Source organism: Pinus tabuliformis, chromosome 1_1 (assembly GCF_031772625.1).
Source record: "Pinus tabuliformis cultivar Carrire ecotype Pingquan chromosome 1_1, CPIR1, whole genome shotgun sequence".
NCBI classification, from domain to species: domain Eukaryota; kingdom Viridiplantae; phylum Streptophyta; class Pinopsida; order Pinales; family Pinaceae; genus Pinus; species Pinus tabuliformis.
This window is the reverse complement of record NC_142297.1, coordinates 285,930,363-286,002,451: the sequence shown is the minus strand read 5'-3', so window position 1 is coordinate 286,002,451 and position 72,089 is coordinate 285,930,363. Positions and strand designations below refer to the sequence as shown.

At 36.4% G+C, this 72,089-nt stretch overlaps 1 protein-coding gene across 1 annotated transcript; it reads left to right on the top strand.

The window, feature by feature from the left end:
- Nucleotides 1-53,644: 53,644 nt before the first annotated feature.
- On the top strand, nt 53,645-54,484 carry LOC149212657 (uncharacterized). The gene has a single exon (XM_089388775.1). It carries the CDS (start codon nt 53,645-53,647, stop codon nt 54,482-54,484), a length of 840 nt encoding a protein of 279 aa, XP_089244901.1.
- Nucleotides 54,485-72,089: the final 17,605 nt, after the last annotated feature.

Below are 72,089 nucleotides of genomic sequence, written 5' to 3'. Positions count from 1 at the left end.
GCAACTTACAATAATGCAAAAAATAGAGAATAAAAAATAAAACTCACAAACCACAAATTAACACAAGATATAACATTGGAAACCATTTCAAGAGAAAACCTAGTTGGAAGCTAAGACTACTATGCTTTGTTTCTCTTAATGGAAAATGCATACAATTACAAAAAGTAAGATATGTGGCTTGTGGGCTACTACAATGCACAAATCATCTCTCTCTATTGACTCCATATGCACTCTTAATGACTTTAATCATCTATGGAACAAAAAGCACATGAATAGGATGGAACCCCTTTTCCTCCTAGTGGCTCCGTTTTCACTCCAAAAATTTTGTTTGATGCATCAAATGACTTATAAAGGTTTTCGACCACAATTTTCAAAATTTGGACCTGACATCAGAAATGGTACTATGAGATGATTCCTCTAGTTTTTCCACTCTAATATCACAAATATGGATTGAAAAAGATATAATGACCTAATCCATATTAGATCTCCCCATTTCAAGAGTTTTTTGGTCACAAAAAATTTCTACTTAATGAGGCTTTACCTAGAAGTTGTCTTTCATCCCAATATGGATATGGTAATGATTCCCCTTGGTTGTAGTTTTCTACCTCTTCTACAAAAGTATAACATATGTCGGCTCTACTTAAGCATTTGGTGCCAAATCCTTTGTAAAGGGTAGGACCTATTCGTCTTCGTGATCTAGCTTTGAAGGCTCATAGAATTTCAAAATATGTACATTCACCACTAAGTAAATGTGCATGTATGTAGGTAGATCGAGTATATAGGAATTATCTCCGACATTTTTTGATATCTCAAACGGACCATATCGCAAAGCCTTGATTTTATTACCATGACCTTCTAGCCTCTTCTTGTTCTATTGTAGCCATAATCTATCTCCCACCGTAAAGAAATTCTCTATTCTACATTGTTCATGCCTATATTTATATTTTTTCTGTATCATTTATATTATCTCTTGTGATGGTATATGAATGTCCATTATCTTCTCAATGGATTTTTCATCCCTAATGACACCCCCTCTAAGATACTCACTCACTTCTCCTTTACATCCATATGCAATATCTAAAAGGTGAAGACGAAAATATCCAAAACAAGCTACCAGTAGAATGTGGATTACTCAATCATAAGTGTTGTATATGCCAAATTTTCATCCCATGTCTTTTGTTACTTCAATAGATGCTATCTTGTTGATTACATTTATTGTCCCATCTGCATATGGATGGAGTGTTATAAACCTATTTAACTTCATATCTATATCCTCCTATAATGTAGTCTAAAATGCACTAAAAAATCTTATGTTTGTCTATGGAAATTAGCTAGAAAAGTTTTTTAAAAAATAAATTGATAAAACAAAAATAATATATACCATATTTCTTATTATTACTAAACTTGCTGATACAACAAAAAAAAATGCATCATTTTATGAAACTTGGTACCTATTCTGGAGTCATAAACCAATACACTTACCTCTGCAAATTGGCATTGCATGTCACTTAGTGTCTTAATTTAGTAATTTAATATATATAATTTGATTATAGGGAAACTCACGTTCATATGACTTAATTTAAATTTTAGTAAATTATTTAATTATCCTGGAAGGTTGGTTGGTTGAGTGGAAAAACTTAGAGTCTTCTTTTATTCTTTGGTTGCGAACATTAGACTGTTATTTTATTCTTTTACAACACTCGCCCTGCCTTGTGAATTAATTTCGTATATATAATCCTTAGAATCTTATTTTATTCTTTGGTTGAGTGGAAAACCTTATAATCTTATTTTACTCTTTTACAACACTCCTGTCTCGTGAATTAATTTTGTATATATAATTTGATCAGGTCACATTCATACGACTTAATTTAAAATTAATAAGTTGTTTAATTATCCGTTGATCTTGCTGGACGTCGATTGAGGGAGTCGATCTCCTGTTCCTCGTCGTGGGTACATCGTGTTATGCGTAATTATTATTAGTGTTTTTTTAATATATATATATTTTTGGAGTTGTCTATAATGCGACTTTTTGAGATTCCGGTGACGGAATCCGGCGGAAGAAATTGAGATGAAATCATGATTTGTTGCAGTTAAAATGGTTTTTTAAATGCATATTTGGATTCAGCACCCTGAAAAACCCCTGGGACGCTTTCATTGTGCAGAAACTAGTTATCAAACTTCGATTTCAATAAATCACTGCCGGATTTTCACCGGAAAAAATCGCCGGAAAGGCTTTCAAAAAGTCGCGTTAAAGACTACGGCTATATTTTTTTGGTAAATTACATAAAAATATAAAAATATCTAATTATTATTAATCATTAATAAGAAATAAAATCTATTTTTATTTTAAAAATAGATTTTAATAAAAATTTAATTTTAGGGTACGAGGTATGTTTTAAAACTGTTTTGTTTGGCTATGAATTAACTTAATAAAACTGTTTTGTTTGGCTATGAATTAGTTTTGGTTGGTCAGATTTAAGGAAACAGGTTAACGGCCCAAGAACCAGAGGTATATGACATGAGTGAAAGCCTACCACATAGATATTAACAGCTGGTTATTCCAAATGAAGTTGTTTTCGTTACATAAGGGTAATGAGTTAACCTACATTCATGATTAACAGTGAAAAATAATTATCTCACTAATGATTTTACAAATAAATTGATAGATTTTATTGCCCTATAAAAAAATCACTAATAAAAAAAATATATATACTTTTCTTATTTTCAAAAATATGTTTTAATGAAAATAATGAAAACTTCAGTTTTAATAAAAATCAAAGCTCAAGGAAAAGTTCAGAAGGGTCTCATAAAATATCTTTCCAGCTCCGTCACTCGAAAGAGGATTGGGTCATTTAAATCTCACCTACCTTTACGAAACATACATTACCGGCATCATCAACCATCTCTTTCCACGACGTCTTCCCGGTTCGTTACAGTTAGCCACACCCGGACACGTCCATAACAAATTAATGGCCAAAGAGAAAGCTATCGAACTCGTTCAACATACTAGCCACTGTCTACATCGACAAAACCGCCAGACAATTACAAAACCGTTTGCGTTTTCGATTATGGTCATAGTAACATGCTTTAACGTGACTTTCAGATACTGAGACTGCGAGACAGCATGTAATTTGTGAATTGATTTGAAACAAAGAAGTAGCCTCTTAGTAGAAACTTTGAAGTGGTTAGGTGTTATTGAGTAACTTTCTTATGCTGACATAGCAGGATAGAGAATGTGATTTCCATGGCCGATCCACGGGGGAAACCAAACCAATTGCTTGAAGCCGATGTAAGGAAACATCTTGAGTATGTAATATTGTTCACCGGCTAAATTGCCACAAAGTACAAACTGTCAGTTATAGTACAGGTTGGAAATTGCTGAAGGCATTTAATATGTAATGGGAATTGGGAAAATGTATCGGTTTTCTTTTTACAGTATAAAGGGATGAGATGGAACCATAAAACTTAATCCACCTTGATTTAGCCATTTTTATATATGTTTTGATTGAATTTATTGAAAGAATGAACCTGCAATCATCAACATACACTCAACCTAACATATTTTTCAGAATAGTTCATATTTTAAAACATTTACGAAATTTATTGAAAATTTATCCTAAAGTAAATATCATATATAATTTACACGTAATTATTAATATGAATTGGAGTGGATATGTCTTCTGGCCAATGATTAAGTAGTTTGGAATTTGGGTCACTATACAAAAGAGATCGTTCTAGTAATTTTAAGAGAAAACTTTTTTTTAGAAACTAATTAAAATAATTTTGATTTTTTATTATTATTTCAAAGCGATTAATATAGTATAAATATTTTTTCAGAAGAAGTTATATTGAAGATTATGGTCAACGCGTTTCAAACCAACAAGTTTGATTCGTCTTCACAACGGGATGAAGAGACAAATCCAAGAAGAAGGTTAGATCAGGTTAAATAGAGAGACAAGAAAAAGATTAAATAGGAAGAGAGGCCAACCTAACACCTAGAAGGAAATGACTATTTTTTTGCTAAATCAAGAGTTTACCTTCTATATCATTAAATCAAGCATATTATACAATATATACACACCTCCACCATACTAAGTGGATTAAGGAAAAATAGGAAGTTTTTTGTCTGAATCAAAGCCCTCAAACCCCAAAAAGTTCCCGCCAAATCCTTTCGAGTACAAACAAAAATATGCAACGAGAATCGTGGGGTACATGAACACTTCCCACATGTAACCGCGCATACAAACATCTAACCTATCTCTTAATCGTTGCCGTCCATTCGTCTTTTTTAATTTGACGACAGAGATACATATCGCTCCATGAATAAGCATGATGGTTAACCCCCCGACACCACCAAACCGCACGCTCAATCCTGATCGTTGATCGGCCCTGCTGAATCGGACGGCGGAGCTGAATATCGCACGCCTGAAGTCACCAAACTTTAGTGTGCGATGAGGGTGGTTTTCAGACCCAGCTCTCATCTATGTGTCATACATTGTATGGCATCGCTGCCAAATTTTCAAAACAACCTTTGGCTTGAAGGCGGTGCGATCGCTCCAAAACCACTAATGAAGCGGTTTTCTGTCCCAATACTAGAAAATTGGGAAATGTTGCCACCAAAATAGATGTCGTCGATTAATACTCTCAGCCTTTCTTTGGACTAAGAAAACCTTGCCCCAGACTCCGGGGCTTTTCAGGGTTGTGATTGCCATAGCTGCTAAGGTCGACCCTGACCCGCCATCTGCCATAGACCTATCTGCCCAAAATTGTGAATCCTGCAAAAATCTGCTCATTGTAAATTAGCTTCCTTAGTTTTGTTCCGATACACTTCTTTGTCCTATTCAGCCTGGTTATGACAAAGCCCTTTTAGGTTGCTTTGAGACAGTGCGAGCCATTGTGTCGAAATTCTGCCATCCGTACAACTCACACCTTGGTTGGCAAGAATGTCCGCTAGTTTGTTGGCCTTTCTATGCACATAGTTGAATCTAAGCGTGTGTAGTCCCTGAAGATGTCCCTGTATTTTATGGAGAACACATATTAACATCCACTGCTTTGTAACTTTTTTCGGTCTTGTTCCATGACTAATTCTCTTGGCCGCCTTAATGACTAACTCTAAATCAGCTTCTATTATCACATTTTGGTAGTTGTCTTGTTTCAGAAATTCTAAACATTGCTCCAAGGCCATTAATTCCGCCATGTTGTTGGTCGCTTTTCTTAAATGCCCATGGAAAAGGGAGAGAATGCTTCCTGTTTCATTCCAAAGAACTCCTCCAAAGCCTGCCATTCCCAGATTACCTTTTGAAGTTCCATCTATGTTATATTTCAAAAATCCTTTCGATAGAAGATTCCAAAAATCTTTAACCATTTTCCAAAAAAAAAAGTTTAATATTATTTAATTAAATTTAATTAATTTATTAATTATTAATTTAATCAAAATATATATATATATATGTTAACTTATCAACTCAATAGTTATATTTAATTAAGATTTTAATAATATTTATTAATATATTATTATATGTCAAAACCCATAATTGAGTTACTAGAAAACCATACTACTGCACTATAAATGCGATATATCTTAATCATACTGCTCCATTATAATGCTCTCCTATTTCGATTAGTGAATTAAAAATCGGGATCCATAGATTACCCTTTCTATCCGGCTGAGAAATCGGCAAAGATATCTCGATCGTCTATTGCAAATTTGAGAAATATCCTATAATTTGATGCTTTAAATATCCTATAATTTGATGCTTTAACTTGTTTGACACCCCTGCTAATGGTTAGATTTCCAGATATTCTCAAATCTGCAATGGAGAAATTTTAAGGTTTTTGAAGGTGAAAAAATATTAAATATTAATGTTTTTAAATATTAAATAATAATATTTAGTTTTAATAAATTAATTTACATATTATTTTTTAAAATTTAGCTATTTAATAGGGTGGTTATTTATTAATATTTTTAATAAAATAATATCATTATTTAAATATGTTTTCAAAAATTAACTATTTAATGTAGTTGTTATCAATAATATTTGTTTTGAATATATTAATAATTAATATCATAGTTTAAATTTTATTGTTCAAATATAATCGTTACTTTAAAATTATGTCTCTACATTGCTCTATATTTAAGTCTTTGTCATGGTTTGTCTCTTCATTTGGTCTTGACAATGAACCACACTTGTAAGGATTATGGATCATAGAAGAATACAATAGTTCAAAAACTGTCGGCCAAAATTTCTACCAAAACACTTTACTTAATTCATTATGGATCACAAAAAATTGAATAAAAAACGTTAAATATTAAATAAACCATAAGTGGTGATTTTGACAAATATTCAATTCATATCATCTCTTAAATAAATTATAATATTGGTCTAACGGAATAATAAATATATCTACATAGATATACACACGCCATTATTGGAAGTAGGCAGTTTAATTATTTTGTTAATTAATTTGCGTTACTCTATTAATAAATAAATGAAATTGAAAACATATCAAATATTTAAACCATATTTAAATTAATTTTGTATCAAATTATAATTAAAAAATTACTATGCCATTAATAATTGACCACGTATAAAGACTAATGAAAATTAGATTGGTCGCTAACTTATTTTGAAACGTGTCATGTTTATTGGAAAGCTCTTGAATTATGAAACATGGCCACATGTCCATGCCTTACGACAGCAGAATTGAGGATTTATAATTTAGTTTATATTGTAAGTTTTTCCAATATAAGCTTGTCAAACGTGATCGCATTCCATTATGAAATGTCAAATGGCTGGCATGCACCCACTTATGGCTCCATTCAATGACAGAAACACCCTTACGGTTTGTATTCTCCTCCCCTCGTCGAAATCGACTCCCTGAATTCAAAAGTTCAAATGTGTACTAAATGGATGCGATCCTACCCGAGTGGATTTTGATTGACGGCAGAGAATCATCTATGGTTTTGATAGGACAGTCTAAATTGAAGAATGTGAATTTTGATGTTGTCATTTTATTAATGAATGAAATTGACACTGATATCTTTCTTGCATATGTAAATTATTGGTTTAAACCTCATTTAAATTAATTTTTTACCAAATCATTATTACAAATTTACTATTTTTTTTATTTATCTCTACTTATTGAGATTAGAGAAAATGAAATTAAAATTTAGTTTCAAATATCACTATGAAACAAATGTTAGTTTACATTCTGAAACATTGGCATGCTAAATTGTGGAGGAATATATGGAAAAGTGGAGGAATAAGGGCATTGTACTTGTTATTTATCACCATGTTGTTGTCAAATTGTGATTAAAAATTTTCACATTCTCTAATGGTTTTGTCTAGTTCATTAGGTAAGTAGTGTGTAATCACTTTGACTGGCAAGGTATGCCCACTTGACAAAACATTTAAATAAAATGAATTAAAACTTTGTTATTGTTGGAAGGCAGATATGTTAATTAATGAGAACAAATAAAATTAAAATTAAAATTAAGCAATATGGATTGTAACTTGGATTGTAACACCCTCCACTCAATCTAATGGAATGTAACATGCATTGTAACTTAAGCCACTCTATATATTATTAAATTTATTAGCTATAATGAAATATGGAGTGTAACTTGGATTGTAACACCTTCCATTTCATTTAATGGATTGTAATGTGCATTTGTCATTAGAGCTATTATGTTTTAATAGTTGATAACCTGGATTCCCCCACTTCATTAGGATTGTAATAGACATGACTCCTTCTAGGATTGTAACAGCCACCACTCCATATATTTTAAGCAAACTAGTATACATTTCTCCACGGATGCATGTGTTTCTCAGTGGGTGCGTGGTTGGAATTGTTGAAGCCGAGCCATATGCAATTAAGTTAGGTCAAATTCCTGGAACGATTTGCTCGAATGATTTGAAGGGGTTCCTGGCTTCTATCTGCTAAGAAAGGTGCACAATCCCTTATTGTTCATGGATGCATTCAGTTCTTAGTGGGTGCATGGTTGGAATAGTTGAAGCCGAGACATATGCAATTAAGTTAGGTCAAATTCCTGGAACGATCTCAAATGATTTGAAGGGGTTTATGTCGACTTATATGTGCTAAGAAAGATGCACAATCCCTTGTCGTGCATTTTTTTTCAAGATTTGCTCAAATGATTTGAAATAATTTCTATCAGCTTCTATCTCCTAATAAAGTTGCATAATCCCTTATTCTCCAATTCTTTTCAAACCTTATTCTACTAATCAACATTCTTCACTACACTCACTTCTACCTAAACTTTTCACTACATTCACTTCTACATAAAGTTGATATGGTTTCAACTTGTGGATTCACTATGTCAATTTACGACTTAGTCCAAGCTATTTTGTTTCTTGATTTCAAATTTGAGATGGGTATATTTGTATCTTGTTTCTCAACCTCAAGCCATAACAATATCAAAGCTCGTAATATTTGTTTGCGTCATCTGCCTTTATGAAACCCAGTGAAGAATTTGTAATACTCTATTCAATTTCAATTTATTATATATATATATATATATATAAATAAAGCTTGAAACTATAATGTGAAATCTTTTAGGAGCGAAATATTTCTCTTTTTTAATTTTCCCTAAAATGATATCACTTTCCAGCTTTGGTTTCATTTTAAGTTCATGTCATATTTACTTTTAGGTTACAATTAAACTTACTCATATTTTGATGCATTGTTATCTTCTTTATATCTATATCTATCACCCAATGTATATGTCTTGCATGTGTAATTTCCGTCTATATTACAATAGTACCTCACCACAATTTAGTTTAAATTATTACAAAGATTGGTTTCTTAGATCAGTATAAGATTGGTGTACTTATATATTCTTTTTAGTCATGTATACCTTAACAATCTTCTTTGATTTATTTTAGCTCAGTTATTTTGAGTGATTAGACTCCTCAACTCTAGCATAATATAATATCCATGACTCAGTTCAAAGTATTTCTTTGTTTCTTACTTTCTTATCATAATTACTAGAATTTTAGTTATTTTGAGTGATTAGACTCCTCAACTCTAGCATAATATAATATCCATGACTGGGTTCAAAGTATTTCTTTTTTTTTTACTTTCTTATCATAATTACTAAAATTTCCTAAATTTTTTTTTTTTTTTTTTTTTCAGAAACTCTTTATAAGAATTTCATAACCAACACCCAATTACTGGTCTTATGTAACGCTCAAATGAATATTCTAAATGCTATGCTATACAAGTCCAATAATAAGACAAGAGACATCAACAAATTAATTTTTAAACCTAAAGAGATTATTCCTAATATAATCATTTTATGCCTTTTTACTATAGTCACAAGCATAAACCTTTTATCAACTCAAAAAGATACTTGGATAGCCCAGATTTACCCATCTAAAAAATATTTAAACTTCCATTATTTAAAATGAACATTCTAAATGCTATGTTATACAAGTCCAACAATAATACAATAGACATCAAAAAATTAATTTTTAAACCTAAAGAGATTATTCCTAATATGATCATTTCATGCCTTTTACTATACTCACAGGCATAAACCTTTTATCAACTCAAGAAGATACTTGGATAGCCGAGATTTACCTATCTAAAAAATATTTAAACTTCCATTATTTAAAACTTCTTCTCATTTATGACGAGCTCTCATTATAAAGTTACTCGTCTAAGGTATAGAGACATCACCAAAAAAATCTTATATATTTAACTGCATAATATTAAATTTAATATACTCTTTTAAGATATCTTAGATAAAAAAAATTCAACATTCATTATTCTTGAATTCTCATTCAAGAGAAGCGCCGCAACATTTCCTCCCGCGCTATCCTCGCCTTGTTCATTAATGAGAGCCGTGATATCCACCCTCTCCTCGTCGAAAACATTTATTAAACCAATTGACTATACTTGGTTTATAGTTGCAAGTTGACCCAATATAATCCAACAACCTCATATTACTTCTTAATTTCATTTTTATTACTTAAATTAAGTAATTATTTGTTTTAACTTTTTACACTTTTAAATCGTTTCATAATCTTTAAATTTATATAAAAAAATATAACAAAATCAATAATATTAATTATACTGATATGCTGTAAAACTGCTTCTGCTTGGCTAAGAGCTCGTCTTTCTCGGACGTAAGGAAACAGGTTAACGGCCCAAGACCCAGAGGCATCTGGCAGGAGTGAGAGCCTGCTCCCGATTACGGACGTGGTTTTCCTATTTAACAGTGATGAGTCAAACCCAGCATTCGCGGATAGCAGCCAGAGATGGCTGTCCTCACTGTTGGTTTGACACCTGAGTTGATAGGTTTTACCACCTTCGGAAAAAAAAAAAAAAAAAAATATATATATATATATATATATATATATATATATATATATATATATATTAATTATACTGATACAAAGTTAAATAAATCCTGTTAAATTGTGTCACTCAGGGTTAAAAAATGTTTACCATTTAAAAGAATGAAAAAAAATAGTTGTTTAATATTGGTACTTTTAACCAAAATGATATTTATGGTTAAAATAAAATAAAATATATAATGTATTAATATTTCTGTAAATAAAATATGGTTAGAAGATTTAGAGAATCATTAATAAAAATATAATTAAATATTTTATAAAATTAGTTATTAATTTGTAAAAAATTAAAGTAAAAACAAACGAAAAAAATTTATATAACAAATGATTTTAGTGTTGATACTATGGTTTATCAACTTGAGTGGGCCTAATGGTTAAGAGCATGTGTTTCCTCCTAAGAGGTCACAGGTTCAAAACTAGAGGGGGTAGAGTATGTATGCCTTGCTAGACTTAGCAGTCAAATCGTTGTGCGGAGGTGGGTCCCTTGTCCCACAAACAAGGGGGTCTCATACACCAATTTGGTGTCTGGCTTGGCTGTGACCTTAAAAATGGATATTATTATTATTATTATTATCTTATGAATAATGGTATTTTTATAATAATTTGTACACGGGTATGGTGTGAATCGCGATGTAATGCTGATATACGGTAAAAATATTAAATATTTATGTTTTAAAATAATAAAAATGAGTTTTGATTTGGTGAACGTTTGATATGAAGTGACTGTTATAATTTTCAAATTATAATAAATAATTAATTGATATATACTGTAATATTTTTTTTCAAATAGTGGTGGTCAATTTAATGATTATTTTAAAGAATGGTTGTTTGTTTGTTTAATAATTAGAATTTTTTTTTTATTAATATAAAAGCGTTCTCTTTTTAACATATATGTAATTTTTTTTTATGTATTGAAATTTATGGAAAGTATTGATTGCAATTAATCGAATAAAATCAAATTTGCCATTAATGTATTCAACGGGTGTTAAATAATTTCAATAGATTGCAATAAATGTATTGAATACATTTGAATGTATCAATAAATTGTATAGATTGAATGTTAAACAATATAAATTTGTTCAACATTTTAGTGCTAATTTTTAAGTGATCATTTTTGTACAATGTTATTGTTTAAACTATTAATGATAAGACAACTTAGTTCATTTTCATTTTAAGGTTCAAGACTGAGTTTTTATCCTTCTTTCGCGCCAATTTCACTCCCCAAATTAGATAAAATACTTTATTTTTTATAAGCTATTATAGATTTTAATTATAATTTAAATTTATGTATAAAATATATATCTTAATTGCAAGTAGAATACTAATATATTAAACAATAAATAAATATTTAAAATAGAAAATTTGAGGAATAATTTTTTTAAATAAATATTTAAATAAAAAATTGGAGGAATAATTTTTTTATGCAAATTTGAGGAATAATAGCTTTCTTGCTAGATAAGTTTTTTTATATGGATGGATTATGTCTAACAATGAATAGATCTTTATTTTATTTGTATTTATGCCATCAATAAATTTTTAAGCTTTGAATAGATTTTTAAGCATTTTGTCAATAATTTTCATGCATTGAATAGATTTTATTTTAATCAATATATCTGTATGCATTGAATGTATTTTAATCAATAAATCTAATGCATTCAATCTATTCCATTGGTGGAGTGTTTTTAATATTTAAAAAATATTTTAAAATTTAAATAAAAATATGATTATATAAAAATAAATTAATTAAAAAGAATTCCTCATTAATAAATTTATGATTATTCATCAACATGAATAATCATACATTTGAGTCACTATTGTTATTCAAGAGATTGAAATGGTATTTCAATTGAATTTTTTATGGATTGAATAGATTTTAATCAATAATTCTAGTGCATTAATATATTGAATTTAATAAATTTAATTAAATTTGATTGAATGATTACAAAGTAAATTTAAATGAACCAAATTGTATTGCAATGTAATGCACTTAAATATATTGAAATACACTCAATATATGCATTCAATCTATGCAATTTTTTGTTGCATTCAAATCTATTAAAAACATTGATTGCAATCAATTGAATAAAATCAAATTTGTAATCGATGCATTCAACGGATATGAAATGCCTGAAATCCATTACAATCAATGAATTCAATAGATTTAAATTCATTAATAAATTATATAGAGTAAATACATTAGATTGTAATAGAATTAAGTTCATTGAATAATTTTTTTAGATTTATTACATTCAAGGTATTTAATGCATTAGATTTTATGGCCTCCATAGATTTTATCAAATATATTTTGTTTTATTCAATTGATAAAACAAATTTAATGGTTGTTTATTAGCACTTTATATGACCAGTGTCATAATTCAAAATGTAAAATAAATTATATCGCATAAATTGTATATAGAATATTTTATATACAATATATAAATTGTTTATGTATTTTTATAATTTAGATTTATAAATTGTATATAAAATGTGTTTTTCATAGATATGTGTTGAATTGAATTTATTGATTTAGTATAATCTACTAGTAAATTTGTATAATATATTTTGATTCATTTAGATTTTATGAATAATTTTTTATGCATTGAATATATCTTATTTTTAGCAATAGAATAATTTGTATGCATTAAATAAATTTTATGTTTTTAATATATGTTTTATTTTTTTAATGCAATCAGTAGGTTTTTAAGCACTCTATAGATTTTTAAACATTTTATCAATATTTTTTTATGGATTGAATAGATTTTATTTCAATCAATACATCTATAAGCATCAAATATATTTTAATCAAACAGACAATTTTCCTCAGTTCATAGGATCATTGGAATATAATTACAAATGTGTTCACATAATCAAGGCAAGAAATCCTAAATGCTATGAAAAAATATTAAAAATTTTAATTAACTAAAAACATAAAACACATTCAAAGGAATTATAACTTATTGATGATGATGATGATGGTTAACGTCCACTGAGACCAAACATTGGTCTATCGGACCTAAAGAAATGGAATATTTAGCTTGATTTAAGATTTTATTCCTATGCTCAAAAAGCCTGGAGAGAAGCCTTCCGAGCTTGCTATCATTTTGACATCGTAAAAGGCTGGGAAGGTCAGTATTGCAACAGATATTTTGAAACTGAGATCTAATGTGGTTGTACGTAGGGAACTCTAAGAGGAAGTTATTTTCAACCTCGATGTTCGTATTGTCACGGATATGGAAAAACCTTTCCATCCATGGTGTTTTAGGAACTTCCCAACGACCTGTTTCACTATGGAGCTCATGAGAGTTCGTTCTAATATTGGCTATATTAATTTTCTTCTTTGAGCCAGTTAAAATAGAGAGATACTTTTGATCTTCTAGGGTGGGGTTGATGACCTCCTTATAATATCTTAATTTTCTTTTAGCTACTAAATCTTTCTCAGACCACATTTTTTCTTTGAACTTAGAGGTAACAATATTTTTAATGTTATTAATTTTTTGCAGCGCAACATTCTCATCGATCTCCCAATCGTTCAACCAAGCCCTGGTGTCTTTATACCAGCCTTGCTTGAGCCTTAGGTGGTTTTGGCTAGAATTTAAAGATAGTTTAGGAAGTATATGGTATCCTATTATATTGAGTTTGTGCTTGTAGAACAGAAGCCTAATCATAGCTAGGCTCGATATGGGAAAGACCCACTTCTATAAGGAGAATAGGATAGGTTATGTTTCTTTTAATTTTGAGGTTATATGTTATAAAACGCTTCTATATTTTCTCAATCTTTGTCCAGGATTCTATAGAGATGTTATAACCCTAAACCTCACATCCATATAAGGTAACCAGAGTGACTAAAGTTTCAAAGAGGAACTTCTTTCTATCCCACGTTACGAGGTTTGTTGTTTTACAATTATTTTCAAGACAAAAATAAGCTTTCCACCCCCCATTAATCCTTTTCTCAATGCTATAGTTCCAGTTGATCTTGTGATGAATATCAATTCCTAGGTACTTGTAGGAAGACACTTCCTCCAAGTTACTATTGTCATACATAAAATTAGCGTAAGTGTCCTTCTTGGATTTAATAATCATAACTTTTGTTTTGTCAGTATTAATAATCATACCCATGGTAGAGCAGAAATCCTTAAGAAGTATAAGTTTCTTATCAAGATGAGATGGGCACCTTGCGAGAAGAATGATATTTTCAGCATAGAGAAGAAGGGTGATGACTATCCCAGCTAAGATCGTGCCAACACATCCTGCTTCCTCTAAGCAACCTTCTAGCTTGTCGATGTACATGCCAAATAGGGTAGGGGAGAGGGGGAAACCTTGTTTAACTTCGATATTATAGTTAATATCTTTCGACCACCCCTCATTGCTCTTTAACTTGCCAATTACATTCTCGTATAACCTTATAGTGGGAGCTCTCAACTCAAAAGGAACATTTAGCTCTTCTAATCTATTACAAAGGTTGTTTCTAGGAATCCTATTGAAAGCCTTTCTAAAGTCCACAAAGCAACAGAAGAGATTGGATTTATCACTGCGGCATCCCTCCACAATGATCCTAAGCATAATGAGGTGGTCCGTTTTTTAGTGCTACCTTCTAAAACCCGCTTACCTTCACTTTCAAGCCATATGCCCAACTTCTTTTCCAAAATAATACCATATAACTTGGCTAGGAGAGGGCTAATCATAATTTTCTGATAATTAGAGGGGTTATTTGTATCCCCACTTTTAAAAAGAGGGATAATTAGGCTTTCAGTCCATGGTTTAGGGAACCCTTGCTTGACCACTTGATTGAAAAGCTTCTGGATGTGGGGGATGAGGACAAGACCTCCAATTTTTAGGATTTCCGCCTGGTAACCTTCAATGTCCTCAGCTTTCGCATTAGCCAAATGATTAATCCAAAAATCAATTTCTTGTAATGAGAAAACTTCTTTTGTAGTGAGCAGGGTTTCAAAGTTATCCTTGACATTTGGAGATTCACAAAGCTATTAAAAATAGGAATTCCAGTTGTGTAAAGAAATTTTATTATTATCTTTAGTTTTCTTAGTTATAATATGCCTCCAGAATTTCTTAGGAGCTACCTTAGAGAGGTGTAAGATATTCTCTTGTCTTTTACGAATATACTGCCTTTTGTTCCTTTTAGTTAGTGCTTTATATATTTTAATCTTGTTAATATTAAGAGATTCATCAATAGCTTCCTTGATTGATCTCCTCGCACTTTTACGATCTTTGTAAGACCATGGGTTGGTTTTTCTATTTCTTTTATTACTTGAAACTTCAACTGAGAACTTGTTAATAGAATATGAGAGGGTTGTAGTAAAATTATGAAAGAGTTCTTCTATGTTCTCTATACTAGATAGAGGAATCAAATTAGTTTTTAATTCATTTAGAAAGATATCTTTTTTATTTCTATCAAAGATTTTGGCTATAAGTATTATCTTCTATGGGATCTCTATGCATGACAAAATTGAGAGTTATAAGTAAATTCCTATGATCGGAGTCAGGCTCATGGTCGTTTAAGATGTCAAAATTTATTATTTCATTGTATAAAGGGAGATCGGAGATAACATAGTCTATCACGCCGCTACCAAGTCTGTGGATGCAGGTCATCTGGCTAGAATTGGGCCACTTCTTTAGACCATTGCAAATTATGAGATCGTGAGCACTATGTAGAGCCTCTACTTTACACCTTATCATCCATCATTACCTACTGTTTTCATCACTTTCCTCTCTCTTTTGCCTCATTTTCCACCCAGATCATTACATTAGTTGTCATTAAACATGATCAAGTGAGCTTTGTTAATGGGTGACTGTTTTGTTTAGTTTTTGACATACTTACAGGCATTCCGCAGCCATCTGATGATCCCACAGCCATTTTGTTGATCTCAAGGTTCCACGTGCTATTTTGCAGAACGAGCCACATGGGCATGTTGGAATATATGTGCTCGAGGTTCCTGTGCCATTAGTTCAGCCAGCCACGTCATCTGTACCTCCGGTCAAAGGGGGTCAAGTTACGGTCAAATAAAGGCAGCTTAATGTTGATGCGTAAGCTGTTTGGTCACGTCGGTGGAAAAGATGACTTGTTCGTGTTTTGTAAGCCGTGGGGAACATGATCCAATGCTGGATTCATTGCCCATAACGACCAGGACCTCCAGCTCGACCATGAAGCATATGACGTGTTCACTGCACCTTTAATACGCATGATATTCAATTTATTTTCTGTTTTATGCTTTACGCATTAGGCCATCTTGCAGATGCCTATAAATACTTGTGTCTGCGTACGCTTATGTTAACTTTTTAGCTGCTGTAGTTTATGAACTTGTGAGAATTTTAACACCTTTCTGAACTCTGTTTTTATAGAGCTGTTCCAGCACTTTTAACTATGTATTTCTGCACATGAAGTAATGGAAACAGTGCTGTTTTGAAGTTTTAAAGCATCTGAGTTTTCTGTGGGTTGTATGGATGGAGGGCCCCCGTTCATGACTGCCCTTGTATAAGTATTTCATGTTTATACTTCTGCAATTTCTTTATTTCACATACAGCATTTCCTTTTCTTGAGTTATATACAGCTTTATTTCTTTTCATTGCTGCAGCCTTTATTTTCACTGATCAGATTTGCTTCTTTGCAGGTTTTCACCCGGGATTGAGTGTGTTGTATTTGCTTTAATATCTAATGGTAGTTGCAGTTGTCTTATTCATAATGCTGCCCTTTTTACTCTGTTTTCTAGATTAGTTTTTAGCTTAGTTTTACAAGTTGGATGCTAACTAATTTATGCTCTCTTTATCATGAATGGTTTATCTTTCAAGAGAACAGAACACTAATTAATTGCAGCTTGTTTTTAAGTAGTCTTGGCTTGTGGCACTAATACTTTTTCCACTTGTTACACATAATCACATATGTAGGAAGCAGTATGATGGAAAAGGCTTAGTAGTGTTATAATTTGTCATTTTGAGTTTTTATCAATTCTTGGATTTGTCTTCAGCTACTTCCTAATCGTGTTTTACACAGTACTATGTGGTAGAAGCAGGGAGTTAGGAAGAGATAACCATTATCATCAGTCCTTGAAGTGATTTTCTTGTTTCTTTTATTTGCAGCAATATGGGTAGAGACTAATGCCATTAGAACGTGGTCATTTGCTTTCAAGTCATTTCAAGTTATACATTTCTTTCAAGTTCTTTTCCTTTACGAATTCAGCAAGTAATTAGAAATCACCAATCACACACTTTCACTCATCTAGAACTCACTTTTCACACACTTGCACTCATCTGTCTATAATCATCACTCCATTTTAGGAAGATAAATCAACCACAAACAACACCCCCAAACGACAAAAACTCTAAGAGGTTGCTTAAGTACATATAGTACACCTTCACTTCATCAGCTTACGAGCCCCGGGTTGACAATTAAAGACATCAATTTAGGAACACTAAATTTACTAAACACACTATAAAGCTTGACTAGCTCTAACCCAAACAAATTCTCCCCACGGTCTTCAGAGCTCCTTTTGTACCGACTATCTAGAGGAAGATCTTCGTCTACCCAAAGAGGATTAGGGTTGGAATGATTGCTTAGAAGGATAGCTTGGTTGCTTGAATTTCAAGCATTAATGTCACCTATTAAAAGGATATTACCTTCATTCCTTTGGCTAGAAATATCATTCTCTAAACCATTGTAAGGACTATTTTTATCTATATTCTTTTCCTTATAGAAGTTAGAATTGATGGGGGGAAATAAAAGATTGCTATGTATGTATTTTTATCATAAATGTCAGTAATCTTTATCAATTTTTATAAATCCTAGCATGGGGAGAGATGTTCTTCTTAATGTAAAAAGTTATACCCACAATGCCTCTATGGGAGGATCACTTGTTCCAGGTAGACTATAGTGTAAAGCCATCTATGTTAGGGTCCTTAGATTCTTCATTCTCCCAAGTTTCAACAAGCAAATAATATCAGCACCATTCGAGATCCAACTTAGCTTGGGGCTTTTGTTCCATGGAAAGCCCCGACAGTTCCAAGAAAGAATCCAGAGCATGTTGAATTTCTATTTATTACTATTTTTGGTTTCTATCTCAAAGAATGACTTTTCTATTTCTGATTATTGCCCATTTTCCTTCCTTCCTAGCTTCCTTTACCTTTTGAACCTCCTTTCTTTATTTGCTTGATCTTCTGGAATGAGATCTTAATTTATAAATATTCTCGTTCCTTTTAGACTTGAGGTTTTACTAAGTATGTCATACTTATGGTCAGTAGAGCTAACCTTTATTTGGATCAACCATCCTTTATTCTCAGTTAGACACGTTGTTTCAGTTTGTAATCTGTTATGTAATTCTTTTTTGGCTATGGCTAAAGTATCCTCGCCTACCTCCTCTTTCAAACCGAAGATTATAAGGTTCAAAGCCCTTTTGTTACACTCATGGTCTAATTCTATCAATTTTTTCATTTCATCTTTAATTGGTTTGATATTTAGTTTACTTGCCATACTATTTAGGGTGAGGTAGCTATTAACTTTTTCTTCTAGTTCTTTAATCATGTCCTTCATTTTAAGACTCTCTAAAGTATCATCATCTCCTTGCTGGGATGTTTGGTTCATATCTTGGTTTTGTTTTTCTATAACCTACAACCTAGTCTCCATTGCCTCCATTTTATTCTCCAATAGTTCTATTTTATTTTCAATTTGTTTTTGGATCTTTTCTTCAAGATACATGAATTTACTTCGCAGCATGGCTGCTAACTCTTGTTGTAGCTTGACTTCTCTTTCTTCTCTATGTTTCTCTAAAGACTCTATATACTCATAGAGGCTCTGTAGAGTAACAATGCTAGGTATACCTTTGGTAATATTTGGTAGCTATGGTGAATTATTCATACTTGAAAATATATGAGAAGATATGTATTAGAAAGAGATAAGGAATGTGTGCACCTAATATCAGCAAGACGAACAATAGAGCCACGTGCCCCGAATTGGATCGAACCGCAGCCCACAGAATGGATCTCTGATCTCTGGTTGACAGAAATTGATACCCATTATGTTCACTGAATCTACAAAAATCCCTTAATTTTTTCTTTAGGTGGAGACGTGGAGATTTTGATAGAAATTGAATGATCGTAATATTCCCTGATCCTCGCAGTCAATCTTTGCCAAAGAGAATGGCTAGGGTTTACGCAGGTTTTACTTTTCTCAAAGTATTATTTTCTTATTCCTTCAACTTGCGACAGAGATGAGTGAATCTAGACGGCAAAGATAATTTCCAAAATTCAATTTCAACAATTCGCTTATATGGCTAGATGTCCGAAAAAATCTCATGTAGGCTCAAGACATGGAAGACAACAAACCAAACAAGTTGATTATGCTCCAAAAAAGTAAGACAAATTTAAAATTCTTCTGCAAAATAATGATGAAACCCTAGCTGTTGATTAAATCTCATGGCCAAATAAGAAATTTAGCCAAATTTTTTTTAAAACAAGAATTAGAGAAATCAATTTTTTAAAAGTTGTAGAACTACATTATGTGAGGAAAGTATATGACACATTACATATTTCTCATCCAAAAAATAAACAATGTAAAATTAACCAAGTAGTAGGCTATTGGCGAAAGTTTTGAAAATCCAAATATTTTATTCTTCTTATAAGTTTATGAATGATAATAAATATAATAAACAAGTTAAGAAAAATTGTGAAGATATAATATATTAAAAAGTTATCAAGTAGCCTTTTAGGATGCTATCAACCAAAATTGATTTTTTAGTCATTTTCAATAAAGAATCAAGGAATATAAGAAAAATTACCATCAGTTAAGGATAGATAGGGATGATGAATGCCTTCAAATCATAGGATTATGTTCACATAGGTTAAGTAAGGAAAAACAAAAGTACTAAAAAATATAATAAATTTAGCTTATAAAGAGGTGGCAATTCAAGGTTACATGAAGAATATTTTCCAACCCTCAAAGTTTAAAGTGGAGTTGGAGATGTCATCTAGAAACAAAACAATAGTAAAAATTTATTTATTAATTCCATTATTGTAAATGGTATGTGAATTATGCTAATGGATAGATGGAATTGATTGCAGATACACATGAAAAACAATATAATTCTACCTTCAAAAGAACTTAAGAGTGGATGTTTATTACTTGTGATGATTTCGAAGAGAATAAAAATTATATTTGATTATTACATACTCGTTGTAGATACCATATGATTACAAATAGAAATATGTTTACAAGCCTAGATATTTCTATTAAGATTAAATTTAAATGGGTTGACAACAATATTGTTAATGTTGTTTGTAATGTTATCCTTAAAGTGAACAAAAAAATTCATATATCAATTTGGTAAAAGATTAAAACATAACCATGTAGTAATTTGTTAACTTACCAAAAAAAATTATAAAATTACATTCAATCACAATACTAATTGCTAGAATTTAGGGGAGAAATAATAAGATGGATCCTTTCACTATAACAAATTCCAATGAGTTAATCCCAATTTCCCATAAAGTAACTAACATATATGAGCCACGTCTTTGGAATTTTAAATATTGACACTTGTATTTTGGATGACTAAATTTGTTGCCACAAAGACACTTGGTTAAAGGTCATTGTTAAAACATGAATTGACTTTAGCCTAGAGCAAATGGTGGCATGTTATTTTTGAAGATACTCTATCTCACAAAGCACTCATTGGTACAAACACATACGATAGATACATTTCTTAAAATTTAAATATAATTTTTTTTCACAATTTAAATGAGCTTAATGTTGTCATTGACAAAAATAAATAAATATTTATATATATAGAAATGTGATTAAAGAAGCCAATATGACTCTTAACCCAACAAAAGATATACGGAATGGATATGAAATATCCATTAAATAGAATTTTATGTCCAAAGTATTAAATAAAATGACATAAAGATACAAATATATAAGAGAAAAAAAAGACCTAAAGTCTTTGTTGACATCATAGGTTCGGATTTTGTTAACCATTAATTCAGTAGAAGAATAGTGGACTCACTCTACCTACAAAAGCAAAAGTAAATTAGTGATGGGAAATTTTATTTTTATATTTTATTAATAATTAATTTAATAAAAAAATAGTGAACCCACTCTATATAAGAAAGCAAAAGTAAATTAGTAATGGGAAATTCTATTTTTATTTTTGTGTTGATCATATTTACACTTAAAAAAATAGATAAATTTAAATCACCGATGAAACAAGGATGTGAGATGATAAATTTGGGTCTCAAATACGTCATTAGTATTAAGTTGAAAAAGAGAAACATTGGAATGTATATATCTATATATATATATATAGATTAGATGTATTAGAAATATTTAGAATGCAAGTGTAAATGAATTATAATTGATAAGAACAAAACTTAACAAATAAGATATAAGTCCAAATCTAAATTGTAAATTGTTCAAAAAATGATCTGATATTCATATCTATCATATGACTATTATGAAAATAATATTTCAGTCATTACCTTTTCCATGGGTATTGTTATTAACTTTTATAACAATACCAAAAAACTGAAACATTTAACCAAAAAAATAAGAAAAAACTTCTCCAAATTATCAAAATAATATTTCAGTCATCACCTTTTCCATCAGTACTGTTATTAACTTCTATAAGTAATAAAAAAAAAACTGAAACATTTAACAAAAAAAATTGTTATAATTGTTGTAGAAAGTTTTAAAACTATAAAATAAATCTAGATTTTTATATTAAAATTTACTTGCGTTAGATCTCTTTTGAAAAGCTCTTCTAAAATGAAATATTATATATATATGATTTCCATTTCCATGAATGAGTATGTTTCTCATTAAATACAAGATTTGTCGATGTATTAAATTCGCCCTCCCCTCTTGCCACCCGTTTGCAATTAAATCTGTCGACTTTACTTTCTATAATGAAAAATGATACAATTTCCCATTGCCAATATAGTGCTTTTATTCTTCACCATTTCCAATTAATTGTAATTGTATTTTGTACCGATTAAGCTTTGGTGAAGGAGCAAGATACGAAAGATGTAATCACAGTTCTACTTCAAAAAATTAGTTTGGTTTCTTCCGTTGGTCGGTCGGGGAAATGACATTCTCTAAATAACTATAAGACACTCTCTCAAGAAGCTGAACCACTTGAACGCTCCAACAAACAGAATATTATTTGTCTAAATCTACTTGCGAATTGAATGGGTTCCAGAATCCCATCATTCGAACGTCAAGGTAAAATATAAGAAGACGCGAATCGATAACGGAAATGGTTTTATTTATCCTGGCGGTTTTGTCGAAGTGGAGAGTGGTTCACATGCTGACTCCTCACTGTTTTTCTCTTTCGCCATTAATTTCTTCAGGATGTGTCGGCAAGAAGTAACTTGTAACAAACTGGGATGTATATGTTAAGAAGATAGGTGAGATGTATCTGACCCAATAGGGCGTTAAGTGTTATTGTTGCGGAGATTTTTAGGAGAACCCGTGTGCACTTTTTCTTTATTTACTCTACTGTAGGTTAGGTGAACCTGGGAATATATGTAAATATCATCACTGGGTGTTGAGCATCGTTGTCGCAGATAATGTGAGACCCCGTCTGCACTTCTCCTTTATGAACAGTCTTTAAATGTAGAAAACTGGCTTTAAAAGAAAAAAGATAAAGCGTCGATAGTAACACATATACTTGCATGTCGTAATAATGGAGCATCTGCACTCACATAGGTAGTGTTAATTGGAGAACGTTCTAATATCTTCTGCGAAATTCATGTCACAGCCACTTTGTTAATGTGATAAACTAGAAAACCGCGACCAACATAAGCGTGGGTCACAATTTTTTTCCTCTTTCTTGTGAAGAAATCAACTGCATTGCTTTGGCTGACATGAAGAAACAAAACTTCAGGTCGCCGTTGGCCACATTACTGACAGCCCATTTCATGGAAAATTGGCTTCAATTCCATCCACTCTAATATATCAATTATCGAGAATTTTGATTTTTACATTTAAATAAAAAAAATAGTTTTATATTTAAATTCCACTTTTAATGATATAAATACCGGTATAGGTCAATATTAGATCAATCTTCACAATGGTTGTAATCTTCGCAATGAATGCAGTAAGACCTATAAAATCTCTTATAAAATCTCTTGACTCAAAAGATTTGATACTTCTCCTGCATGGTATCTGCATGGTATGTATTTATATTTGTAATATTGTAAAATAAAAATTAAATTATAATTTAATTTATTTATATATTTGATACTTCTCCTGCATGGTATGTATTTATATTTGTAATATTGCAAAATAAAAAGTAAATTATAATTTAATTTATATATATATATATATATATATATATATATATAATTGTTTTCAGAGCTATCACCATTTACGAACCATTTTTTTTAATGATTGTCATAGTGTTTCTCATTCTTAAACTCTAAGAGACATTGTATAATTGATTATAAGAAGATTTGTAATTTTTTTTAATTTTATTGGGAGTGGATTGGTATATTTTTAAAATTAAAATGAAATAGTAATTATATATATTTATATATGCACATATCTAACTTTATTATGCTAGTGATTTTTTGAGTTCGCTTGTGTATTTAAAAAAAATATCTTAATTAAAATAAAAGATGTAAAACATAATTAAATATATGATTGTATATATGAAATTAGACAAATTTTATATGAATTTTAATAAAACATCCTCTCTAGATTATATATTTTTATATCAACAAAGATATTATTTATTGGAAGTGGGCTTTCTACAAATTAGTATGAATATGACGGAGATGAGTAATTCCTTATATGCTAAATGTCAACTTACATTAAACTCAAAGTCAAAGACTAATAACAATAAAAGAAAATGAAAGTAAACCAGTCCTATTGTATTTATTTGTATTTATTGGTTCATAATATTAGCATAAAAGACGGGGTAAAAATATATTATTTGCACTTTTTTATTTGTAAATAAGATATTTCGATGTGTATGTTATAATATAAGTTTTTATCAATTTTATAATGCTAAATATTTCAATATAGAAATTAAAATATCTATATTAAATATATAATATATGTGTGGTGTAATGCCCTGAGGTTCCAACTGGGCGTGCGCACCTCCATCTCGCGAAATTAACTAAGTGTTGGTCGCCATCGCACTTGGGTGCACGTGGTAAAGAGCGTGCGGAAGGTTATGTATAGGCGGTGGATGAAAGGCGATTGGCATACCCACGAGCCGACGGTGGATAACCAATGTGAGGGGCACTCATGTTATAATTTATGAGGTCGGCCAAGATGGAACGCACGTCCATTGGTGCGTATATATTGGTGAGGCCTGCGGTACATTTCAAGAAGACTTCGCTCATCAAGCCTTCGCACAAGACAGAGGAAGTGCGCAGTTTTGGGAGGAAATGCGCACATCTTATGCGCATTAGACTTGGAGAATTGTGCAGGCTGTTTAGTTGATGGTTGGCAAAGAGTGCCATGTTCGAGTGGATTCTTGGGTATGGTTTCGTGCAGGATTTGGCAGGAAGGTTGGGTGGCTCGGGTGAGCATCTCTTCTTGTGCAAAGGTGCACGACATGATTGTAAAAGGCAGGTGGCCTGTCTATCATAAAATTCAGTTAAGTGTGAGACTTGGTTCGGCCAAGACACACTGTTGTATGTAATCTGATATTCTTAATAAAGTTGTCGGGCAGACTCACATTACGGGGAGTTTCCCCTCCCCTTTATACTTGTTTGCAATTGTTGACGTTCTTGGTTAATTGCATATGGATAATGAATGAGTATGGGCTTAATTATGTATAAAGGCTAAATAAGTTTACTTGGTTGTGAAACACAAACTAAGTATGTTAAAGTTGGAGTAGGCGTAGTCCACGAATGTTAGTATTGTTAAAAAGAAAGCGTTCGGTGGTGCCGCACCTCGCTACGAGCGGTTCGAAGACTACCGCAGGTGTAGGGGCATGACAGTTGGTATCAGAGCTCGGTCAGAGCTGGAGAGCAAAGGTTGCTCGTGGCAGTGATAAGGGTACTTGCAGGTGAAGGAAGTCGTTTCACACGAAGTGGAACAAGGGTTGGTTCAGGTTGCAGGATACTCGGTGGAATTGTTGAATGGTCGAGACTAGATCACAAAGGAAGAAGAAGCTGGTCGAAATGGCAGCTGGGTCTCAAGCCGGGTCTAGTCATGATGAGAAGGATACTACTATTGGGTTCATTGAAAAGGTGGTGGAAAAGATAGAGAATATGGAGATTTCTTGGAAAGAAGAACTCGATGAACTCCGAACACAGAATGATGAGCTTAAGACACAAAATGAGTACACTGATCTTAGGTGTGCACAGCTTGAACAAAGAATCAAAGATGTTGAGGAATCAAGAAATCAAGGTCTTGCAGAGATCGTGAACTTGAAGAAGATTCTTGAAGATACAAAGAATGAGCTTACGATTTTGAAGAGGGCCATGGGGCATAATTCATTTGGGGGAATGCCTCATATGAAGGTCAAGGAACCAGAATCTTATGATGAAACAAGGAAGGCAGCAATTCTTGGCAAATTCTTGTGGGACGTGGAGCAGTACTTGGAGCGGTTGAAGCTGGTTGATGGTGAGACACAAGTCAAGGTAGCTACTTAGTTCTTGACAAAGGATGCTAAGATGTGGTGGCGAAGGAGGGTGGACCAGATTGCCAATGGCAGTGCTGATGACATCACTTCAAGGAAAGACTTGAAGAAGGCTTTGCAGACCCACTTCAGTCCTCAGGATGACACATGGGAAGCAAGGACAAAACTCAAGTACATAAAGCAAACACGAACCCTACAAGCATACCAGCAAGAGTATTCAAGTGCAACTTTGGAACTTCATGACATGGCAGAAAAAGACAAGGTGTTCAACTTCATTATGGGATTGAAACCTTGGGCACGCAACGAGGTGAGGAGACAGAAGATTAGAACACTTGAAGAAGCTTTTGCTATAGTTGATAGGTTGGTGGATCACTTTGAGGAAACTTTTGATGACAAGAAGAAGAAGACCGAAAAGCCAAAAGAGAAGAAGGATGATGGTGCTTCAAAATCGGAGGATGGCCCAAAAATGAAGAACCCTTTGAAGTGTTGGTTATGTGCAGGACCACACACGGTGAAGAATTGTCCCTCTAAACCAAAGGTGGCTACGGTTGCACAGTCTGATAATGAAAGTAATGATGCTTCTGTGGGGATGATGCAGATACTTGGTGCTTCTGATACTACAGAAGTAGTCTCTAAGAGAGACCCAGAAAGAAACAAGTTAGAGTATGTTCGAATGAAGGTTGGAGGTACTAATGTGCTCACTATGGTGGATAGTGGAGCTTCTCACAACTTCATGAACGAGGAAACTGCAAGAAGAATTGGGCTGAAGTTTGTACCGGCAAAGGCACAAATGAAGACAGTGAATTATCCTCCTATGGACATTCTTGGTATAGCTGAGAAAGTGGACACTACACTTGGCGAATGGACCGCAAAGGTGGACTTCACTATAGTGCGGATTGATGACTATGAAGCTGTATTGGGGATGGAGTTTATGAAACAATTCGATGCTATGATTGTACCACATTTGAAGAAGCTCTACATTTATGATGGAAGGGAAGATGTGCCTATCGGTGTGCCTACCGTTGGTGCAACAAGACCTTATTGTAAAGTGGGAGCAATGCAAATGGAGGATAAGGAAAAAGTGAACAAGCGTTTGTCCACTGTTGAGGCAAAGCTTGTGGAGCAGTCAATGGTCATCAAGACACTTTCAGATAGCATCTTGGACTTAACAAGAAGGCTAGAGCTAGTGGAAGATGATGATGATGATGATGAGGTATATGTGAGGCCGGATGTCCAGAAGGAAGACCGGGTTTCTTATCTACAAAGGATGGAGATTGAGGATCCTGATAGATGGATCAAGTTGATTAGTGAGGGAGAGCCTTCAGGCTCTACTCCCTCTACATCTTCTTAGATGAGTAAGAAGATGGGCTCATTGTTAGCTGCTCATGGCAGTGAGTCCTCAAGCATATGGAGCAGGTATGATTGATGATGGCATGTTGCAGATGAGATGGATGGAGTTTCCATGGACCTGGGCATGGATCGTGGAGATACATACTTTGGTATGGTGAGCTTAGTGGCAGTGGTCATTAGGCCGGGACATAGTGGAGAAAGAGTCTCTACATATGTTGCAGTGATGTTTGCCTTGTGCAGAAAGGTCGACATCATGGATGATGATGATCATGGTGGAGAGCTACCGAGATGATATGTTGTCGAGGACGACAACGATTTCAGGTGGAGGAGGATGTAACGCCCTGCGGTTCCAACCGGGCGTGCGCACCTCCATCTCGCGAAATTAACTAAGTGTTGGTCGCCATCGCACTTGGGCGCACGTGGTAATGAGCGTGCGGAAGGTTATGTATATGCGGTGGATGAAAGGCGATTGGCATACCCACGAGCCGACGGTGGATAACCAAGGTGAGGGGCGCTCATGTTATAATTTATGAGGTCGGCCAAGATGGAACGCACGTCCATTGGTGCGTATATATTGGTGAGGCCTGCGGTACATTTCAACAAGACTTCGCTCATCAAGCCTTCGCACAAGACAGAGGAAGTGCGCAGTTTTGGGAGGAAATGCGCACATCTCATGCGCATTAGACTTGGAGAATTGCGCAGGCTGTTTAGTTGATGGTTGGCAAAGAGTGCCATGTTCGAGTGGATTCTTGGGTACGGTTTCGTGCAGGATTTGGCAAGAAGGTTGGGTGGCTCGGGTGAGCACCTCTTCTTGTGCAAAGGTGCACGACACGATTGTAAAAGGCAGGTGGCCTGTCTATCGTAAAATTCGGTTAAGTGTGAGACTTGGTTCAGCCAAGACACACTGTTGTATGTAATCTGATATTCTTAATAAAGTTGTCGGGCAGACTCACATTACGGGGAGTTGCCCCTCCCCTTTATACTTGTTTGCAATTGTTGACGTTCTTGGTTAATTGCATATGGATAATGAATGAGTATGGGCTTCATTAAGTATAAAGGCTAAATAAGTTTACTTGGTTGCGAAACACAAACTAAGTATGTTAAAGTTGGAGTAGGGATAGTCCACGAATGTTAGTATTGTTAAAAAGAAAGCGTTCGGTGGTGCCGCACCTCGCTACAAGCGGTTGGAAGACTATCGCAGGTGTAGGGGCATGACATGTGGGGACTTAGTAGAATATTTCAATGCTAAAAAAAAAAGTAATAAAAAATAAAATAATTTAGTTAATTCTTCATGAAAGAGAAATCTATAATTAATTCAATTTTTAATATAAAAATTAATAATGATAATAATAATAAAATATTCAAAAATACAATGTAGATAATGAAAACTAATATATATAGTTTATACATATAGAGAAAAAAAGAAAAGTAATATATAAAAAAAAAATGGGAAAAGACTATAAATCCATCTTAAGCATGATTTATGATACATTAAAAAAGCATTAAATTTTTTAATAAATAAATCTCTTAAAAAATTAAATTCAAAATAATATTGGCCATTTTAAAAAGAATTGATTTTATTGCTGTAGGATTAGTAAACCCTTAATTAAGATTAAAATAAATATATACTTGTTATTATTTAAGTTTACCACCACAATTTGTGTTCATTAACCCTCAGTCACATGAAAGTGTTTGTGAGTGTAAATTCGCATGACTCTTTGTTACTCTCAATTTTCATCGCTCCTTGTAAAACGGATACATCGTAATTTTGTGATAAAAATGAATACTGCCAAAGTTATTGTGTTCATTAACCCTCGGTCACATGAAAGTGTTTGTGAGTGTAAATTCGCATGACTCTTTGTTACTCTCAATTTTCATCGCACCTTGTAAGACGGATACATCGAAATTTTGTGATAAAAACGAATACTGCGAAAGTTGTATAGCCTTGTGACTTTGAATTCTTAAAACCATTTTATAAGGAAGGATACCTCGAAATACGGCACGCAAGTTTGCAAACTCCTAATGGAAAAAAAGTGCTGTCCAAGACAGCTAATATTTCTTCATTGACGTGAAAAGTAAATGAATACACCAAACAATAAAAATCTAAAACCATATCCTTAGTACTTAGATGCAATGGTAACGTTTCTATTAGTTACCACGCAATCACACAGAAAATACAGAGCATGTTGTATTTACAGTCAGATCTGTTTTAAATTAAGCAAGCATTTAAAATCCTGCAATTGTGCGGATACTCGATTCCATTCCAGAATCAGCAGCTCAAGTTGCTAGACAAAGTCTTCAAATGGGTTTTCCAGGTTTGCAGAAGCTAACGTTGCTGGATTGAAGAGTATTCGCTACTTGCAACATAACCTTACGGGTAGGAATGCAAACTTGTGGTACCTTTGCATTTGGTGAGATTTGATACAACCTCTCTTTGCAACTGTCGATGAACTGCTACAGCGTTTTGTAGCCGAACAACTGAACAACCGTCATGCCTTTGCCTAAAGTTCGTGCAAGTTATTATCATTGCAGGGTCTGCAACAAGTGAGGGTCTGCAACAAGTGAGGGTTCCTCGAGCTGAATGCCCTTTCATCTGCTATATAATTATCTATATAGTAGAATGCATATATCTGGAGCAGTAGAAAAATGAATTAGTTACAGCCAAACAACTGAACACACGGCATGCCTTTTCTCAAGGTTACTGCAATCTATCTTTGGAGGGCATTCAGCAAGTGCAGTTTTTTTCCAAATGACTGCCCGTTCTTCCTCTATATAATCCGCTATCATAATTCCAATTGCGCAGCCGTACATCCCCAAAACCACTGCAGCAAAACCACAAACCCGGTTGATGCATATCGGACCGCTTTTGCGTAAAAGTGGTTTCCGTATTTTTGACTCCGATACTATTTGGTGGAGACGCGTGGCTCTCCCCTACGTCATCATCTCTGACATATCGGGACGTAATGTTCAGTTAAGTAATGCCTCTCGATATTCTCCTCCACCGTCCGATTTACTTCATCAACCTCCACCGTCGATTGTCCGAAGATGCATACGAGCCCGCATTTAATATTTACGTGGATTTGAAGATTGGTTGACTGCGGTAAAATAATTAACGAATTAAATGTTACCGTAGAAGTATTGGTAGGGGCTTTAAATTTTAATTTTTTTTATACTCACGAAGGTATGGTGAATTTAAAAGAGGCATGGTCATTTTGTTATTATATTCAGGCAATATCCAAAAAAAAATATAGAAGCTCGTACATTATGTAATTTTGTTTGGTTGATTTTTTTTTGTGAAATGACTCGAGGTTTACATAGTAGTGAATATGAAACTGTTGATGTATTGTAATGTAAGTTGTAACATGTGAGAGCTCGGGGGGCAACGAAAGAGAATAGAGAGAATTTGCACAGCAGTGCCAAAGAGGAGGCATTTGTTTTGTAAGCCTGTGTAAATTTTGTTTTTACAGCAGTATGTAAAAGAAGGTTTAGGCATTTGTTTTGTAAGCCTGTGTAAATTTTGTTTTTACAGCAGTATGTAAAAAGAAGGTTTTACACCAGTAAGTAATATGTTTTCACAGCAGTGAATGTAAATGAGAGTTTTACCCAGTAGAGTAAATTCTCATGTGGAGACAGAGTAAATGTTTTTTTTTGTTGAATGTATTTTTGTGGTGAATCCCTCTCAGCAAAAAGGATGAAATATGTATCAGTGATTTTGTTTTAATGAATAGAAATGTTTTTATGGTGGTGAAATACTCTGTTCCTGAGTAAAATTCTTTTTAGCTTCCCTGTGCAAAAAGATCCTGGAAAGGTAGAAACAGAGCATTGCCTCTGTGTGTTTGAATTTTTGTTTATGGGATTTTCCCATTAAAAATCCCCAACAGTGGTATCAGAGCAGGTTTAGGCTCTTTGAAGGTGACAAAGAAGCTGAAGGGAGAAGTCTTTTGTTGCAGCAGTAGATCTTCTCCAACAAAGTAAACTCTCAGGCAAAGGATTCAGGTATTTCAAAAGTTTTTTTATGTGTTGCTGAAGAAGCAGTCAGTTGTTTTAAAATACACAGTCAAGAAATTGAAGCATAGTTGAGGCTACAAGAATGGCTGACACAAGCACCAGTAATAGCATGGGTATGCAGCTCCCATTATTTGACGGTAAAAACTATGACTATTGGGCAATAACAACGAAAGCCCTGTTTGCCTCTCAAGATTTATGGGAAATAGTTGAGGAAGGTTTTGAACAACCAACAGATGAAAATGAGTTTAATGCATTAACTCAAGGAGAGAAGGATCTATTAAAGAGCTGCAAGAAGAAGGATTGAAAAGCCATTTTCTTCTTGTATCAAGCAGTGCATGGAAGCGTGTTTCCAAGGTTAGCAGCAGCTAAGACATCCAATGAAGCATGGCAAACCCTCAAGACAACCTATCAAGGCATGGAGAGAGTGAAGACAACAAAACTACAATTGCTGAGGAAGGATTTTGAGAACCTGTGCATGAAGGAGTCAGACAACATTGACTCATTCTTCACACATGTAATTGGTTTGGTCACACAGATAAGGACTCATGGAGAAACCCTTGAAGATAGGAGGATTGTAGAGAAAATATTGAGGGTCTTACCCTCAAAGTTTGATGCAATTGTCACCACCATTGAAGAGACGAAGGATCTCTCAAAATTTTCAGTTGATGAGCTTCATGCATCACTGATAACACATGAGCAGAGGTTGAGTAGAAATGAAAACTCATCTCTAGAGCAAGCCTTTAAGACCCAGATGTCCTTTGGAAGAGGAAGAGGTCAAGGCAGAGGAAACAAAAGAGGAAGAGGCAGAAGCCAGAACAGAGGTGGAAGGAACAACCCAGCAAATGCACAAGGAAGAGGCAGCAATCCAAATCAGAACCAAGGCCAAGGTAGCAGCCAACAAAGAGGGCAACATCATGCTCAAGGACAAAGGTATGAAAAATCCGATGTCCAATGCTATTATTGTAAAAAATATGGGCATTATGCCAGTGAATGTAGGATGAAGCAGCATGATATGAGTAATAGACAAAATGCAAATGTCACTAGAGAAAACATCAGCCAAAATAATGTGTTGTTAGCTTCTAACATGGCTGAAACAAATAGTGAAGACATATGGTTTTTAGACTCAGGTTGCAACAACCATATGACAGGAAACATAGCCTTCTTTTCTGCCCTAGATAAAAATGTGAAATCAGAAGTTACACTTGGTACTGATAGTAAAGTCTCTGTTATGGGAAAAGGGGAGGTAAAAATATTTACAAAGCAAGGAGAAAGGAAAACCATAGCAGATGTATATTATGTCCCTGGAATGAGATATAACCTCTTGAGTATTGGACAGCTTGTCCATAAGGGGTACAATGTTTTCTTTAAAAATGATGTATGCACCATCATGGATATAGCACCCAGCAAAAGATGCATTGTTGAAGTAAAGATGACAAGGAACAGGATGTTCCCTCTCAGGATCAGGGCATATTTGAAAAACAAAAATGAAATTGCAGCAGTTACCCAAGAGGCTTTCCAAAGCGTGCCAAAAGATGAAAATTGGTTGTGGCACTTGAGATTTGGACATCTCAATTTTGGAGGTCTAAATTTGTTGAGTAGGAAAGGAATGGTGAAAGGATTACCATTGATAGAGAAACCGGACAGCCTATGTGAAGGCTGCATTTTAGGAAAACAACACAGAGAAAGTTTTCCATCAGGGAAGAGCATAAGGGCAAAGGAACCCTTAGAGATCATCCACTCAGATTTATGTGGACCAATGCAAGCTCCATCATTAGCAAGCAGTCAATATTTCCTAACATTCATTGATGACTTTACAAGAAAAACTTGGGTATATTTCCTTAAAAACAAAAGTGAAGTGGTTGAGAAATTCCAAAACTTCAAGGCATTTGTGGAAAACCAAAGTGGGCTGCATATAAAAGTTTTAAGAACTGACAGAGAAGGTGAATATATCTCCAAGGAATTCCTAAGATTTTGTAGAGAAAATGGAATTCACAAACAATTTACAGCTAGGTACACCCCACAGCAAAATGGAGTTGCTGAAAGGAAGAACAGGACCATCATGGATATGGCAAGGAGCATGTTGAAGGCAAAGCATTTGCCAAATGACTATTGGGCTGAAGCTGTAAATTGTGCAGTGTATATTTTGAACAGGTGTCCTACAAAAGCAGTGATGAACAAAGTGCCGGAAGAAGCATGGAGTGGGAGAAAGCAAGGAGTCACCCACATGAGAGTTTTTGGATGTGTGGCCTATGCACACATTCCAGATCAGCTAAGGAGGAAGTTGGACAACAAAGGGGAGAAATGTCTTTTCATTGGATACAGTGAGGAATCCAAAGCCTACAGGTTGTATATCCCATCTACCAAGAAGTTTTTCGTCAGCAGAGATGTTCAATTCATTGAAGAGGAAGCTTGGGATGGAAGCATAGAGAAAACAGTGAATGTTAAAAACTGTTTGTCTCATGATGAAGATGAAGAGGAAGTGGCTGAAATGCATCCCCAAACAGCAGCGCCAACACAAGGACAACAAGGAACACCATTGAGGATAAATGAGAGTGCTTCTCCAAGCACACCACAAGGAGGAAATTCAAGTGCATCTTCAAGCACTTGCACACCAAGTGAAATAGGTAAGAAATTTAGAAATCTAAGTGACATTTATGATGAAGGGATGAATTCCTTATTTGCCTTGTATTGTCATGTTGATGATCCTATTCATTTCGAGGATGCAATTAAAAATAGGAAATGGATAGAAGCTATGGATGAAGAGATGAATGCCATAGAGATAAACAAAACATGGGACTTGGTTGAGCTACCAAAAGGCAAAGAAGTCATTGGAGTAAAATGGGTTTACAAGACCAAGAGCAATGCTGAAGGCAAGATAGAAAGGCACAAGGCAAGGCTGGTTGTCAAGGGGTACAAGCAGCAGTACGGGAGAGATTATGAGGAGACTTTCACACTGGTTGCAAGAATGGAAACCGTGAGAGCAGTGCTGTCCATAGCAGCACAAAACAAATGGAAAGTCTACCAAATGGAAGTGAATTCAGCATTCCTAAATGGAGTGTTAAAAGAAGAGGTGTACATTGAACAGCCTCTCGGTTATGAGAAGAAAGGTGAAGAGCACAAAGTGTGCAAATTGAAGAAAGCTCTTTATGGGCTGAAGCAAGCACCAAGAGCATGGTACAACAGGATAGATTCTTATCTATTGGATAATGAATTCGACAAGTGTGAAGGAGAACCCACCGTCTACATCAAAGAAAAAGATGGTAAAATTTTGATTGTTGTCTTATATGTTGATGATGTTATTTTCACAGGTAATGATGATCAGCTCATTAAGAATTTTAAATCAGTCATGAAGGAAGAATTTGAAATGACTGACATGGGTTTCTTGAGATACTTCTTAGGCATAGAAGTAGATCAAAATGAAAAAGGAATTTTTATCTCACAAGCAAGATATATAAATCAAGTATTGACCAGATTTAACATGCAAGAATGCAAGGCAGCAATCACTCCCACAGTAATGGGATTAAAACTCAGCAGAGAGGACAACAGCAAGGATTTTGATCCTAGTTTGTACAAGAGTATTGTTGGCAGCCTTATGTATTTAACGGCTACTAGGCCTGACATTATGTATGTTGTTAGTTTAATTTCCAGATTCATGGAGAGGCCAAAGGAGGCACATTGGCAGGCAGCAAAAAGAATTTTGAGGTATGTCAAAGGTACCAAAATGTTTGGAATTTTATATAATGTCTCAGAACATTCATATTCGGTTGGATACACTGACAGTGATTGGGCTAGAAGTGTAGATGATCGGAAAAGCACTTCCGGATATGTTTTTCATATGGGTTCAGGAGCCATTTCATGGGCTTCTAAGAAGAAGTCCATTGTAGCATTGTCTACAGCAAAGGCTGAATATATGGCAGCTACAGCAGCAGCATGTCAAGCAGTGTGGATGAGAAGAATGTTGAGAAGCTTAGGCCAAGAGCAGGCAAAAGCGACAGTGATTTTTTGTAACAATAGCTCAACTATTGCATTGTCAAAGAATTCAGTGTTTCATAAGAGAACGAAACACATTGATACAAGGTTTCACTAAATCAGAGAATTGGTGAACAATGGAGAAATTGTCCTAGAACATTGCAGGACCCAAGAACAGGTAGCAGACATCTTGACGAAGCCTTTGGATCAGAAAAGCTTTGAATTTTTAAGGAAGTGTCTGGGTATGACCGAATGCCCAGCAGTTGAAATTAAAGGGGAGTGTTGAAGTCATAATTCCAATTGCGCAGCCGTACATCCCCAAAACCACCGCAGCAAAACCACAATCCCGGTTGATGCATATCGGACCACTTTTGCGTAAAAGTGGTTTCCGTTTTTTTGACTCCGATACGATTTGGTGCAGACGCGTGGCTCTCCCCATACGTCATCATCTCTGACATATTGGGACGTAATGTTCAGTTAAGTAATGCCTCTCGATATTCTCCTCCACCGTCTGATTTACTTCATCAACCTCCACAGTCGATTGTCCGAAGATGCATACGAGCCAGCATTTAATATTTACGTGGATTTGAAGATTGGTTGACCGCGGTAAAATAATTAACGAATTAAATGTTACCGTAGAAGTATTGGTAGGGGCTTTAAATTTTAATTTTTTTTATACATACGAAGGTATGGTGAATTTAAAAGAGGCATGGTCATTTTGTTATTGTATTCACGCAATATCCAAAAAAAATATAGAAGTTCGTACATTATGTAATTTTTGTTTGGTTGATTTTTTTTGTGAAATGACTCGAGGTTTACATAGTAGTGAATATGAAACTGTTGATGTATTGTAATGTAAGTTGTAACATGTGAGAGCTCGGGGGGCAACGAAAGAGAATAGAGAGAATTTGCACAGTAATGCATGAAGAAAAGAACAGAGAGGAGGCATTTGTTTTGTAAGCCTGTGTAAATTTTGTTTTTACAGCAGTATGTAAAAGAAGGTTTTACACCAGTAAGTAATATGTTTTCACAGCAGTGAAGGTAAATGAGAGTTTTACCCAGCAGAGTAAATTCTCATGTGGAGACAGAGTAAATGTTTTTTTTGTTGAATGTATTTTCGTGGTAAAACCCTCTCAGCAAAGAAGATGAAATATGTATCAGTGATTTTGTTTTAATGAATAGAAATGTTTTTATGGTGGCGAAATACTATGTTCCTCAGTAAAAAAAATTGAGTAAAAAAAAATTTAGCTTCCCTGTGCAAAAAGATCCTGGGAAGGTAGAAACAGAGCATTGCCTCTGTGTGTTTGAATTTTTGTTTTTGGAATTTTCCCATTAAAAAGCCCCAACATCCAGGAGAATTCATATATCCGCAGCAGTATCAAACTGAATTACTTATAGCTCAAGAGTGTCCATTAATCAGGTCTTAATGTTGCACGCCAATGGATTTTTAAGCGAAGGGATGAAGAAGAGGCCTCGATTCCATGTCGAACGATATTCCATTCACCTCAGACGAGCAATTCCATTCGCTAAAGAAATCGCTCTTAACTGTCTCCAAATCGAGATGCCTCACTGCGGCGAGGCCATTTCTGCTGAAGAGTCGTAGAATGTGCTCGAACAGGAACTCGTCGCAGGGAATCGCAAGTCTGTTGCGCTGTGCGTAGCCAAATTCCTCCTCGGCCTACTCGAGCAGTGCCCGAAACACCGGGTAGTTCAGTTACACCGCCTTGATAACAAATTGCCTATTGCAATTCTTCCCGACATACACCGCCACGTGTCCCGACGGCACGTCTAGCGGGATGGCCAACAGTGAGCGACGATGCCCGTTGCTCGAGTTGTTCAACCCGGCCACATCGACCTGTGTGTCGCCGGACACATAATTCACTCGGCACAATCGCGAGAAAAGCAGCTTCCCGGCCAGAGCCTGAGCCGCTTTGCGGATGCTAGTGAGCTTCCTCCATTTTCTCACGACCTGCTTCAGTTTCACAACATGGCGGATCTCCAAGAATTTGCTTTGTACGTTCATGGCGAAAAAACTATTATGAAACAAAATCAATATCTCTTGGTTACTTTCAGGACGTACATGAAGCAAAACAGAAACTCCTAAACGCGGCCTATGTTGTGCCGAAAAGGAGTTTGTGATGAGGGCTATTTATAATGGAGAGGATAATGATCAGCCTCATTACTTAGCAACTTTCTCTGAAATCTCTAACACGAATTACATAGTCCGGAATCTTTGCATGTGAAATTCACGTAAAAGGAGGAGAACATTAATAAAACGCAAATGGTTTTGTCTGTTACCGGAGGGTTTCTTTGATAGGGACAATGTTTCACATGTGAACACTTTAAGGTTTTAATTTTTTCAATGTTGTTCCTGAAGAGTGCTGTATAAGTAACGAAGAAAAAGGGGAAAGAAGTCACAGGAAAAGTTGTTGCCGATTCTGTGGGCGTATTCTATCTTATTAATGATTTCAAAAGACGTCTATATAAACAATCTAGGATGTTGAGATTGGGCGTTGCGGAGAGATGCCAAGAGACTTGTATATGGTGATAATGGAATATGGCCAATAAAGAGGTTAGGTTGAATTGAAAATTAATTGAAAATTTACGTTAATATCTTGGGAAATCTATTGTTATGGTTTTAGAATACACAACGAATGAGCCAATCAGTGATCTACAAACGTTCCTTATGTTATGATTCTAGAATACACAATAAATGAGCGTGAGATATGTGGTGTAAATTTTAGTTATAAATCTGGTTGGAATAATTTCGATATTGATATAGTTACCCCTTTTTCCTGAAAATTTAGATTGAAACTTAGTTGGAATTAAATAAAATAAATAGAAATAAGGTTTAGCGGAAAAACCAACTGTCATAAAAATGAGCGCATATATATCTAATAAAAAAAATAAAACAGAACAAAAAAACATAAGGGTGTTCATAGTTTAATTTTATTTTCATGTGAATATAAAAATCATATTAAATAATATATATATATATATATATATATATTGATTTTTAGAATTTTTTTTTTTCAAAATAGTGATGTAGATTATATTAAGTTTCTACGATGTAGTTAAATAATTAATTTTGATATATTAAGCTTCTGCGGTTTGGTTTTAAAATTTTGCAAGATAAAATTATATAAAATATTAATGAAAAGAAAAAAAATGATATAAATAGGGAGTGAGAGATACATTTATGCCTTTTTGAATTTTATAGTAAAAGATTATTGAGAAAAATTGTATTTTGAAATATTCAAGGATATTATAAAGAGACATTAATATATGTACATTAATAATATATATGAATACCTAATAGCTATATTTTGTTACTAGGAACACAATTCAAATTAATAAAAAGTCAATTTTTATTCAATTATTTAATGGAAAATGTATTTTTAACATGCTAATTCCACTTACAAATTTAATGTTGCAAATGTAATGTACATTTTATGTTATTCTCATTAAAAATCAATCCTCAATCCTCCTCTTTGTTCCTTCTTCTTTTGAACCTCATTCCACCCTCCTCTTATAAAGGTCTCAGTTAATTGTAACCTTGAGTTCATATTTCTAATATGTATATGGAATATACATTTCTTATTTGAATCAAATTCTTAGGGTTTTAGAATCCATTCCTCTTAGTTGCCTTTATCCTCCACTACAAATCTAAAGGAGGGAGGTTTTGAAGTGTTTCTTCCTTCTCTATTTTTTAAGGGAAAATTTACATCATTAATTTGTGCTTCTAGACATCTATTATTATCTTTTTCTAAACATGCTTTTGGTAGCTAAACTTGTACAATTTAATAATCCTTTTATGTGGGTAGAATTGCTCACATAATTGTAAATTCTTTGTCCAAGGCCTTTATCATTTGTTTATTTTTAAGTGAATCTCATTCTTGGAGATGAGCCACAAGGTCGCTTGTTAATTGGTAGATCTAATATAGAAATACATGTTTGTGTAATCTAGACCCCAATTCATCTATAATTTTCCTTTTGTACTATTATCTTATTCCGTAGACACTCAATGATGTTGATGCCAACACATTCAACTATATGTGAAGATTTCTAACTTAATCCACACAATATCTATTTATGTATCCACCCATGGTATTCCTAATATCTTTAAAAATGGTAAATGCCTGAAATGTGATGATCTATTTGCGAGTTGATTTTTCCTAATATACATAGTAGTAGTGCCCTGCTCCTACCTAAAATAAAGAGAAGCCTCAAAACCTCCAAATGATAAAGAAAGTTTGAAAGCTAGACAATAAAGAGATCTTTCAACAAGCATAGTTATACTTCACAATGCCTTGTTCAATTCAAATAGATGTAATGGTACAATTTTGATATAGGATTATGGACACCATTGAAGTGAAAATTTATTCCAAAAGATTCTTAAAAGTGAAGGTTGTTTTTTATGTCGATCTCATAGTCCTCAAGCATTGGCACATTTTCATATTTCTCCATGATATATGCCTCAGAAGGAAGGATTAGATAAATTGAAGTAGAGTTTATTTTTTAACCACATCATTGAACAAGATAGGAACCAAACGGAAAAGAAAGTTGTGCCTTTGGAGATGTTGTAAATATATAATAACTTATGGTTTCTAGTTTTTTACTTTCATTCAAATGTCCTTGTCCTTCCACTGGGATCCCTTATAGGAGCTTTAATTTTTTCTTTATATTTACCATGTGATCAAGAATGCCCACTGAAAAAATTAATATTTTTCCTATGAAAAGCATGACCATGATTTATAATCTTTGTTTTATGTTGTAACCCTTTCATAGTAAGATGATCCAGTGATTTATAAACTATTGTGGATATTCCCCTTCATAATTTGTCACAACATATCTACTAAAATATATTAGAAAGTATAAAACCTACACTATGAGAATTTATTTCTCCTTGGGGTTCTATATTTATTAATTATTGTTTACGACGCATGCACACAACTTACAAATAATGCAAAAAATAGAGAATAAAAAAATAAAACTCACAAACCACAAATTAACACAAGATATAACATTGGAAACCATTTCAAGAGAAAACCTGGTTGGAAGCTAAGACTACTATGCTTTGTTTCTCTTAATGGAAAATGCATACAATTACAAAAAGTGAGATATGTGGCTTGTGGGCTACTACAATGCACAAATCATCTCTCTCTATTCACTCCATATGCACTCTTAATGACTTTAATCATCTATGGAAGAAAAAGAACATGCATAGAATGAAACCCTTTTGCTCCTAGTGGCTCGGCTTTTGCTCCAAAAATTTTGTTTGATGCATCAAATGACTTCTAAAGGTTTTCGACCACATTTTTCCAAAATTGGACCTGACATCAGAAATGGTACTATGAGATGATTCCTCTAGTTTTTCCACTCTAAAATCACAAATATGGATTGAAAAAGATATAATGACCTAATCCATATTAGATCTTCCCATTTCAAGAGTTTTTTGGTCGCAAAAAATTTCTACTTAATGAGGCTTTACCTAGAAGTTGTCTTTTCATCCCAATATGAATAAGGTAATGATTCCCCTTGGTTGTAGTTTTCTACCTCTTCTACAAAAATATAACATATGTCGGCTCTACTTAAGCATTTGGTGCCAAATCCTTTGTAAAGGGTAGGACCTATTCGTCTTCGTGATCTAGCTTTGAAGGCTCATAGAATTTCAAAATATGTAAATTCACCACTAAGTAAATGTGCATGTATGTAGGTAGATTGAGTATATAGGAATTATCTCCAACATTTTTTGATATCTCAAACGGACCATATCGCAAAGCCTTGATTTTATTACCATGATCTTCCAACCTCTTCTTGTTCTATTGTAGCCATAATCTATCTCCCACCGTAAAGGAATTCTCTATTCTACATTGATCATGCCTATATTTATATTTTTTTGTATCATTTATATTATCTCTTGTGATGGTATATGAATGTCCATTATCTTCTCAATGGATTTTTCATCCCTAATGACACCCCCTCTAAGATACTCACTCACTTCTCCTTTACATCCATATGCAATATCCAAAAGGTGAAGACGAAAATTCCAAAACAAGCATCAAATGAGGACTTACCAGTAGAAGTGTGGATTACTCAATCATAAGTGTTGTATATGCCAAATTTTCATCCCATGCCTTTTCTAACTTTCAATAGATGCTATCTCGTTGATTACATTTATTGTCCCATCTGCATATGGGTGGAGTGTTATAAACCTATTTAACTTCATATCTATATTCTCCTATAATGTAGTCTAAAATGCACTAAAAAAATCTTATGTTTGTCTATGGAAATTAGCTAATTTTTTTTTTTTAAATAAATTGATCAAACAAAAATGATATATATAGCATATTTCTTATTATTAGGAAACTTGCTGATACAACAACAAAAAAATGCATCATTTTATGAAACTTGGTACCTATTTTGGAGTCATAAACCAATACACTTACCTCTGCAAATTGGCATTGCATGTGACTTAGTGTCTTAATTTAGTAATTTAATATATATAATTTGATTATAGGGAAACTCACGTTCATATGACTTAATTTAAAATTTATTAAATTATTTAATTATCCTCGAAGGTTGGTTGGTTGAGTGGAAAACCTTAGAGTCTTCTTTTATTCTTTGGTCGAGAACCTTAGACTGTTATTTCATTCTTTTACAACACTCGCCCTGCCTTGTGAATTAATTTCGTATATATAATCCTTAGAATCTTATTTTATTCTTTGGTTGATTGGAAAACCTTATAATCTTATTTTATTCTTTTACAACACTCCTGCCTCGTGAATTAATTTTGTATATATAATTTGATCATATGCAAGGTCACATTCATACGACTTAATTTAAAATTAATAAGTCGTTTAATTATCAGTTGATCTTGCTGGACGTCGATTGAGGCAGTCGATCTCCTGTTCCTCGTCGTGGGTACATCGACGTTTTATGCGTAATTATTAGTGTATATATATATATAATTTTGGGTAAATTACATATATATATATAATTTTGGGTAAATTACATATAAAAATATTTAAATAGTATTAATCACTAATGAGAAATATTTTTTTTTTAATTTTAAAAATAGATTTTAATCAAAAATTAATTTTAGTGTACGAGGTATGTTTTAAAACTGTTTTGTTTGGCTACGAATCAGTTTTGGTTGGTCAGATTTAAGGAAACAGGTTAACGGCCCAAGAACCAGAGGTATATGACATGAGCGAAAGCCTACCCACATAGATACTAACGGCGGGTTATTCCAAATGGGGTTGTTTTCCTTAAATAAGGGTAATGACTTAACCTGCATTCATGGTTAACAGTCAAAAATAATTATCTCACTAATGGTTTGACAAATAAATTGATAGATTTTTTGGCCATGTAAAAAAACCACTAATAATATATATATATATATACTTTTCTTATTTTCAAAAATATGTTTTAATGAAAATTATGAAAACTTTGGACTGGGGTAAGGAGGCTCTAATGAGGCGGCGAGGGTTTCTGAAGAATTATGGTTAGCAGCGGCGGGAACGCAAGAGGAGCGACAGCTAAGATTAGGGCAGGGGGGGCGAGCTTCCTGCGTTCAACCAGATCAACAACGGCATAGAAAAGTGGAGGGAAGGTTCATCAAACAGGGAGGAATTGAAAGACGCCATGGCAGGGGAAGCAAGGAGGGGAGAGATCCCCTCCTACAAAAACGTAACAGCGGGAGAATCAAGCGGAAGCAGACTACAAAGAGACCCAAAGGAAAACAGTAGAGATTCACCAGTAATGGGAAACTAATGGCAAAATAGACTAGGGGGCAGATGCCTTCCCAGAGCTCTTAAAAAACTCAGGTTCGTAATTCCGAATAATAAACTTGAAGAGTACAGATGCTATATGAAGGACTATGCTTTAATATGTAAGTTTGTAGGGTTTTGGTTGTCCGAAAAGGACCTATCGAAGTGGATACAACAAACATGGAAACCGAAAGGGCATATAGATCTGAAGCGGGGGAAAAGGGTTTTTTTACAGTAATATTCTCAAATCTAGAGGACAAGGAAAAAACCTTTGAAGGGGGACCGTATTTCATGAATAACGCTAGTTTATTCATGAGGCATTGGGAGGACTGCTACAATCGAGACCAAGAAAAGATGTTAGCAACGCCCATCTGGGTAAGACTGCTTGGCTTACCAATAGAGTTTTGGGACCCTGAGATTCCTGAAGGAATTGGTAATACAATCAGAACATTTGTCAAAGTAGCAGAGACCACGAAAAGAGGGAGATATACATCCCATGCAAGGATATGTGTATACATGAATATATCAGAACCTTTGCCGGAGTACATAGAGTTAGAATACCATGACGAAGTCTGGCAGCAACCAATGGATTATGAACACATCCCCTTTCGTTGCAGAAGATGCCATGAATACGACCATCTCTTCAAACAATGCCCATTAAATGCTGCAGAGGAAACATCAAGGAAAAAAGAAGAAGAGAAGAGGAGGACAGAAGCTACTGAAGGAGGAGGGTTTCCAAGAAATCCCCATAAAAAGAAGACCGGGGAAAGGAACGCCAAGAATGCAACAACATGTCAAAACAACGCCAGTAGAATGCCAAAATAAGTTCAAAGTCCTTCAGGAAGAAGAAGGGGAGATGGAAAAAGTAGAAAGCGCAGAAGAACCTATGGAATTAGCTAAAGATGCAAAGGAGCCTGACTTAAACCAGAGAAACATGGAAGAAGAAGGAACAGAGGAAAATATGGACATGCACGTTGAGCAATCTCAGATGGAGATTGATTTCCAAAAGGACAGTGGAAGCGATGAGGAGTGAATAATGAAAAGTTTGTTACAATTATGGAAGAACCTAGATGAGAGGTTCATACCTGACGACCAAAAGCAATTGTATAAAGAGATGTTCCAAAAATACAAGGAAAAGAAAGGAACTCTTCTGGCAAGTCAACTGGAACATATAGGAGCGCAAGGAGACCAGAGCATGGGAATGAGCAGTCCTGGCAAAAGAGGCAGGGAAAGAGGGAGACGGCCAATGAGCGAAACCATTCAGGTGGTATGGGAGACGCTGGTAAACTCGGGTAGAGTTATACCTCTTTCAGAGGTATTTCAACAACCATCCAAAAAATTTTAAAATGATATTCACAAGTTGGAACATTAGAGGTCTTAATAATAAAGGAAAACAGAGGTATTTGAAGGACAGGGTGAAGAAAGACAAACCCAGTATAATGATAATCCATGAAGCTAAGACCAGTTCCCAAAAGTTGGAAGAAATAATGAGAAAACACAATATTCATTATGAGGTAATGGGTGAGGACGCGGCAGGCACGGCAAGAGGAGTGGCAATCCTTTGGAACCCCGAGGAAGTGCAATTCAAAAACTGGGTTAGCCTTCCTCGAATCCTCTCAGGAACTTTCAGAATGATAGGATCTTCTGAGTGGATACTCATCGCAGGAGTCTATGGCCTGCACCTATCAAGGGAACGCAAAAATTTTCTACAAGACATGAAAACAATCTGAAGGATCTTTCCAGAGCTTCCGTGGATTGTAGGGGGGGACTTTAACATGATTAAAACCTTAGGAGAAAAGAGAGGAGGATCAAAAAGACCAGAACAAGGCATGGAGGCTTTCTGTGAAATGATAACGGAGCAAAGACTTGTAGATATTCCAACGATAGATGGGATCCATACTAGGAATAATAGAAGAGGAGGCAAAAACCAAATAGCATCGAGACTGGATAGATTCTTAATATCGGAACAGATCATAAACAGAGATGTATTTGTAGAACCAATGATCCTTCCTGCCATGGGCTCAAATCATTGGCCCATCAAATTGGAGATAGACATCAAGAAGAGCCCTAACAAACGGCCCTTCAGGTTTGAGGCCTTTTGGCTCAGGAATCAGCAGTTCATGCCGAAGGTGGAGGGATGGTGGACTCAGAGTCAACAAAGAGGATGAAGCAAGATGCAAACCTTTCAGTTAAAGCTTAAAGAACTCAGAGGGAAAAGAAAAAATGGAACAAAGAGGAGTTTGGGAACATATTAACGAAGAAGCATCGACTAGAGCAAAAAATGGAAGAGATGCAACAAAAAATTATAGAAGAAGGCCGAAACGACGAAAGAAGTAGAGAAGAGGGAGCATTGATTAGCCAATTAGAGGAACGAAGAAAACAGGAAGAAATTTTATGGAAACAAAAGTCTAGGATAAACTGGCTTCGAGATGGAGAAAGGAACACAAAGTTCTTCCACCAAGCCATGATCAAACACAAACAAAGGAACAAAATCTTCTCTATCAAAAATGAATAAGGGAAAAGAATAACACAAAATGAAGGAATTGAACAGGTACTAGTTGGGTATTACAAAGACATGCTGATTGAACCCCAAGTTGACAAAGAAGAGGCTAGAGAAAGGATCTACAACGAAATCCCAAAAATAATAACAAGGGACCAAAACATGGCCTTGATGAGGGCAGCAATGTTGGAAAGAAGTCCAGGATATAGTGAAGGGAATGAAAAAACACAAAGGCCCGGGACCTGATGGATTTACGGCGGAATTTTACCAAGCAGGCTGGCGTTTTCTTGGACAAGACATTCTGGAGGTGGTCGAGAAATCTCGTAGACACCAGAAGGTATGGCCGAGTCTTAACTCTACTCTTTTGACTCTTATTCCTAAATCTGATAACTCAGAAAATGCCCAAGGTTTCCTCCCAATAGCCCTTTGTAATTTAATTTATAAAATAATTGCTACGTTGATGGCTAAAAGATTGAAACCAATTCTCTCTAGTATAATCTCCCAGGAACAAACTGGGTTTGTGGAAGGGAGACAAATCCTAGATGGTTTGGTAGTATCTCAGGAAGTGGTCCATTCTCTAAAACAAAAAAAGGAGAGGGGAATGATGATAAAACTGGACCTGTCAAAAGCTTATGACCGCCTAAACTGGAAGTACCTCAAAGCAATTCTTATGGCATTTGGTTTTAGTAATAGATGGATAGACTGGATCTATAACATGATATCAATGCCTAATTTCTCTATCATGTTGAATGGGACGCCAACTTTGACCTTTAACGCCACAAGAGGGCTGAGACAGGGGGATCCCTTATCCCCTTTCTTGTTCATTATTGCGGCGGAAGGTCTTGAAAGATACTTCAAGAAAGATATGAGGGAAAGAAAGTTTAAAGGTCTGAGGCTATGGGGAAACAACTTACCTATCACTTATCAACAGTTTGTAGACGACATCATGCTCTTTTGTGAGGTCTCACTAAAAGAAGTGAAGAGGGTAAAAATAACTTTGGACTTGTTTATGGAAGCCTCGGGTATGGAAATCAACAAAGACAAATCCTGTATATTTCTCTTTAATACCCCAGAATCAATCAAAGCCCACTTGACCAGAACGTTGGGCTTCTGCTCAGGAGAATTACCAACAAAATACCTGGGGAATCAATTAGCTTTAAACCCTCTAAGAATAGAAAACTGGTAGCAAACGGTGGAAAAACTCAAGAATAGACTTGGAAACTAGTCCTTTCGATCGTTGAGCATAGTAGGAAGACTGGTGCTCTTGAAAACAATTCTCCAAGCTATTCCAATCTATCCTCTTTCGGTGATGGCGGCCCCCAAAGGAGTATGCACACGAATGAAGGAAATTTTTGGAAAATTTATTTGGGTAGGACCTAAACAGCAAAGGAAATGGGCCCTTGTGTCTTGGAAATGTCTGTCGAAACAAAAAGAAGAAGGGGGACTAGGTCTCAGGTTCCTGGGAATCTTAAACCAAGTTCTAGGGGTGAAGCTGTGGTGGAGGTGGATGAGGGGTGGAAATGATTTATGGAAAAGGATATGGACCCAAAAATATAATATGCCCTCAACTACAGAAGGTATTATCAGATTGGAGGAAGTCCCAAAGGGATCAACAATATGGGACCTGGCCAGCCAGAACAGAGATATCATAGGCAAATATGCCTTCTGGGAAATTAGGAACGGAAGTATAGCCAAATTTTGGGAGGAGGCATGGCAGCAAAGGGAAAGAATGGTAGGCATACAAGCCCTGCAGAGTACATATTAGAAGGCTGTAATGGGGGGGTTAAAGTACGCAAGGAATACTCGAAAGAAGAGGAGCTAGATGAGACCAGGAAAACTTGGAGGAAACCAGAAGAATGGGACAGAAATACAGACCAAGAGCAAAAAGAGATACCAGTAAAAGAGATGGAATCAAGAAGAATCAAAATTAGAACGGGACCAGATATTCTCAGATGGGGAAGATCCACAAGGGGGACCTTCACAGTCAAAGAAGCCTATTATTTAATCACCCGTCAGGAACAAGAAGAGGAAGCTCTAGATTGGAAGCAAATATGGAGGAACAAGTGGTGGCCGAAGGTAACTATGTTCGCGTGGTTAGTCGGAAAGGGAAGAATCTTGACGTGGGAGCAGTTATAGAAGCGAGGATTCTAGGGACCCCCCAGATGTAACCTATGCAAACAAGAAAAGGAAGCACAGGAACACCTTCTGAACTCTTGCCCCTTTGCCCAACATCAATGGGATGAAGTCAGGAACCTCTTTGGAAAATCAAATAGGGACCCCCTTGATATTAAACAGACCATATTCCAATGGGGAAAGGGCCAATTTTCATGCCCGGTAGTAAGGAGACCCTGGAGTCTAGCTATGGGATTCGTCATATGGCTTATATGGAAAGAGTGAAATCAAAGAATCTTTCAAGACAAAGACAATCCACCAGTTAGGATCTGGAGAAGAACACAAAAATTAATAAGGGAGACTGTTCTAGCGGAGACTTCGAAGGAAGAAGACTGGAAATCGACTCCAGATGAGGTTCAAATCTTAGCTAACCTAAATATGGATTACAACATGGTGTATCCCGATAAGAAAAGAAACCAACGATCATAGATCCAGAGTCCAGCACAGTTCAACTATCCTAGTGAAAACTTCATTAAACTAAATTTTGACGGGGCTTCCAAAGGAAACCCAGGGCCAACAGGATTCTGAGGTATCTTCAGAGATAACGAAAGACGTACCAAATGGGTGTATGCTGACCGGGGAGGCATAATGACCAACAATGAAGCAGAATTGATGGCAGTCTACCAAGGCATCAGAATCGCAATAAGAAACAGATACACAAACCTGGAAATTGAAGGTGACTCGCAGATAGTAGTTGAAATGCGTAGGAATCTTAATAATGGAAAGAATTGGGAACAAGTTGCAAAGAGCTGGAGGACTGTAGGGATAACTCAAGACTTGGCAGACATGTTGGAACGTATTGAGTATAAAATTATTAATCATGTTAGGAGAGATGGAAATAAAGCAGCAGACTTCCTCGCAAACTGGGATGCAACGAGGAGGAGGGGAAGTAGACACCATATGGCCAATATTAATGAACAAAACTCGATGGGAGACTCTCAACTCAATTATCACTTAGGATAATAATGAAATCTCAGCTTTATAAAAAGGATCACCAATGGTCCCCAAGCGGGGCGAAAATGGCGGCGATGAGGGAGATTATTGTAATGACAAGGAGGGGGTATGATAAGCCACTTTGCATAAGGATAATAACTCAGGTTCACAGTACAGTTTGCAGGCAGGGCATAATTCCAAGGAGCAGCATAGACGAAGCAATGAAAGGAAGAGGTCGTGAGAGAGGCGGTGCTCCAACGATTGGACACAGGTTAGCTGGCGCAAAATTAAGCACAGGAGGAGTGGGTGATCATGGAGAATGCATGCGCCAGAGGGAGGAGGTGCAGAAGAACAAATACGGATGACGAGATAAGGTAATTGGATACGGGAAGAGGCGTGTGGGAAGTAAATCCGTAAATGCCCTATGCGATAGGTTGGATAGGAGTAAGGATTTAGACGAGAGTTCAAGGAATAAAGCAGACAGGCGAAAGAAGAGGGACCAGCCACCCATCCTTGGAAAAACAATCGAAAGGCAATAGAGAAAAGAATGAGAAAGGCAACAACTGATGTGAGCAGGGTAGGAAGATGGACTTGGTAGGAAAGAAGCATAGTTGACACCCGAGAAGCTATGTAACAGAATCGGTCAGGTATGGAGTGGAATATAGGAGGGGAGGAGGCGAAAAATCTAAAACAGGGTTGTCATGTGTAGACGCGGAAAAGCGGTATGGGGAAGGGGAGGCCTCCTAAGGACAAACTACCAGAAGAGGCAAAGAACCTGGAGAAGAAAACCAAGGGGTGTGGAGAAGAAGGATGCCTTGGGGCCCCCTCCGTCATAGCTGGTCAGGGAAGCAAAGCAAAGGAAGATAATAAAGTTGGCCGCTCAAGTTGGGGAAGGGGCCGCAGAAGCAGAGTGAGAGGACGCCAGCTGGAAGCCAGGAGCAGAGCTCCCCATCACCGGTTGGAAAGCGTCGTGGCAGAAATACGCTGAAGCATCAGGTCCAGAATGCGGAGAGAGCGTATAGTGAGGAAACCAATGCTGATATTCAGAGGATAATTCAGGAGTTGGAGGTAGCGGCCATGCAGGAGGATTCGAAACATGAAATGGAAGATTGGGAATATCTGTTGCCGGCCCCAGGAAACACCAGAGGCCGCATGTCCCTATATAAGTAGGCCCTTCATGTTTACTGGGTAATGAAGAGATTGTTGGCAAAAGCAATGGAACAGATAGCTATGGAGATGGCAGAAATGGCCCAGGGCATTCCAAATCTGAAAAAGGAGATGAATAACCTTCAGATAACTCTTCTCATGCAGGATAGCAAGCTCGAGGAGATTCAGCAATAGTTAAAGAAGATAGTGCCTGGAACAAAGGAAGAAGACAATCAGTCGGGTACCATGGCAGACTGATACCTCTAGTCATGTATAAGGTTCTCTTAGTTAGAGTGCTGAGAGGATTCTCTCATTTTTGTTATAGTTCATTATGCAGATAGGAAACAAGATTAGTCTCTTTGGCTGTTTAGTATATTTAGCATGGACAAGCAGACTTAGTATTTTTTGTTTTTGGATGCCCTATAAAAACTTAAGGTGGCCAACAAGACCCAGTTTCCCTTCGGAACGGATTGAGGCCACTGTATGCATGTACAGTTTTTATGATGCTATGTTAGCTTACAAAAAAAATTATGAAAACTTCAGTTTGAATAAAAATCAAAGCCCAAGGGAAAGTTCACACGGGTCTCATAAAATATCTTGCCAGCTCCGTCACTCGACAGAGGATTGGGTCATATAAATCTCACTTACCTTTGCGAAACATACATTACCGACATCATCAACCATCTCTTTCCACGACGTCTTCTCGGTTTGTTACAGTCAGCCACACCTGGACACGTCCATAACAAATTAATGGCCAAAGAGAAAGCTATTGAACTCGTTCAATGTACTAGCCACTGTCTACATTGACAAAACCGCCAGACAATTACAAAACCGTTCGTGTTTTCGATTATGGTCATAGTAACATGCTTTAACGTGACTTTCAGATACTGAGACTATGAGACAACATGTAATTTGTGAATTGATTTGAAACAAAGAAATAGTCTGTTAGTAGTAACTTTGAAGTGGTTAGGTTTTTTTGAGTGACTTTCTTATGCTGACATAGCAGTATAGAGAATGTGATTTCCATGGCCGATCCACGGGGGAAACAAAACCAATTGCTTGAAGCCGATGTAAGGAAACATCTTGAGAATGTAACATTGTTCACCGGCTAAATTGCCACAAAGTACAAACTGTCAGTTATAGTACAGGTTGGAAATTGCTGAAGAATGAAGGCATTTAATATGTAATGGGAATTGGGAAAATGTATCGGTTTTCCTTTTAAAGTATAAAATGATGAGATGGAACCATAAAACTTAATCCACTTTGATTTAGCTATTTTGATATATGTTTTGATTTAATTTATTGAAAGATTGAACCTGCAATCATCAACATACACTCAACCTAGCATTTTTTTCAGAATAGTTCATATTATAAAACATTTATGAAATTTATTGAAAATTTATCCTAAACTAAATATCATATATAATTTACACGTAATTATTAATATGAATTGGAGTGGATCTGTCTTCTGCCAATGATTAAGTAGTTTGGAATTTGGGTCACTACACAAAAGAGATCGTTGCAGTAATTTTAACCGAGAAACTTTTTTTAGAAATTAATTAAAATAATTTTGATTTTTTATTATTATTTTAAAGTGATTAATATTGTATAAATATTTTTTTAGAAAAAGTCGTATTGAAGATTATAGTCAATGCATTTGGAACTAACAAGTTTGTTTCATCTTCACGACAGGATAAAGAGACAGATCCAGAAAGAAGGTTAGATATAGTTAAATAGAGAGATAGAAAGAAGGTTAAATAGGAAGACAGACCAACCTAACACCTGGAAAAAAAACGACTATATTTAGCCAGGAAAAGAAAAAAAAAATTAATATTATTTAATTAATTTATTAATTATTAATTTAATCACTATATATATATATATAACTTATCAACTCAGTGATTATATTTGACTAAAATTTTAATAATATTTATTAATATATTATCATATTATCTCAATGGCTATAATATTTATTTAATTTATAAAACTATTATTGTTATTATTTTTTATACATAATAAATATAAATTTTAATATCATTAAATAATACTAATATTCAAATCAATAATCTAATAAGTATTATTCTTATGATGTATTATTAATAATATTAGTATTTAGTATAAATATTATTATTAAAATGACCAAATCTTTGAGAACGGGCTGAGGAGCGAAGCACATGGACCATCACGGGTTTCCTTAGGGTTTTGATAGTACCCTGAAGGCGGCAGGCCTGTTGAGCCAGAGACCTGCGGTAAACACTGGTGTAGCAGAGCGCTGGTGGACGGAACCATAAGGGCCAGAACAATGTTTCCCCCTCAGGGGGAGGGCCAGGAGCCTCCCCCCTCTCCGGACGCGAGAGCACGGCATACGGCAGATGGGGACAAACCAAATGAAGTCAGCGAAGGTACCAGGCACAACGATCAGCAGAGGGACAAAGAATCTGAGACAGAGAACAGAAACAAAGCAAGTTCCTCAACTTGCAAACCTGTTGCCACTAATCGACCAAAGGTGTACTTCCCAAGTGAAAGAATCAACGCCCGTATACAGTATATGCGGGATCATGCTTTAATCGGCAAGTTTATAGGGATTTGGCCTACAGAACGAGCTCTGAGGGCTTGGATCAACACTGTTTGGCATCCAAAAGGGGACATATCTCTGCATTTAGGAGCAAAGGGCTTCTTCACTGCTGTTTTCAACTATCTAGAAGATTGAACAAGCATCCTGGAAGGAGGGCCATATTTTTTTAATTCGGCAGGCGTATTTCTCAAAGGCTGGGTGGAAAGATTCAACCCAGACAAGGAGGATTTAAGCTTCGCTCCAGTTTGGATAAGGCTTTACTCTTTGCCTATGGAATACTGGGAGGAAACTTCACTGAAGGAGATCGGTAACGCTATTGGCGAATTCGTAAGGGTACCAGAGGAAACAAGACTTCGCAAGAAGATCTCATACGCCCGGATATGTGTTTACATGGATCTCAAACAACCATTGCTAGATACGGTAAGTTTCTTTCACGAAGACTCTGAATGGGTTCAAGTTATAGACTATGAACAGGTTCCCTTTCGATGTAGGAAATGCCATGAAATAGGACACCTGTATAGAGACTGCCCACTAAATAAGCCACCCTCTATGCCGGACAAATCCAGCAATCATTCTCCTGATGGATTCACAAAGGTTGTCAATTGAAGAAGAGGAAACAAAAAGCCCACCAACACTCCCAAGGCAAACCCCAGCAACAAGGCAACATCTAGCAACAGATACGAAGTTTTGAACAAAACAGATGAGAAAGGTTCGGACGAGGAACAGGAGAAAAACGAAGCAACCCAGCAACAACAACCGGGGGAAACATCAGTACAAGGAGGGAAAAAAATCATCCATCAAGAGCACCTAAAAGAACCTCATAACAGCATGTCAAAGTCAACTGAAAAAATGGATATGGAGTACACTCAACTAAGCGGAAAAGCTTCGACAGAAACAAAGGATATCCTTCAATCGCCCCATGTGATGGACGAGGACCTGGAGACCCTGGATATTGGGGAGCTGGATATCATAGGTCTGGAACATGCATGTCTTACAAAGAACTTCGAAAAAATCCCGGAACAGCAGGTGGACAATCTAGTAGCAGTATTAAGCAAGGCACAGAAAAAGCATTCTCTAGGGGTAAAGAGTGGTAGTCCGTGGGATAGCAAATTCATAACCAAGGACAACAAAAAAAGGGGACGGAAAACCACCCTAGAAAGAACAATGAAGATAGGAGAGATACTGGTGGAGTCAGGGCGATATGCCAAATTGACCAAGTACTTCAATGTACACCCCAACCTTACTCAATGAAGTTAATCTCTTCGAATATTAGAGGGCTTAATGGCCCCAGGAAAGGTAGAATCCTAAAGAACATGTTAAAGCAAGAAAAACCCAGTATTTTCTTTCTACAAGAGACGAAGTGTAACTCCATAGTTCTGGAAAAAATAGCTGCGAAGGCCTGGCCAGGAGGGCTCGTCACAGCTGTAGACACACACAGAGCTTCCGGAGGTTTAGCCATTCTATGGGATGCCCGGACCATCCACCTCAGCAACATTCAAGCTAATAAGAACTTCATCCAAGCCACATTCCACCTCTCAGGTACGAATGCTCGTGGACTGCTAACTAATGTGTATTTCCCACAGGAAACAACTCAAAAAAACCAACTTCTGCACACATTGTCGGAACTCAATAGAGACAGACCTCTTCCGCTATGGATCTCTGGAGGAGATTATAATTTGATAGCCAGTATGGACGAAAAAAGAGGAGGCAGAAGAAACTCAAATAATGATGACGGACTTCTAAAGAACTTCATAAACATCAACTGGCTAATGGACGTTCCAACTAACAACGGAATCTTCACCTGGACAAATAAGAGAGCAGGAGCGCAACAAATAGCATCGCGCCTTGATCGATTCCTCATCTCAGATAACGCAACTCATGTAGGGGGAGAATTTACAGCTTCCATTATTCCATGCTCTGGATCAGACCATTGGCCCATAGAACTCCAATGGAACCGGCCTGGTCAAAATCTCAAACGCCCCTTTCGTTTTGAGGAATTTTGGCTTTCTCATCCAGATTTTGACAAAATGGTTAGATCATGCTGGACAAATTTCAATACAAAGGAGGGTACAAGAATGGCCAGGTAAAAATCTCAAAAAGGCCATCAAAGATTGGAACCACAAGACATTTGGTAACATCTTTGCAGATCAGGCCCTACTCCATTCTGAAATGAAGAAAATACAACAAGCAATTATCACTGATGGGCGAACAAAGGAACTCTCCAAACATGAACAAGATATAGAATCAAAAATAGTAGAAAGAGCTAAGCAAGAGGAAATTCTATGGCGACAGAAGTCCCGAATAAGATGGCTCAAAGAAGGGGAAAAAATACAAAATTATTTCACAAAACCACAGTCCAAAGAAGAATGATGAATCAAATTACTCATGTTACTAATGAGCAAGGAGAGAAGATTGAGACACATGAAGGCATCGAAAAGGAATTCACCAACCATTTCACAAAAGCATACCAAGAGCCCGAAATCAATCGAATGCCAGCTATCAACCGACTCACTAGGAACATACCCAAGGTCATTACGGAGGAGCACAACAGGCTACTGATTCAACCTACCACTATGCAGGAAGTTGAAGAGGCAGTTAAGAAGATGAAAGAAGGAAAAGCGCCCAGACCGGACGGTTTCACAGCAAACTTCTTTCACAAATTCTGGGACCTGATAAATAACGAAGTATGACAGGTGGTCGAGGAGTCCAGAGAGCTCAGGTGGATGTATCCAGGACTAAATGCTACTTTCATTGCTCTAGTCCCTAAGGGAGAAGATTCCAACAAACCGGACAAATACAGGCCTATTGCACTCTGTAACATGATATACAAAATTATTTCAAAGGTCATTGCTAACAGGCTCAAACCGCTTCTTCCCCTCATCATCTCGCCTGAGCAATCTGGCTATGTTGAAGGACGCCAAATTACAGATGGAATTATTCTCACTCATGAGCTAATTCACTCTCTAAAAGTCATAAAAAAACTAGGTATGCTGCTTAAACTAGATCTCTCCAAGGCTTTTGACAGCTTAAGTTGGGTATACATTCACAAAATTCTAACAACTTTTGGTTTTGCTCCCGCCTGGATTAGATGGATCTACAGTTTAATATCCTCTGCTTTCTTCTCTGTTTTAATTAATGGCATCCCCTCAGCCACTTTCCGCCCATCTAGAGGCATAAGGCAGGGAGATCCCTTATCCCCCTTCCTTTTCGTAATCATGGCGGAGGGCTTGGGTAGAAGCATCACAGCAGCCAAGACCAATAGAAAGCTCAGAGGACTATCTTTTCACAACTCCCCGGTCCATACCCACCAGCAATTTGTAGATGACAACATGCTTTTTTCCCATCCCTCGGTCCAAGAAGCACGCTTCATAAAAACCCTTCTTTCCACCTTCTCTGATGCTTCTGGCGCCCTCATCAATCAAGTCAAATCCCAAATTTATTTCTTCAACACCCCTGTCACCACTCAAAGAGAAATTGAGCGCATTCTGGGTTTCACCTCCGCCTCCTTGCCATCCAAGTATCTAGGGGCCCCGCTCACAAGCTCCGCTCTCAAGCATTCCTCCTGGAAGCATCTCTTAGAAAAATTAGAAGATCGTCTATTCCTTTGGTCTAATCGATCTCTAAACATGGCAGGCAGAATAATCCTAATAAAAGCAGTACTCCAGTCTATGCCTTTGTATCTCTTCTCCATATTAGCGGCCCCTAAATGGGTCCTAAAAGAAATCAAGAATCTACAACGAAGATTTCTATGGGGAGGCTCAGGACACAATCGTAAATGGGCACTTCTAAAGTGGGAGAAAGTATGTTTACCCAAATATGCAGGAGGCATAGGTCTGAGAGATCCCGAGCACAGCAACAAATCAATGGGGGCCAATATGGTGGCGATGGTTGGCGATTCCTAAAACTCCATGGGCCTCCCTCTGGACCGCCAAGTATGCCAGCAGCCATCCATTGGAGGACAGACTACGCATGACTGAGACAAACTCAGGATCTGCAATCTGGAATGCAGCCATACAAAATAGATCTCTCATTCAAGAACACTGCTTCTGGGAAATCAAAGATGGCAGTATAGCACGTTTCTGGGACGATTCGTGGCAGCAGATGCCAAAAATCAATGACATTCTTCAGGGTCTTCCAGACAACGTGAGAGGAATACACCATCAAGCCAAAGTTAATCAATGCTGGACCTCCGAAGCTCCTCAAGAATACAGGAAGTGGAAAGACATACATCTGCTCCTCCTGAATGGCTCAGAACAGACACATCTACTCCTCGAAACAGAGCTTCAAAAAAGGCAGATAAGAGTCTCGGGTGAACCGGACATATTAAGATGGGGGCACGGAGAAAAAGGAGTTTTCACTACCAAGGAGGCTTATAACATAACAATTTAGGGGAAAATACATAAAGACAGAGTATGGGGAAATGTTTGGCATAAATCTACCTGGCCAAAGGTATCCACATTTCTTTGGCTTCTCTGTCATAACAAAGTTTTAACTTGGGACAAGCTCAGAAAAAGGAATTTCTCAGGCCCATCCATGTGCTACATGTGCCGACAGGGGGAAGAAACAACTATACATCTAATGCAGAACTGTGAAATGGGAAAGAAATTATGAGAAAAGATAGCATTCCGATGTCAAAAAGAAAGAAGAGTGCAAGATGACCTCAGAGGAACCATCGACAAAGGAAGTCAAGCCCCCTTTCAAAGTCCCGTTCTCAATGAGTTATGGACACTCATCCCCGGTTTCCTGATGTGGAATTTGTGGAAAGAACGCAATCGAAGAATATTCAAAGATCAAGCGCTGACGCTGGAAAAACTGTGGAATCTTGTCCATCAAAACATTAAGGAAACTCTCTCACTCAAGGAATGGCTCCCTGACGAACTTCCGACTCTACCTCAGGAAAAATCCATATGGGACAATTGGCAGATAAGTCTAAACCATTATTCAACTAAAGATAGAACTCCTAACAAGCACAGACAGGAAGCAAGTTCATGGAATCCTCTTCTGGCAGGCATGATTCAACTCAACTTCGACGGCGCCTCTAAAGGAAACCCCGGACAAGCAGGCTATGGAGGCGTGTTCAGGGATCACAATGATCATCCTCTAAGCATCTTCATAGGCTCGATAGGCTGGGATACTAACAATTCTGCGGAATTGGAAGGTCTATAGCGAGGGCTCAAAATAGCACACAGGAAAAATTTCTTCCCCCTAATTGTAGAAGGGGACTCGCAGATAATAATCAGAATGGTCACAAAGCTTCAGCATGGCTCCCCAGTACACAAAATAAGCAGCAGTTGGAGAATGTCCCAGAGGCTTGAGTTGATCAACCACTGGATATCAATGCACCAAGCTATAGCCTTCAAGCATATCAGACGGGAAGGAAACAAGCTAGCCGATCTACTAGCCAACCTGGGAGTGGAAGCAAAAGATAACCACTTCGAAGGCACTGTAGACAACCTCCCTTCCAGAGAACAATTAGACACACTGAGGGCAATCATCTCTCAGGAAATCTCACAGATTCAAACCTCGCACCCGGATGCGGGTGTCTTTACTAGCTCTTAACGATGGCATGCGCCATGACACCTGGAGGCAGGATGGAGCGCCGGCGCATGTACAAGGAAGCCTGTACAGCGCTCAAACAGTTAATGTATAGCATTAATGTTCTTGGTCTGCGACAAGGAAGGCGGGACGCGGCATTGAAGCCGAGCATGGCTGCTCAGGCTCTGATGCGAAAGGGGAGGAAAGCCCAAGGCCGTTCCCCCGTGCTGCGATTGCAGGTGACGCTTTATATTATTTGGGAAATGTTAGTTATGTTGCAGACCCATTCCATTGTTGCTTCCAGTGCACGGAGAGAGGGCTCTCTGTCTGCAAATTCTCCAGAGCTTATTGAGTGTTTAGCAGCGTTACAGTTACAAACCATGCCGCGCAGTCGAGGGGTTCCTAGGCGTGGAGGAAGATCCGGTACCCGCGTGGTTCTGGAAGACCTATACCCAATTGAGCCAATTGCTGCAGAGCCACCTTCGTCTCCCAGTTCGGAGCAAGAATGTCTTCTGCCTCAGGGCACCTACCAGACCTTCAGATTCAGATTTCCAAGCCGTCTTGTTAGACCTGAAGTGGTAGTCACTTTCACCGTCTTCATCTCAGAAGAAGAGCCTGGCCAGTCAAATTCTAGTTCCCCTGCTGCTGAAATCGTCCAAGGCAGCGATATCCTCCTGGGTGATATGGAAGGCGTTGTGTATCGAACTCGGCGTCATGCGGTTGCTCCATTTCAACCTGCTCCGGCCCAGCAAGCTTTTCAAGAGGTCCTGATGCCGTTTAACTCCAACGGGGAGATGGCAGTCTTCAGCTCCTGTGCTCCGATACAGGGCAACCCTGGTTACGCCGCCTCTGTGCAAGAAATCCTGCCGCCACCCAATACAAACATGGAGGTGGAGGTCTTCAGTGCACGTGCTCAGCCAGAACAAGGAGAGCCGATTCAGAACGAGGACGAGATGGTGATTTGGCTCGACTCGCCAAGCCCAGACAAAGGAAAGCAGGAGGCTTCGTTCGACCAACCAGTCTAGTCCTCGGGTGCTCTGTTTTGTTTTTTCTTTCTGTCATGGTTATGCAAATTGTGTTGTGTCTTTGGGTCCTTTTTTGTGTCCAACTCAGTCCTAGGGCTCGGTTAGGCCAATGCTGCAAGTCTCAGGATTCAGCAGTTTGTTATTTTTGTTTAATGGTTCATGATGTAAACTGGCACTGTCCTGCCAGTAGATATGAAGTTTTTGTCAGCTTAAGTCCAGACTTTTTGACGTCCAGAAACTATAATGGACTGGGTTTTATGAATCGGTTAAAGCTTCTTCAGCTTGAGGACTGGCTTCGGTCTCCTCGCTGGATGTAAACCTCTGTACATATCTTTTTTCTTTAATATAGCAGTAGTCTTTACATAGAAAAAAAAAAAAAATACCAAATCTTTGGCTTATTATTAATAAAAAAACAAAAAATCAAACCATGTGTAAAAGGAAAATAAAACATGCTAGAATCTTAGTATACAAAACTTCAAATTTTATTTATTTATTTTGTGAAAACTAAAACAGTTTTCCCACTCATTTAAAAATATTTTTGGCTTTTTCTGACCATCTTTTTAAATTTTACTCATCTCAGGTTCACATGAACTTCAAGATTAATGGTTATTTTCCCCAGGATCTTTAACGATGGGAAACAAGATAACGGTTACTTCGACAGCGCCATTCCGGTAAGTAAATGCTGATCTCGGATTTTCATAATAAAAAAAATTTGAAATCTAAATTCTAAGCATTAGACTCAGCTTGAAGTGGTGCTCTGGAACGATCTTTTGATAACTGCGGGAACATGCCTTTCAACTCGATATTTTGACTTTCATTTTGAGATAAAAGGGGTGGATAACAATAACCCAGAATCACGGAGGGTTTCTCCCGAGTGATGAATGGATATTATGTAGTCAGATTCTTAATATTTTCAAATTTGAAATAATCGATGAATTTAACGTAATTTAATAAATCGATGAATTTACCCTTAGATACGATACATATCAGATTTTTAAAATATTTCAAAACCCATAATCGAGTTACAATGATATACACTAGAAAACCATACTACTGCACTATAAATGCCATATATCTAAAGCATACCGCTGCATTATAATGCTCTCCTATTTCGATTAGTCAATTATAAATGCCATATATCTAAAGCATACTGCTCCATTATAATGCTCTCTCTCCTATTTCGATTAGTCAATTATAAATGCCATATATCTAAAGCATACTGCTCCATTATAATGCTCTCACATTTCGATTAGTCAATTAAAACTTGGGATCAATAGATCACCTTGGCTATCCGGCTGAGAAATCGACAAAGATATCTCGATCGCCTATTGCAAATCTGGGAAATACCCTATAATTTGATGCTTTAACTTGTTTGACACCTCTTCTAATAGTTAGATATCCAGATATTCTCCTTCCTGGCGCACACTATTTATCTTTACCTGTTGGTTCCTATGGAAGTGGCGCAATACATGCATTTTTCAGAACATTAGGAGGCCCCTCGATTCCGTCCTCATCTCAATCACGGGCCATATGCCCACCTCAGATTAAATCATGGTCTGATCTGTTTTCTATACTTAGTCTTCTTGGTCCTCTTTCGCACAATGCGGGTGTTTCTATAGGTTTTTGGCATGCTGTTCTGTCTAAGTGATTCAATAGTTTCCAATACAGTTTTTGATCCATCCCCTGGATGTGTAATATGTCCGCTTCCCCTTATGAAGCGCTCTGTTAAGTTGATGATGGTCTTCAGGCGTTTTAGCTTCACTCAGTTCTGCGATGGGTGGTTTGTCATTTTTGCTGGTTTTATCATGATTGGATGCAGGGGTTTATATGCTGCCGCAGGGTGGTTTGTCATTTTTGTTGGTTTTATCATGATTGGATGCAGGGGTTTATATGCTGCCGCAGGGTGGTTTGTCATTTTTGTTGGTTTTATCATGATTGGATGTAGGGGTTTATATGCTGCTGCAACAGCCAGTCCTGCTGGTTTTGTTTTCGCTGTTTATATCTGATTTTGATATGTAAACAGATCATTATATTTCCTGAATATAATATATTTTGATTTTTCGTCTGAAAAAAAGATATCCAGATATTCTGCAAATCCGCAATGGACATTTTTTTATGGTTTTTGACTCTCTGAAAAAATATTAAATATTAATGTTTTTTAAATATTAAATAATAATATTTGGTTCTAATAAATTAATTTAAATATTATTTTTCAAAATTTAGCCATTTAATATATTCGTTATTTATTAATATTTTTAGTGGAATAATAATATTATTTAAATATTTTTTCAGAAACTAACCATTTAATGTAATCATTACTCAATGATATTTGCTTTTAATATATTAATAAATTAATATCATAATTTAGATATTATTGTTCAAATATAACCTTTACTAAATTATGTCTCTACATTGCTCTCTATTTAAGTCTTTTGCCATGATTTGTTTCTTCATCTGGTCGATGAACCACACTTGTAAAGATTATGGATCATAGAAGGTTGAATACAATAGTTCGAAACCTATCGGCCAAAAATTTCTCTTATGTATTTTCTATCAAAAGACTTTGCTTAATTCAATATGGATGACACAAAGTTGAATAAAAAACATTAAATATTAGATAAACCATAACTGGTAACTTTGACAAGTATTCATATCATATCATAAATAAATTACAATATTGGTCTAACGGAATAAATAAATAATCATATCATCTTAAAAATAAATTATAATATTGGTCTAATAGAATAATAAATATGTTTACATGGATATACACACCATTATTGGAAGTAGGCACTTTAACTTTTTTTTAATTAATTTGTGTTACTCTATTAATAAATAAATGAAATTGAAAACAAATCAACTATTTAAACCATATTTAAATTAATTTTATATCGAATTATAATTAAAAAATTACTATGTCATTAATAATTGACCACATATGAGTTCTGGTTGATGATTCAAATTGTTTCTCGAACTGATGGTTTTTTTTTTATAGCGAGTGGAAGCTTGACGGACCGACGACGAGCAAAGAACAACAAGTTTGGAAAATTGCAGGTGTTGATCTCCATGGTAGGGCGAGGAGGAGGGAGTTCTTCTCCCTCCTACAAGCAAGAGGTTACCAGTCGTGGTAAGAAGCCTATGGAAGAAGTCAAAAGAGAAGACGAGGGGAAAGAGAGCAGGGGAGAAGACAAGGATGGAGACAAACACTGTGAGAATAAAAACACAAAAGACAAGGAAGAAAATCAAAAGGAAAAGGGAGTAAAAACCAAGGCACATAAAGGATTCTGTAAGCCCAAATCTAAGGTTACACCAAGGGTGGTCCTAAATGATCCTATGCTGCAGGAACATAGGGACCACATGCAAACTTATGCTATCATTTTTTAATTCATAGGATTATGGCCCACTGAAAAAGCTTTACAGACATGGATTAAATACCATTGGAAACCAAAAGGGAGCATTGACCTACACCTGGGTCAAAAGGGTTCTTCACAACGGTCTTCACTAATATTGAGGATAAATACAGAGTGTTTGAAAGAGGGCCCTACTTTTATGCAGCTACTGGCCTCTATATGAGGCCCTGGATGATGAACTTTGTCCCGGAGCAGGAAACCTCCACATCTATTCCGGTTTGGGTAAGACTTTACTCCCTTCCTCTTGACTACTGGCCAATAGAATTGTTAACAACTATAGGCAATGAATTAGGACATTTTGTCAAGGCCTCAGAAGCCACTAGAAGAGGAAAATACACTTCCTTTCCACGAATCTTTGTGGAAATGGATCTCTCTGGAGCTCTACCAGATGAGTTGATCTTGGAAGTTTTGGATGAAGAATGGGTGCAAACAGTAGATTATGAACATATTCCATTTATATGTCGTAGATGTCATGAGCATGGACACCTGTTCAGAGACTATCCTCTCAGTAAAAATGATAATTAAAGCAGAGCTTCCACTATGAAAGATTCAAAGAGCTTCCAAAAAGTGAGCCACATAGGAAAAGGCGGGAAAAGGGGTCTCAGGCAATATCAAGCCTAAGAGACTCAAGTTACGTAGAATAGGTTCCAGGTTCTCAAAGGGGAAGAAGAGGCAACAAAAGTAGATCAGGGTATATAGGTAAATCCAGAGGATAAGGAGGCAGAGGAAGATAGAGACCAACCAAAGAACAAAAACATACAGAAAGAGGCCATGATGAGTGATGTAGAACTGGATATGGACCAAGAAATGACCCAGAGTGAAGTGGAAATGGAGGATTAGGAGCTGCAGGAGATTTTAGATAGAAAACACCTAGATTTGGAAGGGTTCTTGAAACAAGGAACCATGGGAGGGTTAGATTGGTTACCTCAAGAAGAGTTCTCTAGAGTACAACAGTTGTACCTATGGAAAACCCAGGCTAGTGGGGTGGAAAGGCTAGGCAATACAACAAAAAAAGGCAATGAAGATCGTGTGAAATCTATAAAAATCACACCAACATTAGCACCTCGAGGCCCAGGCAAGAAAAGAGGCATAAAAAAGCAGAATGAGATGCTGATGGAGTGTGGAAAGCTAATGATAGATTTGGGTAAGCTGAAAGACATAACCAGTTACTCTTTCACTATTCTTTAATGATGAAGTTTACTTCTTGGAACATCAGGGGTATAGGTTGTAAAAAGAAGCAAATATTACTTAGTAACAGAATGAAACAAGAAGCTCTGGATATTATATTTATCCAGGAAACTAAATGTTATATACAAAAAATTAAAGAAATTCATAGTAAATGGTTATGTCTTTTTGAGTTTCTAGAAGTGAAGGTAGGAAATATAGTAGGTGGCATTCTTACTCTTTGGAATCCCCTAAAGATTGGTACAATAGATGTTGAAGCCTCCATAAATTATCTATCTTTGGTAATGCAACCTGTGGGGGATAGAGAGATCTATCTGATAACGAATGTTTATGGCCCTCAGAAAATGGATGACGAATTGAGACTCCTTGACTCCCTCAGGGATCTCAGAGAGAGATATTCTGGGATTCCATGGATTCTGGAGGGGGACTTCAACATGATCAAATCACTATCGGAGAAAAAGTGGGGCACCAGAGCTCTCACCAAAGATGCCTTAGCTTTTCAATCTTTCTCGGACACTATGAAACTCGTTGACATTGATATAAGTAATGGCTGCTTTACTTGGAACAATAGGAGGGGAGGAGAGTCTCTGGTGGCCTCAAAGTTAGACAGATTCATCATTTCAGAGAACCTTATCCTCAATGACACTAGAATGGAAGCAAGGATTTTGCACTTTGGCAGCTCTGATCACTGGCCAATTCAACTAGAGATTAGGGGCATTGGTACTCCTAGGAATAGACCTTTGAGATTTAAGAATATCCAGCTCACACAACCAGATTTTATCAACAATATTTCAAGATGGTGGTTTGAAGATCTGCATATTCAGGGAAAAAATATGTTCATTCTTAAGAAAAGACTAAAATATATAAAGCTCAGGCTTAAAGAATGGAACAAAAAAGAGCTTGGAAATATTTTTTAAGGGAAAAAAAGCTGTTGAAAGCAAACTATAGATACTCAACCAATCCCTTTCCAGGTTGGCTTTGATAAAATCAGTAATGATAGAGCCACCATTCTTTAGCATGAGTGGGATATCTTATGCAAACAAGAAGAAATATTTTGGAGACAAAAATCTAGAGTGCAATGGTTAAAGGAAGGGGAAAGAAATACCAGATTCTTCCATAGATCAACCTTGGAAAACTGGGCTCATAATAGAATTTCCTCAATTAAGGATGAGGAAGGGCAACTAGTCAGTACCCATGAAGAAATTGAAGCTGTTTTAGTTCAATACTTTAGGGGGATTGCTCAAGAAAGCATTCCAAACAGAGAGCCTTTCATTAGGGATATTATAAGACATATACCAAGACTTGTGTCCAGAGAGGATAATGTTAACCTCAACAAGCTAGTAACTGAAGAGGAAATCAGTGAAGTCATGAAGGAAATGCAAAATAGTAAAGCACCGGGTCCTGATGGTTTTAATGTGGACTTCTTTAAAGAATGCTAGAATATTGTTAAACAAGATATTCTAAATGTGGTAGAGGATTCCAGGGGGAATAGAATGATCCTGAAAGCCCTCAACACCTCCTTCATTTCTCTAGTCCCTAAACAAGATAATGCTCTTACTCCTGATAAGTTTCGACCCAGAGCATTTTGCAATGTGGTTTATAAGATTATATCCAAGGTTGTAGCTAATAGGCTCAAACCTCTTCTCTCCACCCTAGTTTCTGGGGAGTAATCTGGCTATGTGGAAGTCAGAAAAATTCTCAACAACATCATTCAAGCACAGGAGGTGGTACACTCACTAACTATCAACAAGAGGGCTAGAATGATTTTGCAGTTGGATATAGCTAAATCCTATGATAAGTTGAACTAGACCTATATCAGGAGGGTTCTTATTGCTTTTGGGTTTGATCATAATTGGGTTAGATGGGTCCTGGCTTTGATAACTTCTTCAAGCTTTTCAATTTTGGTAAATGGCTCTCCCTCAAAGATTTTTATTCCCTCAAGAGGCCTTAGGCAGGGAGATCCACTCTCTCCCTTTCTCTTTATACTCATGATGGAAGGTCTTGGTAGATCGATTGAGCAAGCAAAAGCAGAAGGAAAAATCAAGGGTCTTCAACTTTTTGAGAATGGACAGACTTTGACTCATCAACAATTTGTGGATGATACCATGTTGCAGGGAGTTCCTATCGTCAAAGAAGCTTTGGCCTTCAAACAACTTCTAAATGAATTTGGTTTGGCCACAAGTATGGAGTTTAAGCTTTTTAAATCTAAAATCTTTTTCTTTAATACTAATATTGTAGTACAAAGGAATATCTCCAGAATTCTAGGCTTTCAAAGAGATTCCCTTCCTTTGAAATATTTGGGAGTCCCCCTTACTACTAAACCTCTTCATAAGAGTATCTGCGAACCGATGATTAATAAGATGCAGGATAAAATCAGGAATTGGACCATTATATCTTTAAACTTCGTGGGCAGGTTGGCACTTACAAAGGTTGTGCTTCAATCTATCCCAGTTTTTATGCTTTCAGCACTCCCTGTACCAAAAGAAGTATTACAACAATTCAAAACTATTCGAAGAGACTTCCTCTGGGGAAAGGGGAGAATAAAAAGAAATGGGCCTTAGTGGCTTGGGAAAAGATTTGGAAACCCAAAATTCAAGGAGGTCTGGGTCTAGATGATCCCGAAGTTCTTAGCAGGGCTTTAGGAGCCAAGTAATGGTGGAGATGGGTCAAAGAACCAAAGGCCTAGTGGGCTAGTATCTGTATAGAAAAATATGCGAGTTCCTGGGACAACGACGATCATATAATAATGTCTGGCAATATAAAGGGCTCACACATCTCGAATAAGGCCTGGGAGAACATAGCCTTAGTTCAAAAGAATAGCTTCTAGGAAATCAGAGGGGGATTTGGTATTTTTTTGGGAAGATAAATGGCAACAAGAACCAGTACTGCTAAATGAGCAATTTCTGGACCCCAAAGGAGAGATATATATCAAGGGTTTATCGTAGGTCAAAGATTTTTGGGACCAAAATAATAATGCAAGTAAATGGAGAAGGTGGAGAAATATGATTTACAAGGAGGATAACCCCTTGAAGACTAAAGCTGAGGGTCTCATGCGGATACTGGAACAAAGGAAGATCTTAGTAACTTAGGGACATGACCAATTGAGGTGGGGGAATAACAATGAGGGTACCTTTAATCTTAAGGAAGCTAAGTGCAAAATCCTTGATATGGACTCTCTTGCTCCGGATAGAATATGGCAGAAAGTATGGAGTCATCAAGGCAGGATGAAGATTAAGCTCTTCATGTGGCTTGTTTATCATAAAAGAATTTTGACTTGGGATAATATAAGAAAAAAGGGTGTGATGGCGCCTTCCAGATGCCTACTCTGTGAAGCCCAAGAAGAAACAATAGAACACCTTCTCAATAATTGTATCTTTACCTCTAGCTTGTGGGATTTTTTTGCTAACATCTTCCAAAGGAGCGACAGGGAAAAAGGGTGCATCTTCAATACCCTAACCAGGTGGAAAAATAATTACTCAGATAATCAAATTCTTGGTACTGCATGGGCTCACACCCCTAGCTTCGTTATCTGGAATGTATGGAAAGAAAGGAATAAGAGAATTTTCAGAAATGAAAAAAGATCCTTTCAGTGTCTTTTGAAAGAGACTTTAACTCAACTAAAGAGACGGTGGGTACCATAGTGTGAAACACCCCTAAAGATCAACCCTTAGATGTTGACTTGAAGATTATGGAACTGTTGGGTTTGCAGGGGCTTATGTTGCAGGGCCTGAACAGAAGGGTTTTGGCTATGGTTTCTAAGTAGGAATTATGGCATCCTCCCCCTTTGGGCTTTCTGAAATATAATATAGATGGGGCTTCTAAAGGCAACCCAGGCAGTGCGGGATTTGGAGGGGTGTTAAGGGACGATACTGGTAACATCCTTTCCATCTTCCATGGACATTTAGGCAGGGCTACAAACAACATGGCAGAAGCCATGGCTATGGAGCAGTGCTTGGATCTCCTGGTGCAAGATAACTGGAAGAATGTTATTATCGAAGCCGACTTTGAGATTATTATTAATACAGTGAAAAAAATTAGTTGGGGCTCTGAGCTGAAGAAGGTTTCTAAACACTAGAGGCTGATCCAGGTCTTCCAAAGGATCCAGATCCACCTCAGAAGGTTACGCACGGTTAATTTTAACCATGTGCGAAGGCAGGCCAATAAACTAGCTGATCAATTGCCTAATCAAGGTGTGAAATGTACCAGGTTTAGGGTCTCGATGAGCGGGCATAGGTTGCCTCAAGATGAGTTCATGTATCAATGCAACACCCAAGTAGTCGAGGATATGATGGTTTACAGAACCAAAACAATGGAAGCTTTGTCCAGTAATCTGGTTGATCTATGAGGTGCAAATTTTACCTTTCTCGTTTCTTCTTATGTTGCTAGGAGTTTGCTACCAGAGTAGTTGTATGGAGGGAAGGGGTAGTACGTTGTTCAGGCTCACATACGACGGCAAAAGTGAAAGGAGTTGCTACCGGAACCCAGAATCCAACAGCGAAATGTATACTCCTAAAACGTTGTCAAACGTTACATTTCCACTAGCGAAGTGGTTTCCGGTATATCAGGAGCTTCTTGGGTGGGAAGCGGTTTTAAATTTTTGGGTGCGATCACATTCCTCGGGTGACATGTCGTTGTGGGACAGTTTTGTGCTCCGCCCTTATCACGCGTTAAACATTTGCTCCTTTGCGCGAAGCGATAAGATCATCCACCGTTGGATCATATCAGGCAAATCTATGGTTGTGATCTATAGAGCTTGTCTGTGGGGTCTCATGGTTAAAGGGTAGACTTCTAAATGACGCGATATCCAGCTCCACTATTGGATCAATCTGGGGGGATCGACAGTCAGGAATCGGTCACGTACAAGGATATTCCCAAAAGGTTTTTTAGTGCAAGCCTTGGCTCTTCCAAGCACTCCATTGCAGTTAATAAGGTTGCTTATCAGATTGGTTTCGTTCCTTATGTGGCCTTTGTACTTGTTTCCTTTTTGAGTGATGTAGATTGGTGGACTAGGGTAGGAGTTTCAGTGCTTAACTCGTGACCCTAGATTTTCATGAAAGTAGGGTTTGTTCAAACTCCGTGTTACCATGTGGATGGTTATAGTATATGTAAATACTTTTTTGTTTTAATGATTAAAAAAGTACGACTCTTGTTCAAGCAAAAAAAATAATAATTGACCAAATATAAAGATTAATGAAAATCAGATTGTTCACTAACTTATTTTAAAAAGTGTCATGTTTATTGGAAAGCTCTTGAATTATGAAACATAGCCACATGTCGATTGCCTTACGACAATAAAATTGAGGATTTATAATTTAGGGTATATTGTAAGTTTTTCCAATATAAGCTTGTCAAACGTGACCGCATTCAATCATGAAATGTCAACTGGCTGGCATGCACCCACTTATGGCTCCTTTCAATGACAGAAACACCCTTATGGTTTGCATTCTCCTCCCCTCGTCCAAATCGACTCCCTGAATTCAAAAATTCAAATGTCTGCTGAATGGATGGGAGCCTATCGGAGTGGATTTTGATTGACGGAAGAGAATCATCTATGGTTTCAAAGCCTCGTTCCTGCATCTATTGTGTTCCTAATACGTTTCCAGGACGGCGCCGGAACAACATGCCAGGTTTTTATACCCGGCAATGGTATATAAACACCCGTAAATAAAATGTTAAATTATTGGAATTCGTTGCACTCTGGCATGACAATAAAAAATGTTGATTAGGTTTTCATGTTCAAATAATCTTAACCTGTAGGTTTAGTCAATACAGTAATATTTTAATTTCCTTGCTGATGGACTCGCTAGGATGGAAAAAGACACATTTCTTAATATTGGTGGTTTAATCCTAGTCATGAAAAACAGATTTTCTTTTTTTTCAAATTTCCCAGAGAAACAAATAATCATTTGATGTGGTTTCTTGATTGGTAATTATGTTTGTGTTAATGTCTCGATCTGAATTCCGATTTGAATTTCTAACCGTCGGTACCATCCGTTGGCATTGTATCTCGCAACATTCTCAGACCACAATGATGCATTCAAACAGATTATGCTGTTTTCTTCTTGGTATTACATTCTTTTAGTGTGCATTAATCGGGAATTGGATCATAATAGGTAGGAGCAGCAGACGGACTTTTATTAGGCAAATAGGTTTTTCCTATTGGAATTGGCCACTTCATTTTTTTTTCTAATTAATTGTTTTGATAGGACTGTCTAAATCAAGGAATGTGAGTTTTGTCGTTGTCATTCTATCAATGAATGAAATTGAAACTGATAACTTCTTTGTGTATCTAAATTATTTGTTTAAACCTCGTTTAAATTAATTTTTTACCAAATCATGATTACAAATTTACTATTCGTCTTATTTATCTCCACTTATTAGGATTAGAGAAAATGGAATTAAAAATTTAGTTTCAAATATCACTATGAAACAAATGTCCGTTTACATTATGAAACATTTGCAAGCTAAACTATGGAGGAATATATGGAAAAGTGGAGGAATAAGGGCATTGTACTTGTTATTCATCACCATGCCATTGTCAAATTGTGATTAAAAGTTTTCACATTCTCTAACGGTTTTGTCTAGTTCATTACGTAAGTGTTGTGTAATCACTTTGATTTGCAAGGTATGCCCACTTGACAAAACATTTTAGTAAAATGAATTAAAACTTTGTTATTGCTGGCAGGCGCCTATGTTAATTAATGAGAACAAAGAAAATTAAAATTAAAATTAAGCAATATGGATTGTAACTTGGATTGTAACACCCTCCACTCAATTTAATGGATTGTAACATGCATTGTAACTGAAGCCACTCTATATATTATTAAATTTATTAGCTATAATGAAATATGGAGTGTAACTGGTATTAACCAAGCAATAATACAAAAATTGTTCATCCCAACTCATGAAATGGATGGAACAAATGAATTCGTCCTCAAATAATGAATATTCCATTTTAGCAGATCAAGCGACAAACTGGTTTATTGGTTCTGTAGAAGGTTCTAGGGTTTAAGAAAGAGAATGACAGAGGGCAACAGGTACCCATGGAGGCCAGGGAGGAGGGAGCTCCACTCCCTCCTACAATAATGTGGTTTCAAACAGAGGAAGAGGAGGGAATAAGAACAAACCTCCACAACCCTTAGAGGTCAAGACAAAAAACACTGAAACTCAGAAGGCAGAAGGCGGAAAAACCCATGCAGATCAAGGGGCCCACGAATAAGACCGAAAGGAGGAGAAAGCAGAAGACAGAGGTCAGGGATAAAGAATAGAGCCAAGATGGGGCCCTATAAACCCAAGACCATAACTAAACCTCAGGTTATTCTGAATGATCCAGCTTTGTAAGTGCACAGGGATCACATGGAAAACTATGCCATCATTTGCAAATTTATGGGAATTTGGCTGTCAAAGAAATCGTTGTACACCTAGATAAAATACAACTGGAAACCAAAGGGGGAGTTAAATATACATCTTGGATCCAAAGGTTTTTTTACAATGGTGTTCGCGAACATGGAAGACAGAGATAGGATTTATGAAAGAGGACCATACTTCTTTGCAGCTGTTGGTCTCTATATGTGGCCATGGATGATGAACTTTGTGCCAGAACGAGAAACCTTCACTTCGGTACCGGTATGGATTAGACTCTACTCCTTACCTTTAGATTACTGGATGTCAGAGTCTTTAAAAGCTATAGGCAATAACTTAGGTCATTTCTTAAAAATTTCAGAGGCAACTCTACGGGGAAAATACACCTCATATGCCCGTATATGTGTGGATATGGACCTATCAGGAGCCCTTCCAGATGAGGTCATTCTAGAATTCTATGACGAGGAATGGGTTCAAATAGTTGACTATGAACATATCCCGTTCAGATGTCACAAATGTCATGAGCATGGGCACCTATTTAGAGATTGTCCCCTTAATAGAAGGGAGGAAATCTCAAACACCAGCAAAGGGAAAACCAGACAGGTTTCACCAAAGTAGGAGGAAAAGAAAAAGGAAGAGGAAGGAAGACACAAAAGAACCCTATTGGAAATGATAACAAAACAAGAAGTCACAACAGTTTTAAGATCTTAGGAGAAAAAGAAGTAGACGGAGGTGATCAAGAAAGCACAGAGAACCAATCAGCAAGGGGGAAAGGAAAAGAGACCAGCATGGAGGTCACTCAGGAACAAAATGAACACACGAGGGATCCTTTGAGTACCATGGAAATAGAAAAAGACCAAGAAATGACTCAAAGTGAAAGTGGTATAGAGGACCAAGACTTACAGGAGATCCTAGAAAGGGAGAACCTAGAGCTGGAAAAGTTCCTAGAACATGGAGGAAACTTGGGAATAAACTCCATCCCTCAAGAGGATGTTTACAAGGTACAATAGATATTCCTTAACAAGTCAGATCAAACAGCTACAGGAGTCAAAAAAGGACATGATAACCAGGAAAGTAAAGGAACTTCCTCAATAGGATTAATGACAGGAAAACTGACAAAGAATCTAGGTAAAAGGAGGGGAAGAAAAAGACAGAAAGAACTACTGCTGGAATGT

Bases quoted from the DNA above. Each gene is read 5' to 3' on its own strand.
- LOC149212657 (XM_089388775.1), top strand. From the start codon at position 53,645: ATGAAGTTAATCTCTTCGAATATTAGAGGGCTTAATGGCCCCAGGAAA.